Source organism: Anser anser (assembly GCF_964211835.1).
Source record: "Anser anser genome assembly, contig: HAP1_SCAFFOLD_73, whole genome shotgun sequence".
NCBI classification, from domain to species: domain Eukaryota; kingdom Metazoa; phylum Chordata; class Aves; order Anseriformes; family Anatidae; genus Anser; species Anser anser.
The window spans coordinates 469,610-541,698 of NW_028154151.1; the positions used below are offsets into that span (position 1 = coordinate 469,610).

At 47.2% G+C, this 72,089-nt stretch overlaps 1 protein-coding gene and 1 pseudogene across 2 annotated transcripts; both read right to left on the reverse strand.

The window, feature by feature from the left end:
* Positions 1-3,610: 3,610 nt before the first annotated feature.
* LOC310890487 (zinc finger CCCH domain-containing protein 11A-like) lies at positions 3,611-5,650 on the reverse strand (the record flags this gene model as incomplete). Its single annotated transcript, XM_083852832.1, has 5 exons — positions 3,611-4,372; positions 4,886-4,951; positions 5,162-5,257; positions 5,516-5,578; positions 5,647-5,650. 5 exons carry the CDS (start codon positions 5,648-5,650, stop codon positions 3,969-3,971), a joined length of 633 nt encoding a protein of 210 aa, XP_083708958.1. The 3' UTR covers positions 3,611-3,968.
* A 30,510-nt stretch (positions 5,651-36,160) lies between these two features.
* Positions 36,161-56,288, reverse strand: LOC310890488 (zinc finger CCCH domain-containing protein 11A-like; annotated as a pseudogene). Its single transcript, XR_014589256.1, has 14 exons — positions 51,563-56,288; positions 51,003-51,091; positions 50,694-50,825; positions 42,161-42,354; positions 41,816-41,935; positions 40,910-41,033; positions 40,262-40,465; positions 39,625-39,744; positions 39,036-39,116; positions 38,509-38,619; positions 37,708-37,770; positions 37,327-37,449; positions 37,078-37,143; positions 36,161-36,564 (listed from the first exon to the last, which is right to left on the reverse strand). The product of XR_014589256.1 is annotated as a zinc finger CCCH domain-containing protein 11A-like (transcript).
* Between the last annotated feature and the right edge of the window lie 15,801 nt (positions 56,289-72,089).

Sequence of the window (72,089 nt, forward strand, 5' to 3'; positions counted from 1 at the left end):
GTCGTCAAAGCACGCACGCGCACACACACACGCACACACACACACACAGGCGTTGTTGTCCAAACAGAAAGTATTTACAACAAATTCGACAAGCGGTTTTCCTCTGCCAGCAGCAAATGCCTGAGGGCCCCTACAGCTTCACAAATCATAGCACAAAGAGCCTAAAGTTCCTCTAAAATTTAGGGAAATGATTCAAAATAGATCTGCTAGGGGAAAACGATCACTGGCGGCAGGGTACACAATACACGCGAGTCTCAGCTCTCCTCCGCAGGGTCAGTGCCCACGCCCAAGTGCGACGCTGATGGCACCCGAACATTTGCTGTAGCAGGCAGCAGAGCCAGCAGCTCAGGGGAGCAATTTTAAAAACCAGGAGGTACTTAAACCGACCCTTAATTGACCCAGTTACTGCAGGAGAGTCCCGACTACTCGCCCTGGAGTCCTACTGTCACCAGCAAAAAGCACCAACCAAAGCTTGGGGGAACTTTGGTACAGCACAAGAGAAGGGAGTGGGGGTAGCGTAGCCGTATCGCAGAGCTGCTGCTTTTCACACCATTTTATCATCCCTGATAATTGAAAGTAAGGCCGGGTGGGCTGACCCCACCACCACCACTCCTGGCAGCATGTTTGGTCCACAACGCTAGAATAATTATTTTGCTCCCTCCCGCCCCTACAGCTTCATCATCTGAAAAGATTACAGTCAAAACAATGGCATACACAAATAAAAGTCAAGAGTTGACATAGTAACTCCGGGATTTGGGTATCAACTGTCCGAGAAATCAGAACACCCAGGCTTCACAATGTGCCCAACATCGAGCTGTGCCAAGGGGGGCGGAAGGAAGAAGCTTTCCGTTTAAGCCTTCAGAGCATCGCTCCGTCACTACGTCAATTCACAGCCACCACAGCGTGCCGATGGACATCTTTCTGTGCCAAAAGAAACAAGTGCTTTGTCCTCTTGATATCAAAGGTAGCCACCTATAGTTACGGAACCATGCACAAGACCTTAACTCTGACCAGCAGGAAAACTTAGGACAACTGAGTGCAGATCCTGCCAATTTCTACCAGTTCCAACTGTGCTTTAAGTCTCATTGCAAAGCCTCAGTTAGAAAAAGGATCACCTCGGGGTATCCAACAAGAAGAAGAGTTTTTTTTTTTTTTTTTTTAATATACAATAGGACTATGCAGTTCAATCATCAATCATCTTGGAAAGCTCAAGGAGGAGGTCATCCTCATCCTTCCCTGGGTCCAAGTCGAGCTCGGCTTCCAGTATGCCGTCTGAGAGTTCCCAAAGTAGCGTCTCTAAATCCTCGTCTACAGATACGGGCGCGTTGCCTGTGGAACTCAGCCGGCGTGTCCTTGCTTCTTCTAGCTGGGAAGAAGCTGAAGTCGAGCTTGAGAACTCCATTGGCTCCACGGATTCTGCCTGGCTTCCAAGATGTGCTTCAGGTCTTGGCAGAGCAAGGAAGAGAACAATCAGTATATGCCATTTCTTAACGGGAAATCCCTTTTCTGCAAACCGGCTCTTGAAACCGTAGCCAACCCCTCCTGCACTTCAATCTTACCTAGGGATTGTTATTCAATTAACCCAGGGCTACATTTAGAGCCCAATATATTAGCAGGTACATTTTTCAGTTTGGGGGTTTCTCTGTGAAGCCAGAGCACCTGGAGTCTAGCAAAGATGGTTCAATTTTTGTAGCAAGAGGCACTTTGCCACCTTGCTTAATTTTCCTGTTAAAATGTTAAGAAGTCTCCATCTGCAAATATCTGTTTGCTAAGTTAGTCATTTTTCCCACGGCACACTCAGCAGAGTTTGCTCCCCACTACAGGAAGCTGATCTGCAGCCATCACTTCCCTCTGCTCTCCCTGCACTCTTGTCACCTTGTATGTTTGTTCGGGTGGCTTTCTTGAGGACCAAAAGGCAGAGGACACTACTCATCATTTATCACCTCACGAGGAAGTAGGAGAACTTCACCTCATCCTCATTTAGGTATTCAGACAGAGCAAGAAGTCACTGGAAAGCTGTACCGACTTGCAGCATTTAAAGAAAGTAAGTCTAATTAAGCATTCCTGCTAGCTGCTAGAAAGTCATTTCACGTGACTTATTCCTCTGATGGATTTGGGCTTTAATTATCTCAGAACCCTCCTTTTTTCCCCACGTGTGACAGAACTTATGTTTCACTGGGGATATACACCGATTGAGAAAAAGAACAAGTTGTGGTCATCACCTGTTTTGGGGATTTTCTTCAAGTCTGGTGGCTGGGACGTGCTCCAGCGTGGCTGGAACAGCCTAGAAAGCAGCAAAACAGTATTTAGGACTCATGGGTAAAAGATTCCTTACTAGCTTTTTCCTCCATGCTGCTTCTCCTCTGGCATTGCGGAGCCTTAGCCAAAATACAAAACCAAGGTGCTCCTGAAGAAAGTTAATATTCACTTGGAGGTTACTAATGATCTTGTGTCTTTTAAGAACACAGCATTAATGGACAAAATCCTCCACACCAGAGAAATCACAGAATCACAGAGGACTAAGTAAATAGTGCCATTAATCTAATAAATATGGAAGGGTACTACAAGAATTCTGTAGGCAGCTACTGGATTTAAAAGGAAACAGAAAGCCTGTAGAACTTTTGAGTTTTCCATCTTTTCTCCTAGAGGAGGGTGTAAATTTTACAAGGGATCCATTTCTGCATTAGCCCCTGTCCTTACCATAGCTGCTTTTTTGGCTGGAGGTCCCATTGTGTCAGCGTCAGAGGCAGTCCGTGGCTTCACAGCTGCTACAGCAGAGGGAAAACTGCCAGGTGCCTTACGTTTCAGTGCCTTCTTCTTGGGGGAAGCGACTTTCCCATCCCAAGGCTTCGCAAACATGTTAAAGTTGGCTAGAGTAAAAGGAAGAGAGAACTGATACAGTCTTGCTCTGCCTCATGAAAAATCCACGTTCTCTTCCTCATTTCCACGGCCCGTCTACACAGTTAACTGTATTTGGCCAGAAGAATTACACTGCCATTGCCTGGATTCTCAGCAATATCTTCCACATAGTAAACTCCGTCTACCAACAATCCATACAAAGGAACAAAGGAACTGAATAGCTACAGTAAATCATAATCCAGGACGAGGGAAACTCAGACACAGAGCGATCCCAAGTGCAAGCAATACTCTAAGACGTTGTATGAAGTCTAGTAAGATTCACAAATGTTGACAGCTTTTGTATTTAAAGTCTTGCTCCCTCTAGGAAAGGAAAAGCAGCAGGTATAGTAAGACAAGAGAGTGTATGCAACTGTTGTACCAGCTTCCTCTCCCCTGCAGTGATGTCCCACAAAATCTATTAAGTTGTTCTACAAAATCCAAATTTGTAGAGTCATATTCTAGTCTCCCATTCCTGACCTAACATCTGGCTGGCAGGAGAAGAAACGAAAGAAAGCTGGGTACTTGTTTTCTTTGTGTGTTTATTTCCTCGTGTCCCATGAGACAGAGAGAAAGGCTACAATGTGCAGTGCATGCAGCCTTTAAGCCCTCCTTATCTCCCTCACACAATCTCATTTTACAAAGTTGATATAATCTTAACAACGAGGCCTTTGATCCTCTGTCATTTTTGACAGAAACTGGCCCCCCACATTAAGACGCTGATGCATGCTTTACAAACACATACACGTGTCAAGTTAAGCAACACATGCCAAAGAGGAAGGTGAACTTGAACTCAACGCAGGGAGGACTTCATACCATAAACAGATGGCAGAAAAAAACAGAATACCAAAATTAGACTAAAAAGCCCCTCAGTGTGTTAATTTTCTAGTGGGAAATACAGAATACCATCACGTAATTAACGAAAACAGACATGGTTGCACGTTCTGGCCCTTCTTTGCCTTTGAACTTTGTAGCCTTAAACTCTTTTATCCTCCGCATTGAAGGAAAAAGCAAAGCAGATCCTGAGCAAACGGAACTTGCTCAATATGGGAAGCACCTCACCGAGGCAGGTATTAAAGCATCTTATTACCTGATAGCTTTGTGTTCCATAACGATTTCTGCCCGGCTGGGGCAGGTCCAGGTTGTGCTGGGGGAGCTGGCACATTTCCTCCACTCTGCTGCATCCGCAGAGCTTTCTCGTGCTTTATTTCTTCCAGGGTTTTAACACACACTTCTCCTTCTGGCTTGGCTTTACCTGCCGGCTCCTTCGACTGCACTTTGCTGGGCCCGGAAAGAGTGAGCACGCTCTGCTTCTTGGGCTCACCCTGAATTTTTGCCCCTGCGCTGGGATCTTTGGTTTTACCATGCCATTCAGCCTGGGCTTTGGCTTGACATTCTCGTCTCTGAAGAGCTCTCTCACGACGGATTTCCTCCAGTGTTTTCACATGGATCTCTCCCTTTGGCTTAGCAGCCTTCCCTGTCATCATCAAGAAATGAGAAGCACCAACATTTAAAGAGAGTCCAACAATAGTTTAAGTCTCCAAAATTTGTCACAGTACTAAGGAAAACTAAGCCTGAGCGTTCCCAATAACGCATCTTAGGACAATAGCCTAACATTCTCCTCCTCCTCTGAGCCACTTGTTGTATTTTGAAGACCAGCCCTATCCAGAGAGAGCTGCTACACAGAAATGCTAGTTTACTTGATTACTTTTTCAGACTGCATTTCAAATTCCTGCTCCCGGCAGTGGCTCTATTCTAATTGTATATGATGGTTCACAGAAGCAGCTTAAAACCTTGACAAGGCACAAGCGGAAAATAAACACACACCTAGAGCCAGATTTCTGATAGTGGCTGTCAGAAGAGCTTCAGCACTCAAGCAAGAGGAATCAGTTCTTTGTTTTCATTTGAATTCCTTTTTAGGGCTGTATGAAAACGGTCTAAGTTCACGGAAAGGAAGAAGGAGAAAGTATATTTAATAGCCAGTTGTTACCTTTCGCAGTACTAGTCCGTTGAGAAGGTAATCCTAGCCTCTCCTTCACAGACTTGGGAACTTGAACTGCAAAACAGAAAAAGACCAAATTAGGGAGGCTGCATAAACGTCAACTTTGTGTTCACATTCGAAAACAAGGCAGGAAAGGTAACTTTGAATCCCGGTGATTAAGACCTCAGCCAACATGCAAAAAGAAACATCGCAGGAAAAGGACAAACAGAAAGCCTAAATACAAAACCCGTGAATCACATCCAGATGCCTGTTTAGTAGCTGTACCTCCCTTTGGTGCTTTGTCAGCATTTCCCGGAACCTCCACCTTCTTCCCCAGCCTTTCAGCAAGGCTGCGCTTCACCGGAAGGGCGCTTACATCAGCTTCAGACGGAGAAAACAAGGAATATTTTAAGAACATTTCTTTGCAGGAAGATTTGAGAACAGTCAACCACAAGCTTCTATTTTTCAAGCATATTTTCATAAAATTGCCTTTCAGCTGCTAAATGGTTTTTTTGCCATTTCTGCAGTCAACACAGATCTCCACTGCAACGCATTTTCCTCTCATACGTCAAAAATACTCTTCAATGCAGTCATATAGAGAAGGCGGCACCTAAATAACAGCTCATAAAAAGTTCTTACCCACGGAGGCTTTCCGTTTTCCTTGTTTCTCAGCAAGATCTAGTCGAACCACAGGTTCCTCCCCTAAAACAAAAGTAAAATTTTTCTATTTCATAGAAACCAGTAGCCAATAGAAATAGTATACTGTTAGCCCATGTCCAAAAAAAACCCAGCAAGGCACTGTTTTGACAGCTAAACCACACAAACTCATATTTCAACTATAATTAACTTAGAAAAAGTATCCATAGTCTCAGTGTTTGCCTCAAATTCCAGCTGAATGTAGTCGAGAATGAATCTGAGTCTGCTTGACAGCTATACTTTGTGCAGAACAGAGCTGCATAAGCAAGCAGAATATTATTAGGTACAAATGCTGAGAAATATTCCTTTCTAAGGTGAATGTCTATGAGTAGAAGTACTTCTTCACTTCTTTCCCTTTCAAAGGAATTTGCACAACTCTAAACAATATAATTTATACACAGACTCCTATCGCACTACTGTCCACACGTGCCACTGTCAGCCTCTTTAAAGCTTCAGAAATTGCTTCTTACATAGCACTGTCCTCTAGAGCTCTTTCTTCTCGTTACTCTCCTGTTTTTCAGTTATCCCCCTATTTGCATACTGACACATTTTTTTCTTTCTCCTGCTACTGCACTTAACCTGAGCACCAAAGCTTTCCAGTACAACCAGGGACTTTCAGCATAAAAGCATGTTTTGAACAGAAGGCGGCAGCACCAGGAGGCTAACAGGGGTGAATTGCCTTCCTTCTTGCTTAACCTTCCAGTTTAGGAGTAATGAAATCAAAACAAAAGCATGAATTATTACCTTCCTCTGTAGACAGTGTCACAGTTCTCACCACTGTCCGGACATTTTCCTTTTCCGGAGCAGGAAAAATCATAGAATCGACGGGAGGAAGAGAAGATCTTGAAGGACCTTCTGCTCAGAGCAAGCAAAACATAAGGAAGTTTACCAAACAGAAAAAACTATCACGAAGAACAAAAAACTTTAATTATTCATTACTGTCAAACATACAGTGACCAGAGCATGCAAATAAGAGAGGTGACTAGTTTGCCTCTGGTTGCCCTTGGAATTCCCATCTAGAATACCAGCTGGCTGAGAATCAGGTTGCTCGATGCCCCCAGCTAAACATGGAAGTCTATCCCTCAAGCAGCTCCCAGCCACCATCACCTGCCATTCTGAAGCCAATCAAATTTCACTTCTTTGGCAAAATAGTTGGATTCACCAAAGCATAGCCAGCTACCCGGTATTACTGGAAGAGTTTTTTTTTGAAAGAAAAATCATCACACAGGATGAAGGTGAACAGGGTAAGGAAGCAGGGAATATTAACTCACCACCGTGTCTCTTAGTTTTTTCCTTCATTTTCTGCAATTTGATTTCTTCAAGTGTTTTTATTCCAAAATTCAGACCGTCCTCTGAAAACAGAAAACAGTTAATGAGACTAAGGCTTAGAGGCACTCACTGAGGACCACAGATCCTCAGGCTTCTTAGTGCTCAGGAACTTTCAGAAGTATTTAGAATAAAGCCTGTCAACACTCCTCACAAGTGAAACAACCATAGAATCAATGGCATTTTGCCCCTCCTTTCACCCTTCAGGGTAAAAACTGTAGTTTTAATTTTAATCCATTTACGTGATATTAGATCCCTCTATCGTTAGATATGGCTTTCAACAGTGGTTGCCAGGCTGCACGTGCAGCCATTTAAACTCCATGCTGTGACCCTGTTTTGTTCTCCAAAAGGAAAGAAAAGGAGTTCAACTTTCTGACCCAATGGGCACATGATGGTATCAGGGAGAAATGAGATCATGGAAATAACCGAGTCCATTCAGCACCCCTACATTCTGTTGTGTTTTTACGCCACATTGCTTTTGAGTTAATTGTCAAGTTCTCCTTCCGATTTATCCTACTACAGGTGCTGGAATACCTTGTTTAGCAGTAGTAGCACTGGCTTTCCGAGTGGAAATCATCCGTAATCCATTTTGGCCTTCCTCAGCTGGTTGCTGGACGGGAGTTTTAGTTTCTTCTCCTTCCGCAGAAAGCTGGTCTGAAGGGGAAAAATCTATTCAGTTATGCATGGGCCAGATTGTTCGTGATTATGTAGCTCATGCAATGACACTTCAGTCCATGGTTCCTATAAAAAAGTTGTTTTTTTTTTTTTTTTTTAATACAGCTACACTGACCTGATGAACTCGTAAGTAGACTACCCTAGGACAAAACATCTAGGACTCTAGATTCTCTCTGCAGCTTTAACTACTACACAACATATTACTCTTCAGACAAAAAAAAAGGAATTTCCTTCCTAGTTTCACATAGAGCTTTACACAACAGACCAGCTAAAGCCAAGAGTGGTTCTAAGCTTTCCTCCAACATTTCAGGTTCTGTCCACTGACTGCCAGACAAAGCCACCAGTGACCTGAGCGGACTGCCTGCCCTATCGCTAGTCAGACCTCAGGTCATCTGTGATTTATACATTCATTTACAGCACAAATTCCTTCCAAGAACCAAAGACTTACACAATCATTTACAGCACAAATTCCTTCCAAGAACCAAACCATGCTCACCATCATCATCTTCATCATCATCTGCAGCATTGATTACAACTGGAGGGTGTGTAGGGCTTGGGACATTTTCCGAGTTTTCCACTTTCATCACCCGCCTTAGCTATGGAGAGGGATTGGACTGGACAGAAAGTTTGTTTTGCTGCAGTGACATCTGAGCCACTTTCAAATCATCGTCCGCGGACTCAGGCGGACTTGGCAGTGTAGCTAGAGGAAGAGGAGGATCATCAGTAATATGGCAGTTTAAAACTTTGACCACAATGCACGAAGATGGTAGCTAAGGCAGATAACCTGCACAGGCAATGAATGCAGCATCTCCTTTTGCCCATCCCGCCACTGTTTACACCGTGAACAATGACTTGCCTTCAAACAACAACACATCTCCCTACCACCCAGCAGAAGACGAAACAACAGAAAGCAAACTGCAAGGCAAATATCACACAAAGCAGAGAGAAGCTGAGCATGAAAGCAGAAAACAAATACCAGCAGTACAGCAGCAGTACACTCGGTTTAGCTGACCACCTAGGACTGCAGACCTTTTCCTGCACTCACAAATGGACGGTTACCTGATGTCTCCTACACTATTGGCACCCACTAAGTAATATGCAAAATTAATTCTTCAATACTTAAAGAAAAAGGACCTAAACTCACTCTTGCTTGGTGGTAAGAAGACGCCATCGATGTAACGTCCCTTTGCGTGATGAAAAGCACAGTTGGCTTTCTGACAGCCTACTGGCTGCTTCTCCCAGTAGCAGGGAATCTCAGCGCGCTTTTTCTGAAGACAGAAAGAAAGACAAGCTCGTGATAACATGCACCTAAGGTTTGCAAAGAGATGCACAGTTCCAGGTCACGACAGCGATAGGGCTGTCACAATACAGTGCTGAAACATCATTCCAAAGGTCAGTTTATCACGGAAGTATAGTATTTCCGGGCATATTCACAAAGTTTGCAGAAGCTGTAACCACTATGCACGTTTAGCCTTGTCATCATTCAGTTTGAGAAGACAGGCACTCTCAGACATCAGTTTAGGGTGGGTTAAACTAATACACCTAGGATTATACTAGGATTATTCAGAGGGAAAAAGAACATCTTAAATTGCCTACGTTAACTCTATCCAGAACTACTTCTCGGAGACTTCGTTCTTCTGCACCTTTAACTTTCCCCACTGCTTCCTAGCCCAGGCAGCTAGAACAGCATTATCTGAAGGACTCCGGGACACAAGAGACCTGATAGATCATTATCAAGCCTGCTCTCAGGAGGCTAGTACAGCCTGTTTATTACCCCCCTGCTCCAGCAGGTTTTAGCAGTCTAGTTAGCGGTTATTCTGCATCTGTTGAGAAAATACTGTCGGCGTCTAATAAAAGAAAATCTTGCTAAGACATACCTAAGGCATTGATTTTATTTCCCTCTCCTTCCTCCCACCCCCTCCCCTGCTAACAGAAACCAGTGTAATTCCAAAGCAAAGGACTCTATCCTGCAAAAGCACAATCAGCACACCTACAGCACTGAAAAATGCTTTTGTTGATTTATTTTGAGAACACATCTTTAGGCACTCACATCGATTTCCATGTGTCTGAATCGGCAGACATTCCTGAAACAACGACCCTCCTGCCACAGCGTGCAGACTGTCTCGTTCCCCAGAGCAGCTTCACAGTGGCGGAAGGAACAGTTGTCTCCCTGTAACCAAAAGGAAACCAACAAGGAAAATATAGTACAGCCTCAAAAACGTCCATGCTACTGCTTCAGGTTGCTACAATTGAATTCAGAATCTATCTGGTTATCACGTTAACCAAAGACCAGTGTGCCTCCTCCTCCTACTCTACCCCTTCCTGAAAAAAATAAAAAAAAAAAAAAAAAACAACAAAAAAACAAAGCAAAGCAAAGCAAAAGAAACCCAGCCATACCTTGGTACAGGTAGAATAGAAATAGAAGTAGCAATCGTCTCCTTGTTTAGACATGCCGACAAGTTCTGATAACAAGCTCGGGTTCTCTCCACAGGGACTTCCTCTGCTCTTGGAGAGAGCTGTCTTCACCCTTGCTTGGGCTGAAAGTCTTCCACTGGCTTGTGATCAGTGAAATCTTCTTTTTAAAAGTAACCCTAAAGAAAGTACCAACAAGTGAAAAATAATGAGTAACAAGCATTTTTCCAGCTTTCTTCTGTTCATCAAATTAGTCTCTTGAGGAGAGCAATGCCTTGAAATCAGCTGTTACGGGAACTAACACAATATTAAACTAAAGTTCTGTAAAGCTGCCAGGAGCTTTGTCAGCAAGTGTTCTCTTCCACGTCTTCAATAATATGCCTTGGAGCACATCCGGAAGCCTGAAAATGGAGTCACTTCTTCAAAAACCACCTGATCATACATGCAAGGCAATGATCAACTATGGCTACGAGTAACTTCTACAGAACGCAGTATGACGCATTAAATAGCACGTTCCAGTCACTGTGGGTCTTCGAGTTCACCTACCTGGACAACCTCAGCAAAGTTATCGATCTTCAAAGACTTCCAGTTAACTTCTCCTGGAGGCCGAACCAACACTGAATCCGTGAATTAATGATAAAGGGGTAGGAAGAATTTGCCTCCTCACTTTGCCAAGGGAGCCTCTCATCCACAATTCAAACATAGGATGTGCTTTTAAACAGCTTATAACTAATGGAGGAAGCAAGTCCATCTGAACACTCTCTCAGACTGGAGACAGCCAGGGTTAGTTAGCTCTTCAAAAAATAAAAACCAAAAAAAAAAAAACACAAAACAAAACGAAAACAAAAAAACCCAGTGCATTTAGAGATGAACTCGTGATTCAAAGTGGCTGCAAAAATGAGGCTCCATCTTCCACAGCCAGAAAATTTGACTTTTTTTTTTTTTTTAATTCAAAATTCAGTATGTTCCAATCTCTGGTCTTCAAGATTTCTTCACCTATTAAGAAAACACTAAAACCTTTCCCCGTCTTTATTACCTGTACAGCAAAAAACACACCAGTGCACAGAAATACACAAATGTGCATACGCATACACACATATGTGTTTAGACACACACACGAGGAGTGAGTGATAGAAAGTTAGCGAGAGCGACAGTGGAAATCAGAAGTTTTGCCTTTTTGACACAGAGAGCGCGTAAAAACTCTCTCATTTTGAGGGAACTAGAAAAAAAAGGAGGATCTACCAAATATTTTGATGAGTATGCCTTCGAGGCCAATGCTTTATACCATGAGTGATCTGGGGGCCAGCACACAAATATGCATACATATGTATCACACAGTATCACAGATTTCTAGGTTGGAAGAGACCTCAAGATCATCGAGTCCAACCTCCGACCTAACACTAAGTACTCCACTAAACCATATCGCTAAGCTCTACATCTAAACGTCTTTTAAAGACCTCCAGGGATGCTGACTCCACCACCTCCCTGGGCAGCCCGTTCCAATGCTTAATAACCCTTTCGGTAAAGAAGTACTTCCTAACATCCAACCTAAAACTCCCCTGTCGCAACTTTCGCCCATTCCCCCTCGTCCTGTCACCAGGCACGTAGGAGAACAGACCAACCCCCACCTCTTTACAGCCTCCTTTAAGGTAACTGTAGAGAGCGATAAGGTCGCCCCTGAGCCTCCTCTTCTCCAGGCTGAACAAGCCCAGCTCCCTCAGCCGCTCCTCGTAAGACTTGTTCTCCAGACCGCTCACCAGCTTGGTCGCCCTTCTCTGGACTCGCTCGAGCACGTCCATGTCCTTCCTGTAGCGAGGGGCCCAAAACTGAACACAGTACTCAAGGTGCGGCCTCACCAGAGCCGAGTACAGGGGCACAATCACTTCCCTAGACCTGCTGGCCACACTGCTTCTTATACAGGCCAGGATGCTGTTGGCCTTCTTGGCCACCTGGGCACACTGCTGGCTCATATTCAGCCGACTGTCAACCAACACTCCCAGGTCCCTCTCGGCCAGGCAGCTTTCCAGCCACTCATCTCCCAGCCTGTAGCTCTGCTTGGGGTTGTTGCGCCCCAGGTGCAGGACCCGGCACTTGGCCTTGTTGAACTTCATACAGTTGACCTCAGCCCATCGCTCCAGCCTATCCAGATCAAATATGTACATGCATACAGGATAAACATATCTATACACACAAGCGTGCACAGTATATGTCGTATGGTATCCATATGGAGAACAACTCGTAGCCCTGATCAGACACGTAGAGTTGCAATCAATTAACAGCAGGAAGGCAGCAGATCAAGGATACAGCAAGCTTTGAGAGGCAGGGCAATGCTCACTTTGCCAGTGGCATGGCTGCATGATACCAAGAATTTTGAATTAGTTTGATTTTTTGGAAGCAATTTGTTTTCTTTCTGCGCTGTAGCAAATACCACAGGTTTGCCATCACGTGCTGTTCCCTAATCCATATATCCATCATCATCCATTGCTGCAAGATCATGAAAGGTTAGAAAAGATGACTTAGGTCCAATTTAACAGCCAATGATTTTTCAATGACCAGAGCTGCAACAGATTTTATTTAGCCACAAGCAGGTTTTTTTTTCTGATGTGAAGTCAGATATTTTGATTTTTTTTTTAAGACACTAAATGTCATAAAACCTGCAACCAGACCAGATAAAGTTCAAATTAGAGTGATTCTGAAGCCTTTCATTAAAATGCTACACATTTCTGTGCAAATTATTTCTGACTCTTCTGGACAAAAGCGGATGAAATAGTTCTTACAAATTAATAATAAAAGGTTGGAACCTTTTACTCACACAAACACTAGTGAATTTTCCAGGAAGTATTATTTTGGCAGGGAATTTTCCCAAATCTAAAGTAAAGAGGGGAAAAGTTGGGTTCCCGTATTAGTTGTTGGTTTTGACTGCTTGACAAAGGGAATAAAAACAGTAGTTAAGTGCAAGGTTTCCTTCTCTTCTTTAGTATTGAGAGGAATCGTCACTTCTGACCTTTAGCACCTTCAGAAACACACTTAGTGCCATGCAGATTCCTCTGCATCTACTTTTAAAAATTACTGGTGCTCCTTAGCATGGAAGTTGGACTTGAAATCTTTTCCAGACTGAGCTCTTTTGAATGCCCAAGGAGCTCATCATTTTGCTTGTTGCCTTCCATTTTCCTGAACAGACCCAGAACGCTGTTCAGGATATGAATGGATCTGGTCTAAGGAATGGGAAGAAAGCAAAAACCAAGGATACCTCACAGCCCTAAATGCCATAAAAAGCAGTCACATTTTAAAAAAGATCTCCAAAGCTTTTTTTTTTTTTTTTAAACTGACATCTGCCAATATGGCGATCCAAGTGCTGAACAGAAACCAACTGAACTAGCCCCTGAAAGCCTGAATAAAAATGAGTAACTCTGGTGCACTCAGCAGGTCTGTAATAGAAGTTGGCAAGATTTTTAGATTTCTTTTTTCTCCAGGGTGCTAGTAAAGTTTTTGCGTTACGAGATTTTGAACTCTTTTTGTACAAAAGAATTACAGATGCACTACAGTCACGGTAGCTGGGGGTCTGGAAATACATGCCAACAAGTGTCATAAACTTTGCCTTTGCTGAAGGAAGATAACTAGTCCAAAGAAAACCTGCCTAGTTTGTTTTACAGGCTTGTCTTTCTCAGTATGGAACAAACTGACCTCCCTGGTCTAACTTTCCAGTTGGCTATTCTGCCTTTGTCCTGGAGAGAAGAGCAAGAAGGGAACAAAATATTTTTGCACTCCAAAAAATGCATTAGGGAAGGATTATCACACCTACCTAAGGGTAATTTCTTGTTTGTTTATAAAGCACAAAGTCTTTCTCTTGGACAGTCTCTGTTGCTGGCCTGTTTTGTGCCTTCCATTTATAATAAAGGTATTAAAGATGCTTACCCCGTTTTGGTGGTTTTTTATTTTAAGAACAGTGTAAGCGGACAGTCGGATGACAAGCAAGAAAGAACAGCATAAATCCTTGTTGTGACCCTGCTTTTTAATCACCCAGCATCAGCCTTGCTGCAAAACAGTCTCCGCTGATTTACCTGCTTGTTAAAGCACCCCACAGGCTGCAAGTGTTGTGTGCTAGGTGTCAAATTATATTTAACGGTGCATAGGTAAACCATTCATCTTCCCATGGTCAAAGCACAGAACAGCCTCCTGCTAACACAGCTCATCCTTGCTGTAACTGCTTTTAAACCTATTTGTTGGTAAGAAAAGAGCTCAGTACACCACCTTCACAGGGCAAAAATTCACATGGAAGAGCAGAAAAACCCAGAAGTGCTTCCTGAACTTCACGTTACCAACAGCACCATCGGATTTAGATCCTTGCCTGGCATCCAGGATGCACGGCCTGCAAGCACTGCTGCAATGTGGAAGTGCCAAGGCAGGTTTTTGGCCTGCCCTAAAACACTTTTTTTTTTTTTCTTTTACAAACAATACAAAGAGTGTGCCAGGTATGCTGTAATGCCCGTGTGCCAGGTCAATAGAGGATATCCAAACAACAGAGGCGCTTCTCCTAATTTCTGGCGTGAAAACACTTTCACAGCATTCTTTTCACGAAGAAACCCCTCTCTATCTTCTCCAATGCTCCAGGACCTGCTGCAGCTGCAGCGGCTGCGCTGGTACCAGCCGCATCTTTGACAAATCTTTTCAACGGTTCTGCTTTACCTCGGCACAGTTGAGGTCACTCCTCTTCCTCTTCCAGCTGAGGAAGCAGCTTGCGGGCTCTGCCACACGGTCGGTGCAGAAGCGAAAGCTGGGAACACAGCAGTCAAACCCTCACTGCTAACGAAGCCACCAGGGCAGAGGGCTGACACAGACCCACCAGAGGCGAACCGTACCCGCTCTCCCTCCCGGCTGCGAGGCTCGCCACAGCAGCCCCGACCCGAAGCGCTCACAATGCTTTGCTTGGTGATGTCACCGATGAGTCAGAGTCCCCAGATGAGCATCTGCCTTGCCACTCTTTAATGTTGGTGTTGTTTTTTGGTTGGTTGTTTGCTTGCTTTTGAAACTTATGTAGGTTATGGTAAACCTTCAGGTAAACCACAGATCAATGGGGAAGAAGTCCCACACGAGGGATGGCGCATTCTTTAACGTGCTGCATTCGACAAAGAAGCTCTCTCCATTTTGCGCAGTGGCAACAGGCACGACTGCAACACACGCACGTGTAGGCAGCACCTGCAGGTCCCAAACCGTTAACCAATTTTTAGATAGCACCAATTGTTTATGTAGTTGCTTTCCCTTCATCCATAACCCCTTTTTTCCTTTCTTTATATCGGGTGGCTCTCCTCCATTGTTCTGTCATTTTACTCCCCAGTGTCTGAGCAGGCACTGGGAATCGTTTCCAGAGGAAGGGTACTGCTGAAGCTACAACATTTACTCTCAGGGAAAAGAGAGTATGTGAAAGAATACATACTTCCTTTCTTTTTCCTTTTTTTTTTTTTTAAATCTCTGAAATCAATGCTGCGGCCTGGCAGCAAATAACTATGGGAGTAAAGATGATTCCTCATCCTCACTGTAACGTTGTAGTTAATGTCATAAAGAAGCAATTTCCCCAGGCAGTGGCCATTTGAGATGGGAAGGGGCAGTAAGAGGAAGTTTTCCTTAGACTAGCTCTTCCCCCAGAACACCTCGCCATCCAGCAACAAATTCAATTCACCTGCTCCGCCTGATCAGTCAAACGCGCGTCCGACTCCAGCACACGTCACAGCGGTGGTTCTGACGTGGTTTGAGAATCACCTATCCGCAGAATATCTCGGGTTTGTACACTCAAATAACGCAGTCTTTTCCAAATAAGGCCCAGAGCTCACACTCCGAGTGCAGCCTAACAGCACCAGAGGGCCGGTAGGCTAAACATTCCCATCCTGGCAACAGGACTGACCCGGGCAACAGTAAGCATCCCTTCTACACTTTCGCCGTGAACATCAACATAAGGAAACAGAGACCTCCTCGATCCAAGTTTGAAGAAACAAACACAAAGGTCACCCAAGCGGGTTGTTTTCAGCAAACTAACGGAGAAATTAAGGTGACAACCGCGTGCATCCAGAGTTAGTCAGATCCCGAAGGCAGTTCCTTTGGGAAACGCAGGAGCAGCGCGCCAGATGACGGCTACCTTACAGCGCACCCCTCAGAGGCACTGCTACGAAAGGAAGGCAGAAGGTTGGAACTCAAAATAACTCGCAAGGCGCCCGTTAAGGGGGAAGCTTTAATTTCCTGAGCAGAACCTCCCCCCTGAAGGCAGCCCAGGGACTCTTTGCTTCCCTAGGGAGACGGCAGGGACGGGGCAGGGCGGTGGGACGGGGGGACACAGGGCCAGATGGACGGCCAGACAGCCGGATGGATGGACAGACGGCCAGACGGACGGCCAAACGGCCCAAAAGGCCTGAGCAAGGGCTGAGGAGCGGGAGGGAAGGGCAGGGCGAGGGGAAGGGCGGCCCTGGGCCTGACAGGGCACCTTGGGCCTAACCCCGGGCAGCAGCTCCCCATCTCACAGGGCCCGCGGGGGGCTGCCTGTAACAGGAGATGCGGGCAGGTAAATTTTACAAGCACTGCATCACAAATACCCTGCAACACCTGAACTATTCACTGGGACAGCCTCCTTCCTCACCTCCTGAAAGCTCCAGCTGGCAAACCAAGGACAAAATGAAAGGCAGATGTGGAGGACCTCGTAAGATACTGTTTTGTTCCCTACGTGCCCACTGCTGGTGACACGTAATGCCTCCTGTTCCCAAACGACATCGGCACGTTACATCTTTACTACATGCTGAAAGGAACTCAGCAACTTGAACACAACTTAGAATTACCCATCCCGGCAGCAGGCTGTCCAGCTGAAGCTGCTTTAGCCAATCAAGTGTGTCATGCCGCCCCTCAAAGGTTTCTTCCTGGGAACGTCTGCTGTGACACTCCTGACGTATTACTTCTCGGAATGGCAGAACTGCGCTGGGTAGGCCCCACAGCAAGACTCGTATTTCTGTCCTTCCCTTTCAGGAAAGGATCTCCCACCTTGAATTTATTAATTTTCATGATGATGATACACAAAAAACTGAATGCTGATTAACAGATTTCTAGCACAGCCTGTGCATCAAAATTCATTTCTCTCCATTTAGGTAATCTTAGTTTCTGAGTTACAGTTACAGTCAAAATTTTTCTTCTTCGATTTTTTTCTTTTTCTTTTTTTTTTTTTTTTTTTGTGATCAGAAAAACGAGGGGACTGGCTGTCCCAAGTCAGCCGGGGAACTTCTCTTTGGTCGATGCATCAAGCAACTCAGCTCTCTTGGGGAAACTTAAATAGAAAAGACAGATCTCCAAACGGATAAAAAAAATAAATCAAATGATAAAAACCCAACCGACACATCTGATACCCCAGCTTATTGAACAGCACAAGGGTTTAATCTACAGGCTCTGTCCAAAGCAGCAAGAAGTGACAGATTTAATCCAAACCAGTTGCCCGCTCTCACTCTCTGATCTGGAGACGTTATTGGACAAGCATGCATAGCAGTAACACTTGTAAACACTGGGTTACTGCACCACAGCCCCAAATCCCTCACGGGCCCACTAAGATACTTTTACTGACTGATCCACAATAAACACTCCCAAAAAGATTCTCAACAAGCTAAACCCTGTTTAGAAAGAATCTGAGGAACCTGTCACTGCAGCAACAAAGGGCTGCAATTGTATGCAAAATCTCCAACACCCTCCTTAGCACCCTGCTAGCTCAAGGACTGTGTGGGGCTTCCGTGCCCTGAACGAGTCCACCCTGGCCACATAACGCAGATGTAATGGTCAAGAAAGCACATAGCGTTATCGAAACTTATCAGATCCACAGCAAAAAGAAAAGCCCACGCTTCTATATTTCTCCTCCTTCTCCATTCACAGAAGGAAGAGACTGAAAACAGGCAGATTTGTGGTTTACATTTACAGTTAATGTGAAAAATGGCTATTTGTGAAATACATCACGTATTGTTTCAAGCTACAAACAACTCGCTCCCACAAAGGAAAGACTTTTGACCTCAGCATGCAACCCCAGTTACAAATAACTTCCTATCTACCAGCGGGCCGCGTTCCCCTGGCACTCAGTCACTCCGCAGCACGGCAGCCACCTTTGTTCTAAGGATGGCAAATTCTACTTAGAAACGCTCTGTAGAAGAGTGATGTTGTCCCCTTTTAACACGATCCGGCCTGCAGCACAGAGAAGGGAAAGAGGGGATTAGAGAGAGCCCAGAACCTGAGAATAATCTCGTGTTTTCAGAAAGTGTTTCGTGTGGTTGAGCAGGGTTTTGCCCATCATGCAGAGTGCAGGCCGCCTGGTATTACACGTTTCAAAGACCAGAACTGGTCTCAGGCAGGGACAGATTCTCCTTCATTCAGCAAAATCAGCAGCTCAAAAATCATCAGGGACAGAGATGTAGCCAGGAATTGCTCACTGAACTTCAACAGCAAGGCTCGTCACACGGTTGGTACGTCTCAGTGCTGCTACCTAGAAGGCTCACCCGGGCAGGTTTCAGACCGCGCGTCACTCGGGTTGCACAGACACACGACACACCCAGCTGTTTCCTTGATTTTGTCTTGGAGTGAATCTCCTCTGCGTCGTCCAGCGCCAAATTCACGTACTCGTCAAAGCCCTACAAATCGGCAACAGTGGCAATTAGTTCAGCAACAACACGAACCATCGTCAGCTGTGCTGACCCAGGCTGGACAACGAAGACTAATTGTTAGAGAAGCACGATTTCTTTTTTCCCTTGGGCTAGTTTTTCTTGACAAGAAAAAACAGGATTGTGAATGAGGGAAAACAAACTAACGATGTAACGTGGGGTCGTGCTGACACTCACGATGATGCAGCCTTCTATCCGCACGTTCACTTGCTCACCCACACCTGGATCCTCGAGCTCTGCAGAACGAAGGAGGAGAGCAAATTGGAACACAAACAGCGCGAGCAGTTTTGTTCTCTCTCGTGTGTTCAGAAATACCCGCTAACCATAGCCGCTAGAGCTCCCAAACACTCCAAGGAGCAACTCTCAGGGGCAGTTTCAATTAACAGTCTGACATTTTAGAGTCTTATATGACTGGGTGAATACTACACGTTTGCTGAAGGACACGTTTCCAGTCACAAGGGAACACTCCTGCACGCCCGGCTGCACGATCCCACTCCCGTTAACACGAGGGGGAAACGCCGGGCTGCGCAGCAGCTCCTTGTACCCACCAGCACGCCGCACAGCTCTCCATTCCCCACAAACCTGCCCCGAGCAACGGGTGGGAGCCGAAAACTCAGCGAGGGAGATCCCCGGACCCTCCCCGCTCCCCCCACCCCCCCCAAATCCCCATCCCCATCCCCTCCCCGTCCTCTCCCCGCGCTACTCACGCTCTGCAGGTAGCGGAAGATGAGGTTCTGGGGCACTGCGTGAAGGGCTCAGCACGGGGACAAGAGCTCCAGGCCCGGGACAAGGCCTCAAGACAAGGCCTCAAACCCTGCAACGAGGCCCCAGGGCCCCGGGACAAGGCCTCAAGGCCCAGGCCGAGACCCCTGAGGCCCGGGCCGCCCCCCACCCGCTCCCCCGTCGCTCCCCAGCCGCAGGAAGGCTACGATGGGCTGCACCATCACCGTCTGCACCTTCTGGTCCTGCCCGCGGTACGCCATGGCTGCCGCCGCCTCGCTGCTCCCGCCGCCCCTGCTGGGCCGCCTCCGGAAGCCCCTGAGGCCGGGCGGGAGCACGCAAGGTACGCTGGGATGCTGGAGGAGCGTGGGGGGCTGCTCTAGCAGGCCGGGAGGACCGCGTCTCTATGGTCGCAGGCAGGAGTCCCTGCGCCAGCTTTATTGGTGAGCAGCGAGGCTGGGGGGGGGAGGGGGGCAAGACAGCCTTAAATAAAATACAAATATAAAAAGTGTTATAAATGGCTGTTATAAATCCAAATAGGATTACAATCAAAGTTTACAATTTATTAAACGAATAGAGGCAAGCAAGCAGCGCTGGGTGCGCCGGGAGTCTCTGCTCCCCCAGGACGCACACCTGTTACTTAAGGCGGCTGGTTTTGATGCTCCCAGGCTAATACATATTCATTACTACTTCGAGAAGAGGCAGGGTTATTAGAATTGGTTTCCGGAATCCGAAACCCCTCCCAGGGGCGCCTGCGTATCAGTCTCTGGTGGTCTCTCGGGGCTTGCTCGGGCTCAATGCTGGTTGTCTTCCTCCCAGGCTTTTGTCCTTCAATTGTCCTTCAGCTCCCCCTTCCTCCTCGTTTGGGAGCCTCTGCGCCGGATTTCAGAAACTCTAGCAACATCCCCTGCAGTAGTCAGCACTTTTCCCTAAAAACCCCTTTGTTCTCTTATCACCTAGACCCGGGCCTCGATGTTAACCCTTCAAATCCCTTAGTGACACGAATTGCTGGACCATTCCTTACAAAAGGAAGGATAAAATATGTAGAGGAGCAATGGCACACGCGAAAGCCCAGCGCCGCGGGCAGAGGCAGCGAAGGTTGACGGCAGAACAGTGCTCGGTTTGAACACGGAGAGGGAAAGCGAGGGGAAGGTGGCCGAAGCCGGCCGCAGTCTCTGAGCTCTCCTCCTCCTGATTGTTTTCTCTCAAAGCCATTTCTGTCTGTGTGCGGGCACCCGGAGCCGGCAGAAGTCCCCGTGAAGTCCTTCGGCAGGACGGAGGGCTGCGTGGGCTCCAGTGAGAGAGGGAGTTAGGAGAATCTTATCAAGTAGAGATAGAGCGCTGACAGCGTTAAACTAGGATGCTACTTAGCGTCTTTGCTAACTATGGTGCATTGTGCCAATTAACTAAAGCAAGAAGCCTTGGGCCCCTTACCAAGGTCAGTCAACTAATAAGAGAGTGAGCCTATCTTAAGAAACTGGGAGAAACTGGTCCTGCAGGTGGACAAGAGCCAAGGAGCAACTGAGTCTGTGCAAAGACAAGAGGTCAACTAGCGGTGACGAGGAAGAGTCATCAATCTTCATGCCCACGACCTCCCGTGCTGCCCAGCGCTGAATAAACATACCTACTTTACAATCTCACTGATTGTGGAGTCCCTTTTCCGCAAGTCACTAGCAGCGGTTTCTTCCGCAGAGGTTTTCCCAGAGCCGCTTCAAAGCTTCCCTCGCGGAGCTGGGGCGTCGCAGGGGGTCGTCAAAGCACGCACGCGCACACACACACACACACGCACACACACACACACACAGGCGTTGTTGTCCAAACAGAAAGTATTTACAACAAATTCGACAAGCGGTTTTCCTCTGCCAGCAGCAAATGCCTGAGGGCCCCTACAGCTTCACAAATCATAGCACAAAGAGCCTAAAGTTCCTCTAAAATTTAGGGAAATGATTCAAAATAGATCTGCTAGGGGAAAACGATCACTGGCGGCAGGGTACACAATACACGCGAGTCTCAGCTCTCCTCCGCAGGGTCAGTGCCCACGCCCAAGTGCGACGCTGATGGCACCCGAACATTTGCTGTAGCAGGCAGCAGAGCCAGCAGCTCAGGGGAGCAATTTTAAAAACCAGGAGGCACTTAAACCGACCCTTAATTGACCCAGTTACTGCAGGAGAGTCCCGACTACTCGCCCTGGAGTCCTACTGTCACCAGCAAAAAGCACCAACCAAAGCTTGGGGGAACTTTGGTACAGCACAAGAGAAGGGAGTGGGGGTAGCGTAGCCGTATCGCAGAGCTGCTGCTTTTCACACCATTTTATCATCCCTGATAATTGAAAGTAAGGCCGGGTGGGCTGACCCCACCACCACCACTCCTGGCAGCATGTTTGGTCCACAACGCTAGAATAATTATTCTGCTCCCTCCCGCCCCTACAGCTTCATCATCTGAAAAGATTACAGTCAAAACAATGGCATACACAAATAAAAGTCAAGAGTTGACATAGTAACTCCGGGATTTGGGTATCAACTGTCCGAGAAATCAGAACACCCAGGCTTCACAATGTGCCCAACATCGAGCTGTGCCAAGGGGGGGGCGGAAGGAAGAAGCTTTCCGTTTAAGCCTTCAGAGCATCGCTCCGTCACTACGTCAATTCACAGCCACCACAGCGTGCCGATGGACATCTTTCTGTGCCAAAAGAAACAAGTGCTTTGTCCTCTTGATATCAAAGGTAGCCACCTATAGTTACGGAACCATGCACAAGACCTTAACTCTGACCAGCAGGAAAACTTAGGACAACTGAGTGCAGATCCTGCCAATTTCTACCAGTTCCAACTGTGCTTTAAGTCTCATTGCAAAGCCTCAGTTAGAAAAAGGATCACCTCGGGGTATCCAACAAGAAGAAGAGGTTTTTTTTTTTTTTTTTTAATATACAATAGGACTATGCAGTTCAATCATCAATCATCTTGGAAAGCTCAAGGAGGAGGTCATCCTCATCCTTCCCTGGGTCCAAGTCGAGCTCGGCTTCCAGTATGCCGTCTGAGAGTTCCCAAAGTAGCGTCTCTAAATCCTCGTCTACAGATACGGGCGCGTTGCCTGTGGAACTCAGCCGGCGTGTCCTTGCTTCTTCTAGCTGGGAAGAAGCTGAAGTCGAGCTTGAGAACTCCATTGGCTCCACGGATTCTGCCTGGCTTCCAAGATGTGCTTCAGGTCTTGGCAGAGCAAGGAAGAGAACAATCAGTATATGCCATTTCTTAACGGGAAATCCCTTTTCTGCAAACCGGCTCTTAAAACCGTAGCCAACCTCTCCTGCACTTCAATCTTACCCAGGGATTGTTATTCAATTAACCCAGGGCTACATTTAGAGCCCAATATATTAGCAGGTACATTTTTCAGTTTGGGGGTTTCTCTGTGAAGCCAGAGCACCTGGAGCCTAGCAAAGATGGGAAACCAACATGGCCTCCCGGAAGCCCAGTGTCCGAGAACTACATCTCCCGGCATGCTCTGGGAAAACAATATGGACTCCCGGAAACCCGGTGGCCAAGAACTACATTTCCCAGCACTCCCCAGAAAATTGAGCCTCGCAGCGTGCCGTAGGACGCCATTTTTTGCTCTGTTACCGGTTTCGTGTTTATGGAGGGTTTTCCCGCCGTTTTGGGGGGTTTCCCCTCAATTTCGGGTTTTCAGCTCTCCATTTCAGAGTTCTTCCCCGCAATTTTGGGGTTCCTTCCCCTAATTTGGTGCTTCGCCCCCCGCCCACTTTTGGGGTTCCCCCTCCATTTTGGGGATTCCCCCCAATTCCAAGCCCCCCACAATTTTGGAGGCCCCCACCATCCTTTCTTGGCCTGCCACCCTAATATTAAGGTTCTTTCCCCCAATGTTGGGGTTCTCACCACATGTTTGAGGTTCCTTCCCTTAATTTGGGGCTTAGCTCCCCGGGATCTGGGGCTTTAACCCCAATTTTGGGGGTCCCCCCCAAGTTTGGGGATTCCTCCCCAGGTCTGGGGGGGGGTCCACATTCAATTCTGGAATTTCACACTTCCATTTAAGTCTTCTTCCCCCCAATTTGGGGGTTCACCCACCCAATTTTGGGGGTTCCTCCCCTAATTTCGGGGGACCCGACCGATTTTGGGGGTCCCCCCCAATTGTAGAGTCCCCCACCCTCCTTTTTTGGGTTCCCCCCTAATATTAAAGAGTTCTTCCGCCCAATTTTGGGGGACCCCACAATTTGGCCGTTCCTTCCCCTAACTTTGGGCTTCAACCCTTCGATTTTGGGGGGGGGTTCCCCCCCTCTTATTTTGGCCTTCCGCCCTAATATTAGGCCTAACCCCTAAGAACCTTGACCCCTAAGCCTATGGCAACCACGGATCTAACCCTAACCCCTACCCCAACAAACCCTAGAAACCCTAACCCTAAAAACCCTTGCAGCCCTAACCCGATAAAATTTACCACACTAAACCCCTGAAGACTGTTCTGGGGGGTCCACATTCAATTCTGGAATTTCACACTTCCATTTAAGTCTTCTTCCCCCCAATTTGGGGGTTCGCCCACCCAATTTTGGGGGTTCCTCCCCTAATTTGGGGGGGACACAACCGATTGTAGAGTCCCCCACCCTCCTTTTTTGGGTTCCCCCCTAATATTAAAAGTTCTTCTGCCCAATTTTGGGGGACCCCACAATTTTGACGTTCCTTCCCCTAACTTGGGGCTTCAACCCTTCAATTTTGGGGGGGGCTCCCACCCTCTTATTTTGGCCTTCCGCCCTAATATTAGGCCTAACCCCTAAGAACCTTGACCCCTAACGCTATGGCAACCACGGATCTAACCCTAACCCCTACCGCAACAAACCCTAGAAACCCTAACCCTAAAAACCCTTACAGCCCTAACCCGATAAAATTTACCACACTAAACCCCTGAAGACTGTTCTGGGGGGTCCACATTCAATTCTGGAATTTCACACTTCCATTTAAGTGTTCTGCCCCCCCAATATGGGGGTTCGCCCACCCAATTTTGGGGGTTCCTCCCCTAATTGTGGGGGGCACAACCAATTTTGGGGGGGACACAACCAATTTGGGGGGGGACACAACCAATTTGGGGGGTCCCCCCAATTTTAGAGTCCCCCACCCTCCTTTTTTGGGTTTCCCCCAATATTAAGAGCTCTTCCGCTCAATTTTGGGGGACCCCACAATTTTGACGTTCCTTCCCCTAACTTGGGGCTTCAACCCTTCGATTTTGGGGGGGGCTCCCACCCTCTTATTTTGGCCTTCCACCCTAATATTAGGCCTAACCCCTAAGAACCTTGACCCCTAAGCCTATGGCAACCACGGATCTAATCCTAACCCCTACCGCAACAAACCCTAGAAACCCTAACCCTAAAAACCCTTACAGCCCTAACCCGATAAAATTTACCACACTAAACCCCTGAAGACTGTTCTGGGGGGTCCACATTCAATTCTGGAATTTCACACTTCCATTTAAGTGTTCTGCCCCCCCAATATGGGGGTTCGCCCACCCAATTTTGGGGGTTCCTCCCCTAATTGGGGGGGACACAACCAATTTTGGGGGGGACACAACCAATTTGGGGGGGGACACAACCAATTTGGGGGGGACACAACCGATTTTAGAGTCCCCCACCCTCCTTTTTTGGGTTCCCCCCTAATATTAAAAGTTCTTCTGCCCAATTTTGGGGGACCCCACAATTTTGACGTTTCTTCCCCTAAATTGGGGCTTCAACCCTTCAATTTTGGGGGGGGGCTCCCCCCTTAGTTTGGCCTTCCACCCTAATATTGGGCCTTACCCCTAAGAACCCTACCCCTAACACTACGGCTCCCACGGATCTAACCCTAACCCCTACCCCAAAAAACCCTAGAAACCCTAACCCTAAAAACCCTTACAGTCCTAACCCGATAAAATTTACCACACTAGACCTACGCCTAAAAGCCCTAACCCTAAAAATTAAGACCCTCTAAACCCTAACCCAAAACGTAAAGATTCTCAAAGCCCTAACGCTGGAGACCCTAACCTTAAAAAAAAAAAAAATAAGACCTTAAAACCCTAACCCTAAATACCTGACCATAACTAAAACCCTAAGACCCTAACCCTAAAAACCCTATCAACACTAAAACCACAAAATACTTTAAAACCTTAACACACTAACCCCCAAACCCTAACCCTTATAACTCCAACCCTAACAACCTTAAAATCCTAACCCTAAACCCTGGAAACCCTAACCCTGAAACCCAACCCTAGTGCCTTAGCCCTGAAACCTTAAAACCCTAACACCTTATTAGAAACACTCTGTAACCAATACCATAGGCTCAGGCAAGTATCTCAGTGAGGTAGCATTTTTATTCACGATTGCAATGGCAGGCGTCCCACAAGCCACCTACCAGTTCCATAACACAGTTTATATAATTTTTTTTTTCCTCTCGGTGACCAGGACCCTCCCCAGTTTCCCCATTGACTGGGTAATCCATGTTCACAATCTATCCAGTGCTTCACAGAAAATACACAGCTGCTGGCCTGTTACTAGTCAATTTTATTTTTTTCTTGACTGTTTTCCTCTTTGAGGTGGTAATGTTTCTTACACCGTGATTTCCACCCAATTGCTCTAAGGATTCTGGTTGTCTGCATTTTACAAGGTTGTCTGTTAAGCTTTCTTATCACTGCAAGCATATATCAATACCACCTTCCCTCCCTCTAAACGATGTAACTCTGTGCAAAAACATTTTTATTCCCACAACCTTGATCCCCTTACCCTAAAATCCTTATTCTCTTTAACCCTAACAACTCTAACCACAACCCTAACCCTTCATATCAACCCCCCGACGCTAATGACACTGACTAATGATCCAAACCCCAAACCCCAGGCAACCAACAAAGAAACAGACACAAAGCTGGAAACTACAAAAAAGGCAAAACCCTGGATACAGACCCCAAATCACAAACACGCTACCAAAATGCTACAGAAAAGCCCCAGACGCAGGCCCCAAGCACTACAGCTAGGCCCCAGAAGCTCTAGACACATCCCAAAGCCAAAATGCAATCCCCAAACACTACAGAAAAGCCCCCAAACACCAGACACAGGCTGCAGAAGTCTACAAGCAGGCCCCAGCCACACCCGGATGCAGACCCCAACTGTCCACAAGCAGCTCCCAACCCACCCCCCCCATGAACTGGACCCCCCCCCACCACCACCCAGATGCATGCCCCAGGCCCCAGGCCTCAGCCCCAGCCCCCACACCCCAGACTCAGGCCCCAAAGGTGTACAACCAGCTCCCAACTGCCCCCCTCAAAGGGAGGCCCCAAAGCCTGCCAGAGGACCCTAGAGCGTACAAGCAGCTCCCAACCCCCCCGGCACAGGCCCCAACCCCCCCCAAGACACAGGCCCCAAAGGTGTACAAGCAACTCCCCATCCTCCCCAGAGGCACGCCCCAAAGGTGTACAAACAGCCCCAACCCCCCAAGACCCAGACCCCTACAGCGTAGAAGCAGCTCCCAACCCCATGCCCCCAAGGCACATGCCCCAACCCCTCCCCCAAGGCAGGCCCTAACAGTGTACAAGCAGCTCCCACCCCCCCCCAGACGCAGGCCCCAAAGGTGTACAAGCAGGCCCCTACAGTATACAAGCAGCTCACAACCACCCCCCGAAAGGCAGGCCCCAACCCCCTCCAGATGCAAGCCCGAAAGGTTAAAACCAGCTCCAACCCCCCAACCCCCCCCGCCCCGCGCAGATGCAGGCCCCAAAGGTGTACAAGCAGTTCCCAACCCCTCCAAGGCAGGCCCCAAAAGTGTACAGGCAGGCCCCTACAGTGTAGAAACGCTCCAACCCCCCCCCCCTTCCACCTCGAGGGAGGCCCTCCCCCCCCAGTATACACGAAGCTCCCAACCCCCTCTCAGAGGAATGCCTAAAAAAGTATACAAGCAGCTCCTAACACCCCCACCTCCCCCCCCCCCAAAAGAGGCAGTCCCCAAAGGTGTACAAGCAGGCCCTCAAATCCCTTAGGTGTACAAGCAGGCCCTTCAAATCCCTTAGCCCCTGCGCCAGCTTTATTGGCGAGCAGCGAGGCTGGGGGGGGAGGGGGGCAAGACAGCCTTAAATAAAATACAAATATAAAAAGTGTTATAAATGGCTGTTATAAATCCAAATAGGATTACAATCAAAGTTTACAATTTATTAAACGAATAGAGGCAAGCAAGCAGCGCTGGGTGCGCCGGGAGTCTCTGCTCCCCCAGGACGCACGCCTGTTACGTAAGGCGGCTGGTTTTGATGCTCCCAGGCTAATACATATTCATTACTACTTCGAGAAGAGGCAGGGTTATTAGAATTGGTTTCCGGAATCCGAAACCCCTCCCAGGGGCGCCTGCGTACCAGTCTCTGGTGGTCTCTCGGGGCTTGCTCGGGCTGAATGCTGGTTGTCTTCCTCTCAGGCTTTTGTCCTTCAATTGTCCTTCAGCTCCCCCTTCCTCCTCGTTTGGGAGCCTCTGCGCCGGATTTCAGAAACTCTAGCAACATCCCCTGCAGTAGTCAGCACTTTTCCCTAAAAACCCCTTTGTTCTCTTATCACCTAGACCCGGGCCTCGATGTTAACCCTTCAAATCCCTTAGTGACACGAATTGCTGGACCATTCCTTACAAAAGGAAGGATAAAATATGTAGAGGAGCAATGGCACACGCGAAAGCCCAGCGCCGCGGGCAGAGGCAGCGAAGGTTGACGGCAGAACAGTGCTCGGTTTGAACACGGAGAGGGAAAGCGAGGGGAAGGTGGCCGAAGCCGGCCGCAGTCTCTGAGCTCTCCTCCTCCTGATTGTTTTCTCTCAAAGCCATTTCTGTCTGTGTGCAGGCACCCGGAGCCGGCAGAAGTCCCCGTGAAGTCCTTCGGCAGGACGGAGGGCTGCGTGGGCTCCAGTGAGAGAGGGAGTTAGGAGAATCTTATCAAGTAGAGATAGAGCGCTGACAGCGTTAAACTAGGATGCTACTTAGCGTCTTTGCTAACTATGGTGCATTGTGCCAATTAACTAAAGCAAGAAGCCTTGGGCCCCTTACCAAGGTCAGTCTCCTAATAAGAGAGTGAGCCTATCTTAAGAAACTGGGAGAAACTGGTCCTGCAGGTGGACAAGAGCCAAGGAGCAACTGAGTCTGTGCAAAGACAAGAGGTCAACTAGCGGTGACGAGGAAGAGTCATCAATCTTCATGCCCACGACCTCCCGTGCTGCCCAGCGCTGAATAAACATACCTACTTTACAATCTCACTGATTGTGGAGTCCCTTTTCCGCAAGTCACTAGCAGCGGTTTCTTCCGCAGAGGTTTTCCCAGAGCCGCTTCAAAGCTTCCCTCGCGGAGCTGGGGCGTCGCAGGGGGTCGTCAAAGCACGCACGCGCACAACCACACACACGCACACACACACACACAGGCGTTGTTGTCCAAACAGAAAGTATTTACAACAAATTCGACATGCGGTTTTCCTCTGCCAGCAGCAAATGCCTGAGGGCCCCTACAGCTTCACAAATCATAGCACAAAGAGCCTAAAGTTCCTCTAAAATTTAGGGAAATGATTCAAAATAGATCTGCTAGGGGAAAACGATCACTGGCGGCAGGGTACACAATACACGCGAGTCTCAGCTCTCCTCCGCAGGGTCAGTGCCCACGCCCAAGTGCGACGCTGATGGCACCCGAACATTTGCTGTAGCAGGCAGCAGAGCCAGCAGCTCAGGGGAGCAATTTTAAAAACCAGGAGGCACTTAAACCGACCCTTAATTGACCCAGTTACTGCAGGAGAGTCCCGACTACTCGCCCTGGAGTCCTACTGTCACCAGCAAAAAGCACCAACCAAAGCTTGGGGGAACTTTGGTACAGCACAAGAGAAGGGAGTGGGGGTAGCGTAGCCGTATCGCAGAGCTGCTGCTTTTCACACCATTTTATCATCCCTGATAATTGAAAGTAAGGCCGGGTGGGCTGACCCCACCACCACCACTCCTGGCAGCATGTTTGGTCCACAACGCTAGAATAATTATTTTGCTCCCTCCCGCCCCTACAGCTTCATCATCTGAAAAGATTACAGTCAAAACAATGGCATACACAAATAAAAGTCAAGAGTTGACATAGTAACTCCGGGATTTGGGTATCAACTGTCCGAGAAATCAGAACACCCAGGCTTCACAATGTGCCCAACATCGAGCTGTGCCAAGAGGGGGCGGAAGGAAGAAGCTTTCCGTTTAAGCCTTCAGAGCATCGCTCCATCACTACGTCAATTCACAGCCACCACAGCGTGCCGATGGACATCTTTCTGTGCCAAAAGAAACAAGTGCTTTGTCCTCTTGATATCAAAGGTAGCCACCTATAGTTACGGAACCATGCACAAGACCTTAACTCTGACCAGCAGGAAAACTTAGGACAACTGAGTGCAGATCCTGCCAATTTCTACCAGTTCCAACTGTGCTTTAAGTCTCATTGCAAAGCCTCAGTTAGAAAAAGGATCACCTCAGGGTATCCAACAAGAAGAAGAGTTGTTTTCTTTTTTTTTTTTCTTTTTTTTTTTTTTTTTAATATACCATAGGACTATGCAGTTCAATCATCAATCATCTTGGAAAGCTCAAGGAGGAGGTCATCCTCATCCTTCCCTGGGTCCAAGTCGAGCTCGGCTTCCAGTATGCCGTCTGAGAGTTCCCAAAGTAGCATCTCTAAATCCTCGTCTACAGATACGGGCGCGTTGCCTGTGGAACTCAGCCGGCGTGTCCTTGCTTCTTCTAGCTGGGAAGAAGCTGAAGTCGAGCTTGAGAACTCCATTGGCTCCACGGATTCTGCCTGGCTTCCAAGATGTGCTTCAGGTCTTGGCAGAGCAAGGAAGAGAACAATCAGTATATGCCATTTCTTAACGGGAAATCCCTTTTCTGCAAGCCGGCTCTTAAAACCGTAGCCAACCCCTCCTGCACTTCAATCTTACCCAGGGATTGTTATTCAGTTAACCCAGGGCTACATTTAGAGCCCAATATATTAGCAGGTACATTTTTCAGTTTGGGGGTTTCTCTGTGAAGCCAGAGCACCCGGAGCCTAGCAAAGATGGGAAACCAACATGGCCTCCCGGAAGCCCAGTGTCCGAGAACTACATCTCCCGGCATGCTCTGGGAAAACAATATGGACTCCCGGAAACCCGGTGGCCAAGAACTACATTTCCCAGCACTCCCCAGAAAATTGAGCCTCGCAGCGTGCCGTAGGACGCCATTTTTTGCTCTGTTACATTACCGGTTTCGTGTTTATGGAGGGTTTTCCCGCCGTTTTGGGGGGTTTCCCCTCAATTTCGGGTTTTCAGCTCTCCATTTCAGAGTTCTTCCCCGCAATTTTGGGGTTCCTTCCCCTAATTTGGTGCTTCGCCCCCCCCCCACTTTTGGGGTTCCCCCTCCATTTTGGGGATTCCCCCCAATTCCAAGCCCCCCACAATTTTGGAGGCCCCCACCATCCTTTCTTGGCCTGCCACCCTAATATTAAGGTTCTTTCCCCCAGTGTTGGGGTTCTCACCACATGTTTGAGGTTCCTTCCCTTAATTTGGGGCTTAGCTCCCCGGGATCTGGGGCTTTAACCCCAATTTTGGGGGTCCCCCCCAAGTTTGGGGATTCCTCCCCAGGTCTGGGGGGGGTCCACATTCAATTCTGGAATTTCACACTTCCTTTTAAGTCTTCTTCCCCCCAATTTGGGGGTTCACCCACCCAATTTTGGGGGTTCCTCCCCTAATTTGGGGGGACCCGACCAATTTTGGGGGTCCCCCCCAATTGTAGAGTCCCCCACCCTCCTTTTTTGGGTTTCCCCCAATATTAAGAGCTCTTCCGCTCAATTTTGGGGGACCCCACAATTTGGCCGTTCCTTCCCCTAACTTGGGGCTTCAACCCTTCGATTTTGGGGGGGGGGCTCCCACCCTCTTATTTTGGCCTTCCGCCCTAATATTAGGCCTAACCCCTAAGAACGTTGACCCCCTAAGCCTATGGCAACCACGGATCTAACCCTAACCCCTACCCCAACAAACCCTAGAAACCCTAACCCTAAAAACCCTTGCAGCCCTAACCCGATAAAATTTACCACACTAAACCCCTGAAGACTGTTCTGGGGGGTCCACATTCAATTCTGGAATTTCACACTTCCATTTAAGTCTTCTTCCCCCCAATTTGGGGGTTCGCCCACCCAATTTTGGGGGTTCCTCCCCTAATTTGGGGGGGACACAACCGATTGTAGAGTCCCCCACCCTCCTTTTTTGGGTTCCCCCCTAATATTAAAAGTTCTTCCGCCCAATTTTGGGGGACCCCACAATTTTGACGTTCCTTCCCCTAACTTGGGGCTTCAACCCTTCAATTTTGGGGGGGGCTCCCACCCTCTTATTTTGGCCTTCCGCCCTAATATTAGGCCTAACCCCTAAGAACCTTGACCCCTAAGCCTATGGCAACCACGGATCTAACCCTAACCCCTACCCCAACAAACCCTAGAAACCCTAACCCTAAAAACCTTTACAGTCCTAACCCGATAAAATTTACCACACTAGACCTACGCCTAAAAGCCCTAACCCTAAAAATTAAGACCCTCTAAACCCTAACCCAAAACGTAAAGATTCTCAAAGCCCTAACGCTGGAGACCCTAACCTTAAAAAAAAAAAAATAAGACCTTAAAACCCTAACCCTAAATACCTGACCATAACTAAAACCCTAAGACCCTAACCCTAAAAACCCTATCAACACTAAAACCACAAAATACTTTAAAACCTTAACACACTAACCCCCAAACCCTAACCCTTATAACTCCAACCCTAACAACCTTAAAATCCTAACCCTAAACCCTGGAAACCCTAACCCTGAAACCCAACCCTAGTGCCTTAGCCCTGAAACCTTAAAACCCTAACACCTTATTAGAAACACTCTGTAACCGATACCATAGGCTCAGGCAAGTATCTCAGTGAGGTAGCATTTTTATTCACGATTGCAATGGCAGGCGTCCCACAAGCCACCTACTAGTTCCATAACACAGTTTATATAATTTTTTTTTTCCTCTCGGTGACCAGGACCCTCCCCAGTTTCCCCATTGACTGGGTAATCCATGTTCACAATCTATCCAGTGCTTCACAGAAAATACACAGCTGCTGGCCTGTTACTAGTCAATTTTATTTTTTTCTTGACTGTTTTCCTCTTTGAGGTGGTAATGTTTCTTACACCGTGATTTCCACCCAATTGCTCTAAGGATTCTGGTTGTCTGCATTTTACAAGGTTGTCTGTTAAGCTTTCTTATCACTGCAAGCATATATCAATACCACCTTCCCTCCCTCTAAACGATGTAACTCTGTGCAAAAACATTTTTATTCCCACAACCTTGATCCCCTTACCCTAAAATCCTTATTCTCTTTAACCCTAACAACTCTAACCACAACCCTAACCCTTCATATCAACCCCCCGACGCTAATGACACTGACTAATGATCCAAACCCCAAACCCCAGGCAACCAACAAAGAAACAGACACAAAGCTGGAAACTACAAAAAAGGCAAAACCCTGGATACAGACCCCAAATCACAAACACGCTACCAAAATGCTACAGAAAAGCCCCAGACGCAGGCCCCAAGCACTACAGCTAGGCCCCAGAAGCTCTAGACACATCCCAAAGCCAAAATGCAATCCCCAAACACTACAGAAAAGCCCCCAAACACCAGACACAGGCTGCAGAAGTCTACAAGCAGGCCCCAGCCACACCCGGATGCAGACCCCAACTGTCCACAAGCAGCTCCCAACCCACCCCCCCCATGAACTGGACCCCCCCCCACCACCACCCAGATGCATGCCCCAGGCCCCAGGCCTCAGCCCCAGCCCCCACACCCCAGACTCAGGCCCCAAAGGTGTACAACCAGCTCCCAACTGCCCCCCTCAAAGGGAGGCCCCAAAGCCTCATTGCAAAGCCTCAGTTAGAAAAAGGATCACCTCGGGGTATCCAACAAGAAGAAGAGTTTGTTTTTTTTTTTTTTTTAATATACAATAGGACTATGCAGTTCAATCATCAATCATCTTGGAAAGCTCAAGGAGGAGGTCATCCTCATCCTTCCCTGGGTCCAAGTCGAGCTCGGCTTCCAGTATGCCGTCTGAGAGTTCCCAAAGTAGCGTCTCTAAATCCTCGTCTACAGATACGGGCGCGTTGCCTGTGGAACTCAGCCGGCGTGTCCTTGCTTCTTCTAGCTGGGAAGAAGCTGAAGTCGAGCTTGAGAACTCCATTGGCTCCACGGATTCTGCCTGGCTTCCAAGATGTGCTTCAGGTCTTGGCAGAGCAAGGAAGAGAACAATCAGTATATGCCATTTCTTAACGGGAAATCCCTTTTCTGCAAACCGGCTCTTGAAACCGTAGCCAACCCCTCCTGCACTTCAATCTTACCTAGGGATTGTTATTCAATTAACCCAGGGCTACATTTAGAGCCCAATATATTAGCAGGTACATTTTTCAGTTTGGGGGTTTCTCTGTGAAGCCAGAGCACCTGGAGTCTAGCAAAGATGGTTCAATTTTTGTAGCAAGAGGCACTTTGCCACCTTGCTTAATTTTCCTGTTAAAATGTTAAGAAGTCTCCATCTGCAAATATCTGTTTGCTAAGTTAGTCATTTTTCCCACGGCACACTCAGCAGAGTTTGCTCCCCACTACAGGAAGCTGATCTGCAGCCATCACTTCCCTCTGCTCTCCCTGCACTCTTGTCACCTTGTATGTTTGTTCGGGTGGCTTTCTTGAGGACCAAAAGGCAGAGGACACTACTCATCATTTATCACCTCACGAGGAAGTAGGAGAACTTCACCTCATCCTCATTTAGGTATTCAGACAGAGCAAGAAGTCACTGGAAAGCTGTACCGACTTGCAGCATTTAAAGAAAGTAAGTCTAATTAAGCATTCCTGCTAGCTGCTAGAAAGTCATTTCACGTGACTTATTCCTCTGATGGATTTGGGCTTTAATTATCTCAGAACCCTCCTTTTTTCCCCACGTGTGACAGAACTTATGTTTCACTGGGGATATACACCGATTGAGAAAAAGAACAAGTTGTGGTCATCACCTGTTTTGGGGATTTTCTTCAAGTCTGGTGGCTGGGACGTGCTCCAGCGTGGCTGGAACAGCCTAGAAAGCAGCAAAACAGTATTTAGGACTCATGGGTAAAAGATTCCTTACTAGCTTTTTCCTCCATGCTGCTTCTCCTCTGGCATTGCGGAGCCTTAGCCAAAATACAAAACCAAGGTGCTCCTGAAGAAAGTTAATATTCACTTGGAGGTTACTAATGATCTTGTGTCTTTTAAGAACACAGCATTAATGGACAAAATCCTCCACACCAGAGAAATCACAGAATCACAGAGGACTAAGTAAATAGTGCCATTAATCTAATAAATATGGAAGGGTACTACAAGAATTCTGTAGGCAGCTACTGGATTTAAAAGGAAACAGAAAGCCTGTAGAACTTTTGAGTTTTCCATCTTTTCTCCTAGAGGAGGGTGTAAATTTTACAAGGGATCCATTTCTGCATTAGCCCCTGTCCTTACCATAGCTGCTTTTTTGGCTGGAGGTCCCATTGTGTCAGCGTCAGAGGCAGTCCGTGGCTTCACAGCTGCTACAGCAGAGGGAAAACTGCCAGGTGCCTTACGTTTCAGTGCCTTCTTCTTGGGGGAAGCGACTTTCCCATCCCAAGGCTTCGCAAACATGTTAAAGTTGGCTAGAGTAAAAGGAAGAGAGAACTGATACAGTCTTGCTCTGCCTCATGAAAAATCCACGTTCTCTTCCTCATTTCCACGGCCCGTCTACACAGTTAACTGTATTTGGCCAGCAGAATTACACTGCCATTGCCTGGATTCTCAGCAATATCTTCCACATAGTAAACTCCGTCTACCAACAATCCATACAAAGGAACAAAGGAACTGAATAGCTACAGTAAATCATAATCCAGGACGAGGGAAACTCAGACACAGAGCGATCCCAAGTGCAAGCAATACTCTAAGACGTTGTATGAAGTCTAGTAAGATTCACAAATGTTGACAGCTTTTGTATTTAAAGTCTTGCTCCCTCTAGGAAAGGAAAAGCAGCAGGTATAGTAAGACAAGAGAGTGTATGCAACTGTTGTACCAGCTTCCTCTCCCCTGCAGTGATGTCCCACAAAATCTATTAAGTTGTTCTACAAAATCCAAATTTGTAGAGTCATATTCTAGTCTCCCATTCCTGACCTAACATCTGGCTGGCAGGAGAAGAAACGAAAGAAAGCTGGGTACTTGTTTTCTTTGTGTGTTTATTTCCTCGTGTCCCATGAGACAGAGAGAAAGGCTACAACGTGCAGTGCATGCAGCCTTTAAGCCCTCCTTATCTCCCTCACACAATCTCATTTTACAAAGTTGATATAATCTTAACAACGAGGCCTTTGATCCTCTGTCATTTTTGACAGAAACTGGCCCCCCACATTAAGACGCTGATGCATGCTTTACAAACACATACACGTGTCAAGTTAAGCAACACATGCCAAAGAGGAAGGTGAACTTGAACTCAACGCAGGGAGGACTTCATACCATAAACAGATGGCAGAAAAAAACAGAATACCAAAATTAGACTAAAAAGCCCCTCAGTGTGTTAATTTTCTAGTGGGAAATACAGAATACCATCACGTAATTAACGAAAACAGACATGGTTGCACGTTCTGGCCCTTCTTTGCCTTTGAACTTTGTAGCCTTAAACTCTTTTATCCTCCGCATTGAAGGAAAAAGCAAAGCAGATCCTGAGCAAACGGAACTTGCTCAATATGGGAAGCACCTCACCGGGGCAGGTATTAAAGCATCTTATTACCTGATAGCTTTGTGTTCCATAACGATTTCTGCCCGGCTGGGGCAGGTCCAGGTTGTGCTGGGGGAGCTGGCACATTTCCTCCACTCTGCTGCATCCGCAGAGCTTTCTCGCGCTTTATTTCTTCCAGGGTTTTAACACGCACTTCTCCTTCTGGCTTGGCTTTACCTGCCGGCTCCTTCGACTGCACTTTGCTGGGCCCGGAAAGAGTGAGCACGCTCTGCTTCTTGGGCTCACCCTGAATTTTTGCCCCTGCGCTGGGATCTTTGGTTTTACCATGCCATTCAGCCTGGGCTTTGGCTTGACATTCTCGTCTCTGAAGAGCTCTCTCACGACGGATTTCCTCCAGTGTTTTCACATGGATCTCTCCCTTTGGCTTAGCAGCCTTCCCTGTCATCATCAAGAAATGAGAAGCACCAACATTTAAAGAGAGTCCAACAATAGTTTAAGTCTCCAAAATTTGTCACAGTACTAAGGAAAACTAAGCCTGAGCGTTCCCAATAACGCATCTTAGGACAATAGCCTAACATTCTCCTCCTCCTCTGAGCCACTTGTTGTATTTTGAAGACCAGCCCTATCCAGAGAGAGCTGCTACACAGAAATGCTAGTTTACTTGATTACTTTTTCAGACTGCATTTCAAATTCCTGCTCCCGGCAGTGGCTCTATTCTAATTGTATATGATGGTTCACAGAAGCAGCTTAAAACCTTGACAAGGCACAAGCGGAAAATAAACACACACCTAGAGCCAGATTTCTGATAGTGGCTGTCAGAAGAGCTTCAGCACTCAAGCAAGAGGAATCAGTTCTTTGTTTTCATTTGAATTCCTTTTTAGGGCTGTATGAAAACGGTCTAAGTTCACGGAAAGGAAGAAGGAGAAAGTATATTTAATAGCCAGTTGTTACCTTTCGCAGTACTAGTCCGTTGAGAAGGTAATCCTAGCCTCTCCTTCACAGACTTGGGAACTTGAACTGCAAAACAGAAAAAGACCAAATTAGGGAGGCTGCATAAACGTCAACTTTGTGTTCACATTCGAAAACAAGGCAGGAAAGGTAACTTTGAATCCCGGCGATTAAGACCTCAGCCAACATGCAAAAAGAAACATCGCAGGAAAAGGACAAACAGAAAGCCTAAATACAAAACCCGTGAATCACATCCAGATGCCTGTTTAGTAGCTGTACCTCTCTTTGGTGCTTTGTCAGCATTTCCCGGAACCTCCACCTTCTTCCCCAGCCTTTCAGCAAGGCTGCGCTTCACCGGAAGGGCGCTTACATCAGCTTCAGACGGAGAAAACAAGGAATATTTTAAGAACATTTCTTTGCAGGAAGATTTGAGAACAGTCAACCACAAGCTTCTATTTTTCAAGCATATTTTCATAAAATTGCCTTTCAGCTGCTAAATGGTTTTTTTGCCATTTCTGCAGTCAACACAGATCTCCACTGCAACGCATTTTCCTCTCATACGTCAAAAATACTCTTCAATGCAGTCATATAGAGAAGGCGGCACCTAAATAACAGCTCATAAAAAGTTCTTACCCACGGAGGCTTTCCGTTTTCCTTGTTTCTCAGCAAGATCTAGTCGAACCACAGGTTCCTCCCCTAAAACAAAAGTAAAATTTTTCTATTTCATAGAAACCAGTAGCCAATAGAAATAGTATACTGTTAGCCCATGTCCAAAAAGAACCCAGCAAGGCACTGTTTTGACAGCTAAACCACACAAACTCATATTTCAACTATAATTAACTTAGAAAAAGTATCCATAGTCTCAGTGTTTGCCTCAAATTCCAGCTGAATGTAGTCGAGAATGAATCTGAGTCTGCTTGACAGCTATACTTTGTGCAGAACAGAGCTGCATAAGCAAGCAGAATATTATTAGGTACAAATGCTGAGAAATATTCCTTTCTAAGGTGAATGTCTATGAGTAGAAGTTCTTCTTCACTTCTTTCCCTTTCAAAGGAATTTGCACAACTCTAAACAATATAATTTATACACAGACTCCTATCGCACTACTGTCCACACGTGCCACTGTCAGCCTCTTTAAAGCTTCAGAAATTGCTTCTTACATAGCACTGTCCTCTAGAGCTCTTTCTTCTCGTTACTCTCCTGTTTTTCAGTTATCCCCCTATTTGCATACTGACACATTTTTTTCTTTCTCCTGCTACTGCACTTAACCTGAGCACCAAAGCTTTCCAGTACAACCAGGGACTTTCAGCATAAAAGCATGTTTTGAACAGAAGGCGGCAGCACCAGGAGGCTAACAGGGGTGAATTGCCTTCCTTCTTGCTTAACCTTCCAGTTTAGGAGTAATGAAATCAAAACAAAAGCATTAATTATTACCTTCCTCTGTAGACAGTGTCACAGTTCTCACCACTGTCCGGACATTTTCCTTTTCCGGAGCAGGAAAAATCATAGAATCGACGGGAGGAAGAGAAGATCTTGAAGGACCTTCTGCTCAGAGCAAGCAAAACATAAGGAAGTTTACCAAACAGAAAAAACTATCACGAAGAACAAAAAACTTTAATTATTCATTACTGTCAAACATACAGTGACCAGAGCATGCAAATAAGAGAGGTGACTAGTTTGCCTCTGGTTGCCCTTGGAATTCCCATCTAGAATACCAGCTGGCTGAGAATCAGGTTGCTCGATGCCCCCAGCTAAACATGGAAGTCTATCCCTCAAGCAGCTCCCAGCCACCATCACCTGCCATTCTGAAGCCAATCAAATTTCACTTCTTTGGCAAAATAGTTGGATTCACCAAAGCATAGCCAGCTACCCGGTATTACTGGAAGAGTTTTTTTTTGAAAGAAAAATCATCACACAGGATGAAGGTGAACAGGGTAAGGAAGCAGGGAATATTAACTCACCACCGTGTCTCTTAGTTTTTTCCTTCATTTTCTGCAATTTGATTTCTTCAAGTGTTTTTATTCCAAAATTCAGACCGTCCTCTGAAAACAGAAAACAGTTAATGAGACTAAGGCTTAGAGGCACTCACTGAGGACCACAGATCCTCAGGCTTCTTAGTGCTCAGGAACTTTCAGAAGTATTTAGAATAAAGCCTGTCAACACTCCTCACAAGTGAAACAACCATAGAATCAATGGCATTTTGCCCCTCCTTTCACCCTTCAGGGTAAAAACTGTAGTTTTAATTTTAATCCATTTACGTGATATTAGATCCCTCTATCGTTAGATATGGCTTTCAACAGTGGTTGCCAGGCTGCACGTGCAGCCATTTAAACTCCATGCTGTGACCCTGTTTTGTTCTCCAAAAGGAAAGAAAAGGAGTTCAACTTTCTGACCCAATGGGCACATGATGGTATCAGGGAGAAATGAGATCATGGAAATAACCGAGTCCATTCAGCACCCCTACATTCTGTTGTGTTTTTACGCCACATTGCTTTTGAGTTAATTGTCAAGTTCTCCTTCCGATTTATCCTACTACAGGTGCTGGAATACCTTGTTTAGCAGTAGTAGCACTGGCTTTCCGAGTGGAAATCATCCGTAATCCATTTTGGCCTTCCTCAGCTGGTTGCTGGACGGGAGTTTTAGTTTCTTCTCCTTCCGCAGAAAGCTGGTCTGAAGGGGAAAAATCTATTCAGTTATGCATAGGCCAGATTGTTCGTGATTATGTAGCTCATGCAATGACACTTCAGTCCATGGTTCCTATAAAAAAGTTGTTTTTTTTTTTTTTTTTTAATACAGCTACACTGACCTGATGAACTCGTAAGTAGACTACCCTAGGACAAAACATCTAGGACTCTAGATTCTCTCTGCAGCTTTAACTACTACACAACATATTACTCTTCAGACAAAAAAAAAGGAATTTCCTTCCTAGTTTCACATAGAGCTTTACACAACAGACCAGCTAAAGCCAAGAGTGGTTCTAAGCTTTCCTCCAACATTTCAGGTTCTGTCCACTGACTGCCAGACAAAGCCACCAGTGACCTGAGCGGACTGCCTGCCCTATCGCTAGTCAGACCTCAGGTCATCTGTGATTTATACATTCATTTACAGCACAAATTCCTTCCAAGAACCAAAGACTTACACAATCATTTACAGCACAAATTCCTTCCAAGAACCAAACCATGCTCACCATCATCATCTTCATCATCATCTGCAGCATTGATTACAACTGGAGGGTGTGTAGGGCTTGGGACATTTTCCGAGTTTTCCACTTTCATCACCCGCCTTAGCTATGGAGAGGGATTGGACTGGACAGAAAGTTTGTTTTGCTGCAGTGACATCTGAGCCACTTTCAAATCATCGTCCGCGGACTCAGGCGGACTTGGCAGTGTAGCTAGAGGAAGAGGAGGATCATCAGTAATATGGCAGTTTAAAACTTTGACCACAATGCACGAAGATGGTAGCTAAGGCAGATAACCTGCACAGGCAATGAATGCAGCATCTCCTTTTGCCCATCCCGCCACTGTTTACACCGTGAACAATGACTTGCCTTCAAACAACAACACATCTCCCTACCACCCAGCAGAAGACGAAACAACAGAAAGCAAACTGCAAGGCAAATATCACACAAAGCAGAGAGAAGCTGAGCATGAAAGCAGAAAACAAATACCAGCAGTACAGCAGCAGTACACTCGGTTTAGCTGACCACCTAGGACTGCAGACCTTTTCCTGCACTCACAAATGGACGGTTACCTGATGTCTCCTACACTATTGGCACCCACTAAGTAATATGCAAAATTAATTCTTCAATACTTAAAGAAAAAGGACCTAAACTCACTCTTGCTTGGTGGTAAGAAGACGCCATCGATGTAACGTCCCTTTGCGTGATGAAAAGCACAGTTGGCTTTCTGACAGCCTACTGGCTGCTTCTGCCAGTAGCAGGGAATCTCACCGCGCTTTTTCTGAAGACAGAAAGAAAGACAAGCTCGTGATAACATGCACCTAAGGTTTGCAAAGAGATGCACAGTTCCAGGTCACAACAGCGATAGGGTTGTCACAATACAGTGCTGAAACATCATTCCAAAGGTCAGTTTATCACGGAAGTATAGTATTTCCGGGCATATTCACAAAGTTTGCAGAAGCTGTAACCACTATGCACGTTTAGCCTTGTCATCATTCAGTTTGAGAAGACAGGCACTCTCAGACATCAGTTTAGGGTGGGTTAAACTAATACACCTAGGATTATACTAGGATTATTCAGAGGGAAAAAGAACATCTTAAATTGCCTACGTTAACTCTATCCAGAACTACTTCTCGGAGACTTCGTTCTTCTGCACCTTTAACTTTCCCCACTGCTTCCTAGCCCAGGCAGCTAGAACAGCATTATCTGAAGGACTCCGGGACACAAGAGACCTGATAGATCATTATCAAGCCTGCTCTCAGGAGGCTAGTACAGCCTGTTTATTACCCCCCTGCTCCAGCAGGTTTTAGCAGTCTAGTTAGCGGTTATTCTGCATCTGTTGAGAAAATACTGTCGGCGTCTAATAAAAGAAAATCTTGCTAAGACATACCTAAGGCATTGATTTTATTTCCCTCTCCTTCCTCCCACCCCCTCCCCTGCTAACAGAAACCAGTGTAATTCCAAAGCAAAGGACTCTATCCTGCAAAAGCACAATCAGCACACCTACAGCACTGAAAAATGCTTTTGTTGATTTATTTTGAGAACACATCTTTAGGCACTCACATCGATTTCCATGTGTCTGAATCGGCAGACATTCCTGAAACAACGACCCTCCTGCCACAGCGTGCAGACTGTCTCGTTCCCCAGAGCAGCTTCACAGTGGCGGAAGGAACAGTTGTCTCCCTGTAACCAAAAGGAAACCAACAAGGAAAATATAGTACAGCCTCAAAAACGTCCATGCTACTGCTTCAGGTTGCTACAATTGAATTCAGAATCTATCTGGTTATCACGTTAACCAAAGACCAGTGTGCCTCCTCCTCCTACTCTACCCCTTCCTGAAAAAAATGAAAAAAAAAAAAAAACAACAAAAAAACAAAGCAAAGCAAAGCAAAAGAAACCCAGCCATACCTTGGTACAGGTAGAATAGAAATAGAAGTAGCAATCGTCTCCTTGTTTAGACATGCCGACAAGTTCTGATAACAAGCTCGGGTTCTCTCCACAGGGACTTCCTCTGCTCTTGGAGAGAGCTGTCTTCACCCTTGCTTGGGCTGAAAGTCTTCCACTGGCTTGTGATCAGTGAAATCTTCTTTTTAAAAGTAACCCTAAAGAAAGTACCAACAAGTGAAAAATAATGAGTAACAAGCATTTTTCCAGCTTTCTTCTGTTCATCAAATTAGTCTCTTGAGGAGAGCAATGCCTTGAAATCAGCTGTTACGGGAACTAACACAATATTAAACTAAAGTTCTGTAAAGCTGCCAGGAGCTTTGTCAGCAAGTGTTCTCTTCCACGTCCTCAATAATATGCCTTGGAGCACATCCGGAAGCCTGAAAATGGAGTCACTTCTTCAAAAACCACCTGATCATACATGCAAGGCAATGATCAACTATGGCTACGAGTAACTTCTACAGAACGCAGTATGACGCATTAAATAGCACGTTCCAGTCACTGTGGGTCTTCGAGTTCACCTACCTGGACAACCTCAGCAAAGTTATCGATCTTCAAAGACTTCCAGTTAACTTCTCCTGGAGGCCGAACCAACACTGAATCCGTGAATTAATGATAAAGGGGTAGGAAGAATTTGCCTCCTCACTTTGCCAAGGGAGCCTCTCATCCACAATTCAAACATAGGATGTGCTTTTAAACAGCTTATAACTAATGGAGGAAGCAAGTCCATCTGAACACTCTCTCAGACTGGAGACAGCCAGGGTTAGTTAGCTCTTCAAAAAATAAAAACCAAAAAAAAAAAAACACAAAACAAAACGAAAACAAAAAAACCCAGTGCATTTAGAGATGAACTCGTGATTCAAAGTGGCTGCAAAAATGAGGCTCCATCTTCCACAGCCAGAAAATTTGACTTTTTTTTTTTTTTTAATTCAAAATTCAGTATGTTCCAATCTCTGGTCTTCAAGATTTCTTCACCTATTAAGAAAACACTAAAACCTTTCCCCGTCTTTATTACCTGTACAGCAAAAAACACACCAGTGCACAGAAATACACAAATTTGCATACGCATACACACATATGTGTTTAGACACACACACGAGGAGTGAGTGATAGAAAGTTAGCGAGAGCGACAGTGGAAATCAGAAGTTTTGCCTTTTTGACACAGAGAGCGCGTAAAAACTCTCTCATTTTGAGGGAACTAGAAAAAAAAGGAGGATCTACCAAATATTTTGATGAGTATGCCTTCGAGGCCAATGCTTTATACCATGAGTGATCTGGGGGCCAGCACACAAATATGCATACATATGTATCACACAGTATCACAGATTTCTAGGTTGGAAGAGACCTCAAGATCATCGAGTCCAACCTCCGACCTAACACTAAGTACTCCACTAAACCATATCGCTAAGCTCTACATCTAAACGTCTTTTAAAGACCTCCAGGGATGCTGACTCCACCACCTCCCTGGGCAGCCCGTTCCAATGCTTAATAACCCTTTCGGTAAAGAAGTACTTCCTAACATCCAACCTAAAACTCCCCTGTCGCAACTTTCGCCCATTCCCCCTCGTCCTGTCACCAGGCACGTAGGAGAACAGACCAACCCCCACCTCTTTACAGCCTCCTTTAAGGTAACTGTAGAGAGCGATAAGGTCGCCCCTGAGCCTCCTCTTCTCCAGGCTGAACAAGCCCAGCTCCCTCAGCCGCTCCTCGTAAGACTTGTTCTCCAGACCCCTCACCAACTTGGTCGCCCTTCTCTGGACTCGCTCGAGCACGTCCATGTCCTTCCTGTAGCGAGGGGCCCAAAACTGAACACAGTACTCAAGGTGCGGCCTCACCAGAGCCGAGTACAGGGGCACAATCACTTCCCTAGACCTGCTGGCCACACTGCTTCTTATACAGGCCAGGATGCTGTTGGCCTTCTTGGCCACCTGGGCACACTGCTGGCTCATATTCAGCCGACTGTCAACCAACACTCCCAGGTCCCTCTCGGCCAGGCAGGTTTCCAGCCACTCATCTCCCAGCCTGTAGCTCTGCTTGGGGTTGTTGCGCCCCAGGTGCAGGACCCGGCACTTGGCCTTGTTGAACTTCATACAGTTGACCTCAGCCCATCGCTCCAGCCTATCCAGATCAAATATGTACATGCATACAGGATAAACATATCTATACACACAAGCGTGCACAGTATATGTCGTATGGTATCCATATGGAGAACAACTCGTAGCCCTGATCAGACACGTAGAGTTGCAATCAATTAACAGCAGGAAGGCAGCAGATCAAGGATACAGCAAGCTTTGAGAGGCAGGGCAATGCTCACTTTGCCAGTGGCATGGCTGCATGATACCAAGAATTTTGAATTAGTTTGATTTTTTGGAAGCAATTTGTTTTCTTTCTGCGCTGTAGCAAATACCACAGGTTTGCCATCACGTGCTGTTCCCTAATCCATATATCCATCATCATCCATTGCTGCAAGATCATGAAAGGTTAGAAAAGATGACTTAGGTCCAATTTAACAGCCAATGATTTTTCAATGACCAGAGCTGCAACAGATTTTATTTAGCCACAAGCAGGTTTTTTTTTCTGATGTGAAGTCAGATATTTTGATTTTTTTTTTAAGACACTAAATGTCATAAAACCTGCAACCAGACCAGATAAAGTTCAAATTAGAGTGATTCTGAAGCCTTTCATTAAAATGCTACACATTTCTGTGCAAATTATTTCTGACTCTTCTGGACAAAAGCGGATGAAATAGTTCTTACAAATTAATAATAAAAGGTTGGAACCTTTTACTCACACAAACACTAGTGAATTTTCCAGGAAGTATTATTTTGGCAGGGAATTTTCCCAAATCTAAAGTAAAGAGGGGAAAAGTTGGGTTCCCGTATTAGTTGTTGGTTTTGACTGCTTGACAAAGGGAATAAAAACAGTAGTTAAGTGCAAGGTTTCCTTCTCTTCTTTAGTATTGAGAGGAATCGTCACTTCTGACCTTTAGCACCTTCAGAAACACACTTAGTGCCATGCAGATTCCTCTGCATCTACTTCTAAAAATTACTGGTGCTCCTTAGCATGGAAGTTGGACTTGAAATCTTTTCCAGACTGAGCTCTTTTGAATGCCCAAGGAGCTCATCATTTTGCTTGTTGCCTTCCATTTTCCTGAACAGACCCAGAACGCTGTTCAGGATATGAATGGATCTGGTCTAAGGAATGGGAAGAAAGCAAAAACCAAGGATACCTCACAGCCCTAAATGCCATAAAAAGCAGTCACATTTTAAAAAAGATCTCCAAAGCTTTTTTTTTTTTTTTAAACTGACATCTGCCAATATGGCGATCCAAGTGCTGAACAGAAACCAACTGAACTAGCCCCTGAAAGCCTGAATAAAAATGAGTAACTCTGGTGCACTCAGCAGGTCTGTAATAGAAGTTGGCAAGATTTTTAGATTTCTTTTTTCTCCAGAGTGCTAGTAAAGTTTTTGCGTTACGAGATTTTGAACTCTTTTTGTACAAAAGAATTACAGATGCACTACAGTCACGGTAGCTGGGGGTCTGGAAATACATGCCAACAAGTGTCATAAACTTTGCCTTTGCTGAAGGAAGATAACTAGTCCAAAGAAAACCTGCCTAGTTTGTTTTACAGGCTTGTCTTTCTCAGTATGGAACAAACTGACCTCCCTGGTCTAACTTTCCAGTTGGCTATTCTGCCTTTGTCCTGGAGAGAAGAGCAAGAAGGGAACAAAATATTTTTGCACTCCAAAAAATGCATTAGGGAAGGATTATCACACCTACCTAAGGGTAATTTCTTGTTTGTTTATAAAGCACAAAGTCTTTCTCTTGGACAGTCTCTGTTGCTGGCCTGTTTTGTGCCTTCCATTTATAATAAAGGTATTAAAGATGCTTACCCCGTTTTGGTGGTTTTTTATTTTAAGAACAGTGTAAGCGGACAGTCGGATGACAAGCAAGAAAGAACAGCATAAATCCTTGTTGTGACCCTGCTTTTTAATCACCCAGCATCAGCCTTGCTGCAAAACAGTCTCCGCTGATTTACCTGCTTGTTAAAGCACCCCACAGGCTGCAAGTGTTGTGTGCTAGGTGTCAAATTATATTTAACGGTGCATAGGTAAACCATTCATCTTCCCATGGTCAAAGCACAGAACAGCCTCCTGCTAACACAGCTCATCCTTGCTGTAACTGCTTTTAAACCTATTTGTTGGTAAGAAAAGAGCTCAGTACACCACCTTCACAGGGCAAAAATTCACATGGAAGAGCAGAAAAACCCAGAAGTGCTTCCTGAACTTCACGTTACCAACAGCACCATCGGATTTAGATCCTTGCCTGGCATCCAGGATGCACGGCCTGCAAGCACTGCTGCAATGTGGAAGTGCCAAGGCAGGTTTTTGGCCTGCCCTAAAACACTTTTTTTTTTTTTCTTTTACAAACAATACAAAGAGTGTGCCAGGTATGCTGTAATGCCCGTGTGCCAGGTCAATAGAGGATATCCAAACAACAGAGGCGCTTCTCCTAATTTCTGGCGTGAAAACACTTTCACAGCATTCTTTTCACGAAGAAACCCCTCTCTATCTTCTCCAATGCTCCAGGACCTGCTGCAGCTGCAGCGGCTGCGCTGGTACCAGCCGCATCTTTGACAAATCTTTTCAACGGTTCTGCTTTACCTCGGCACAGTTGAGGTCACTCCTCTTCCTCTTCCAGCTGAGGAAGCAGCTTGCGGGCTCTGCCACACGGTCGGTGCAGAAGCGAAAGCTGGGAACACAGCAGTCAAACCCTCACTGCTAACGAAGCCACCAGGGCAGAGGGCTGACACAGACCCACCAGAGGCGAACCGTACCCGCTCTCCCTCCCGGCTGCGAGGCTCGCCACAGCAGCCCCGACCCGAAGCGCTCACAATGCTTTGCTTGGTGATGTCACCGATGAGTCAGAGTCCCCAGATGAGCATCTGCCTTGCCACTCTTTAATGTTGGTGTTGTTTTTTGGTTGGTTGTTTGCTTGCTTTTGAAACTTATGTAGGTTATGGTAAACCTTCAGGTAAACCACAGATCAATGGGGAAGAAGTCCCACACGAGGGATGGCGCATTCTTTAACGTGCTGCATTCGACAAAGAAGCTCTCTCCATTTTGCGCAGTGGCAACAGGCACGACTGCAACACACGCACGTGTAGGCAGCACCTGCAGGTCCCAAACCGTTAACCAATTTTTAGATAGCACCAATTGTTTATGTAGTTGCTTTCCCTTCATCCATAACCCCTTTTTTCCTTTCTTTATATCGGGTGGCTCTCCTCCATTGTTCTGTCATTTTACTCCCCAGTGTCTGAGCAGGCACTGGGAATCGTTTCCAGAGGAAGGGTACTGCTGAAGCTACAACATTTACTCTCAGGGAAAAGAGAGTATGTGAAAGAATACATACTTCCTTTCTTTTTCCTTTTTTTTTTTTTTAAATCTCTGAAATCAATGCTGCGGCCTGGCAGCAAATAACTATGGGAGTAAAGATGATTCCTCATCCTCACTGTAACGTTGTAGTTAATGTCATAAAGAAGCAATTTCCCCAGGCAGTGGCCATTTGAGATGGGAAGGGGCAGTAAGAGGAAGTTTTCCTTAGACTAGCTCTTCCCCCAGAACACCTCGCCATCCAGCAACAAATTCAATTCACCTGCTCCGCCTGATCAGTCAAACGCGCGTCCGACTCCAGCACACGTCACAGCGGTGGTTCTGACGTGGTTTGAGAATCACCTATCCGCAGAATATCTCGGGTTTGTACACTCAAATAACGCAGTCTTTTCCAAATAAGGCCCAGAGCTCACACTCCGAGTGCAGCCTAACAGCACCAGAGGGCCGGTAGGCTAAACATTCCCATCCTGGCAACAGGACTGACCCGGGCAACAGTAAGCATCCCTTCTGCACTTTCGCCGTGAACATCAACATAAGGAAACAGAGACCTCCTCGATCCAAGTTTGAAGAAACAAACACAAAGGTCACCCAAGCGGGTTGTTTTCAGCAAACTAACGGAGAAATTAAGGTGACAACCGCGTGCATCCAGAGTTAGTCAGATCCCGAAGGCAGTTCCTTTGGGAAACGCAGGAGCAGCGCGCCAGATGACGGCTACCTTACAGCGCACCCCTCAGAGGCACTGCTACGAAAGGAAGGCAGAAGGTTGGAACTCAAAATAACTCGCAAGGCGCCCGTTAAGGGGGAAGCTTTAATTTCCTGAGCAGAACCTCCCCCCTGAAGGCAGCCCAGGGACTCTTTGCTTCCCTAGGGAGACGGCAGGGACGGGGCAGGGCGGTGGGACGGGGGGACACAGGGCCAGATGGACGGCCAGACGGCCGGATGGATGGACAGACGGCCAGACGGACGGCCAGACGGCCCAAAAGGCCTGAGCAAGGGCTGAGGAGCGGGAGGGAAGGGCAGGGCGAGGGGAAGGGCGGCCCTGGGCCTGACAGGGCACCTTGGGCCTAACCCCGGGCAGCAGCTCCCCATCTCACAGGGCCCGCGGGGGGCTGCCTGTAACAGGAGATGCGGGCAGGTAAATTTTACAAGCACTGCATCACAAATACCCTGCAACACCTGAACTATTCACTGGGACAGCCTCCTTCCTCACCTCCTGAAAGCTCCAGCTGGCAAACCAAGGACAAAATGAAAGGCAGATGTGGAGGACCTCGTAAGATACTGTTTTGTTCCCTACATGCCCACTGCTGGTGACACGTAATGCCTCCTGTTCCCAAACGACATCGGCACGTTACATCTTTACTACATGCTGAAAGGAACTCAGCAACTTGAACACAACTTAGAATTACCCATCCCGGCAGCAGGCTGTCCAGCTGAAGCTGCTTTAGCCAATCAAGTGTGTCATGCTGCCCCTCAAAGGTTTCTTCCTGGGAACGTCTGCTGTGACACTCCTGACGTATTACTTCTCGGAATGGCAGAACTGCGCTGGGTAGGCCCCACAGCAAGACTCGTATTTCTGTCCTTCCCTTTCAGGAAAGGATCTCCCACCTTGAATTTATTAATTTTCATGATGATGATACACAAATTGAAGTTTTGAAAAACTGAATGCTGATTAACAGATTTCTAGCACAGCCTGTGCATCAAAATTCATTTCTCTCCATTTAGGTAATCTTAGTTTCTGAGTTACAGTTACAGTCAAAATTTTTCTTCTTCGATTTTTTTCTTTTTCTTTTTTTTTTTTTTTTTTTGTGATCAGAAAAACGAGGGGACTGGCTGTCCCAAGTCAGCCGGGGAACTTCTCTTTGGTCGATGCATCAAGCAACTCAGCTCTCTTGGGGAAACTTAAATAGAAAAGACAGATCTCCAAACGGATAAAAAAAATAAATCAAATGATAAAAACCCAACCGACACATCTGATACCCCAGCTTATTGAACAGCACAAGGGTTTAATCTACAGGCTCTGTCCAAAGCAGCAAGAAGTGACAGATTTAATCCAAACCAGTTGCCCGCTCTCACTCTCTGATCTGGAGACGTTATTGGACAAGCATGCATAGCAGTAACACTTGTAAACACTGGGTTACTGCACCACAGCCCCAAATCCCTCACGGGCCCACTAAGATACTTTTACTGACTGATCCACAATAAACACTCCCAAAAAGATTCTCAACAAGCTAAACCCTGTTTAGAAAGAATCTGAGGAACCTGTCACTGCAGCAACAAAGGGCTGCAATTGTATGCAAAATCTCCAACACCCTCCTTAGCACCCTGCTAGCTCAAGGACTGTGTGGGGCTTCCGTGCCCTGAACGAGTCCACCCTGGCCACATAACGCAGATGTAATGGTCAAGAAAGCACATAGCGTTATCGAAACTTATCAGATCCACAGCAAAAAGAAAAGCCCACGCTTCTATATTTCTCCTCCTTCTCCATTCACAGAAGGAAGAGACTGAAAACAAGCAGATTTGTGTTTACATTTACAGTTAATGTGAAAAATGGTTATTTGTGAAATACATCACGTATTGTTTCAAGCTACAAACAACTCGCTCCCACAAAGGAAAGACTTTTGACCTCAGCATGCAACCCCAGTTACAAATAACTTCCTATCTACCAGCGGGCCGCGTTCCCCTGGCACTCAGTCACTCCGCAGCACGGCAGCCACCTTTGTTCTAAGGATGGCAAATTCTACTTAGAAACGCTCTGTAGAAGAGTGATGTTGTCCCCTTTTAACACGATCCGGCCTGCAGCACAGAGAAGGGAAAGAGGGGATTAGAGAGAGCCCAGAACCTGAGAATAATCTCGTGTTTTCAGAAAGTGTTTCGTGTGGTTGAGCAGGGTTTTGCCCATCACGCAGAGTGCAGGCCGCCTGGTATTACACGTTTCAAAGACCAGAACTGGTCTCAGGCAGGGACAGATTCTCCTTCATTCAGCAAAATCAGCAGCTCAAAAATCATCAGGGACAGAGATGTAGCCAGGAATTGCTCACTGAACTTCAACAGCAAGGCTCGTCACACGGTTGGTACGTCTCAGTGCTGCTACCTAGAAGGCTCACCCGGGCAGGTTTCAGACCGCGCGTCACTCGGGTTGCACAGACACACGACACACCCAGCTGTTTCCTTGATTTTGTCTTGGAGTGAATCTCCTCTGCGTCGTCCAGCGCCAAATTCACGTACTCGTCAAAGCCCTACAAATCGGCAACAGTGGCAATTAGTTCAGCAACAACACGAACCATCGTCAGCTTTGCTGACCCAGGCTGGACAACGAAGACTAATTGTTAGAGAAGCACGATTTCTTTTTTCCCTTGGGCTAGTTTTTCTTGACAAGAAAAAATAGGATTGTGAATGAGGGAAAACAAACTAACGATGTAACGTGGGGTCGTGCTGACACTCACGATGATGCAGCCTTCTATCCGCACGTTCACTTGCTCAGCCACACCTGGATCCTTGAGCTCTGCAGAACGAAGGAGGAGAGTAAATTGGAACACAAACACCGCGAGCAGTTTTGTTCTCTCTCGTGTGTTCAGAAATACCCGCTAACCATAGCCGCTAGAGCTCCCAAACACTCCAAGGAGCAACTCTCAGGGGCAGTTTCAATTAACAGTCTGACATTTTAGAGTCTTATATGACTGGGTGAATACTACACGTTTGCTGAAGGACACGTTTCCAGTCACAAGGGAACACTCCTGCACGCCCGGCTGCACGATCCCACTCCCGTTAACACGAGGGGGAAACGCCGGGCTGCGCAGCAGCTCCTTGTACCCACCAGCACGCCGCACAGCTCTCCATTCCCCACAAACCTGCCCCGAGCAACGGGTGGGAGCCGAAAACTCAGCGAGGGAGATCCCCGGACCCTCCCTGCTCCCCCCACCCCCCCCAAATCCCCATCCCCATCCCCTCCCCGTCCTCTCCCCGCGCTACTCACGCTCTGCAGGTAGCGGAAGATGAGGTTCTGGGGCACTGCGTGAAGGGCTCAGCACGGGGACAAGAGCTCCAGGCCCGGGACAAGGCCTCAAGACAAGGCCTCAAACCCTGCAACGAGGCCCCAGGGCCCCGGGACAAGGCCTCAAGGCCAGGGCCGAGACCCCTGAGGCCCGGGCCGCCCCCCACCCGCTCCCCCGTCGCTCCCCAGCCGCAGGAAGGCTACGATGGGCTGCACCATCACCGTCTGCACCTTCTGGTCCTGCCCGCGGTACGCCATGGCTGCCGCCGCCTCGCTGCTCCCGCCGCCCCTGCTGGGCCGCCTCCGGAAGCCCCTGAGGCCGGGCGGGAGCGCGCAAGGTACGCTGGGATGCTGGAGGAGCGTGGGGGGCCGCTCTAGCAGGCCGGGAGGACCGCGTCTCTATGGTTGCAGGCAGGGGTCCCTGCGCTAGCATTATTGGTGAGCAGCGAGGCTGGGGGGGGGAGGGGGGCAAGACAGCCTTAAATAAAATACAAATATAAAAAGTGTTATAAATGGCTGAGTCCCAAATAGGATTACAATCAAAGTTTACAATTTATTAAACGAATAGAGGCAAGCAAGCAGCGCTGGGTGCGCCGGGAGTCTCTGCTCCCCCAGGACGCACACCTGTTACTTAAGGCGGCTGGTTTTGATGCTCCCAGGCTAATACATATTCATTACTACTTCGAGAAGAGGCAGGGTTATTAGAATTGGTTTCCGGAATCTGAAACCCCTCCCAGGGGCGCCTGCGTACCAGTCTCTGGTGGTCTCTCGGGGCTTGCTCGGGCTGAATGCTGGTTGTCTTCCTCCCAGGCTTTTGTCCTTCAATTGTCCTTCAGCTCCCCCTTCCTCCTCGTTTGGGAGCCTCTGCGCCGGATTTCAGAAACTCTAGCAACATCCCCTGCAGTAGTCAGCACTTTTCCCTAAAAACCCCTTTGTTCTCTTATCACCTAGACCCGGGCCTCGATGTTAACCCTTCAAATCCCTTAGTGACACGAATTGCTGGACCATTCCTTACAAAAGGAAGGATAAAATATGTAGAGGAGCAATGGCACACGCGAAAGCCCAGCGCCGCGGGCAGAGGCAGCGAAGGTTGACGGCAGAACAGTGCTCGGTTTGAACACGGAGAGGGAAAGCGAGGGGAAGGTGGCCGAAGCCGGCCGCAGTCTCTGAGCTCTCCTCCTCCTGATTGTTTTCTCTCAAAGCCATTTCTGTCTGTGTGCGGGCACCCGGAGCCGGCAGAAGTCCCCGTGAAGTCCTTCGGCAGGACGGAGTGCTGCGTGGGCTCCAGTGAGAGAGGGAGTTAGGAGAATCTTATCAAGTAGAGATAGAGCGCTGACAGCGTTAAACTAGGATGCTACTTAGCGTCTTTGCTAACTATGGTGCATTGTGCCAATTAACTAAAGCAAGAAGCCTTGGGCCCCTTACCAAGGTCAGTCTCCTAATAAGAGAGTGAGCCTGTCTTAAGAAACTGGGAGAAACTGGTCCTGCAGGTGGACAAGAGCCAAGGAGCAACTGAGTCTGTGCAAAGACAAGAGGTCAACTAGCGGTGACGAGGAAGAGTCATCAATCTTCATGCCCACGACCTCCCGTGCTGCCCAGCGCTGAATAAACATACCTACTTTACAATCTCACTGATTGTGGAGTCCCTTTTCCGCAAGTCACTAGCAGCGGTTTCTTCCGCAGAGGTTTTCCCAGAGCCGCTTCAAAGCTTCCCTCGCGGAGCTGGGGCGTCGCAGGGGGTCGTCAAAGCAGGCACGCGCACACACACACACACGCACACACACACACACAGGCGTTGTTGTCCAAACAGAAAGTATTTACAACAAATTCGACAAGCGGTTTTCCTCTGCCAGCAGCAAATGCCTGAGGGCCCCTACAGCTTCACAAATCATAGCACAAAGAGCCTAAAGTTCCTCTAAAATTTAGGGAAATGATTCAAAATAGATCTGCTAGGGGAAAACGATCACTGGCGGCAGGGTACACAATACACGCGAGTCTCAGCTCTCCTCCGCAGGGTCAGTGCCCACGCCCAAGTGCGACGCTGATGGCACCCGAACATTTGCTGTAGCAGGCAGCAGAGCCAGCAGCTCAGGGGAGCAATTTTAAAAACCAGGAGGCACTTAAACCGACCCTTAATTGACCCAGTTACTGCAGGAGAGTCCCGACTACTCGCCCTGGAGTCCTACTGTCACCAGCAAAAAGCACCAACCAAAGCTTGGGGGAACTTTGGTACAGCACAAGAGAAGGGAGTGGGGGTAGCGTAGCCGTATCGCAGAGCTGCTGCTTTTCACACCATTTTATCATCCCTGATAATTGAAAGTAAGGCCGGGTGGGCTGACCCCACCACCACCACTCCTGGCAGCATGTTTGGTCCACAACGCTAGAATAATTATTTTGCTCCCTCCCGCCTCTACAGCTTCATCATCTGAAAAGATTGCAGTCAAAACAATGGCATACACAAATAAAAGTCAAGAGTTGACATAGTAACTCCGGGATTTGGGTATCAACTGTCCGAGAAATCAGAACACCCAGGCTTCACAATGTGCCCAACATCGAGCTGTGCCAAGGGGGGGCGGAAGGAAGAAGCTTTCCGTTTAAGCCTTCAGAGCATCGCTCCATCACTACGTCAATTCACAGCCACCACAGCGTGCTGATGGACATCTTTCTGTGCCAAAAGAAACAAGTGCTTTGTCCTCTTGATATCAAAGGTAGCCACCTATAGTTACGGAACCATGCACAAGACCTTAACTCTGACCAGCAGGAAAACTTAGGACAACTGAGTGCAGATCCTGCCAATTTCTACCAGTTCCAACTGTGCTTTAAGTCTCATTGCAAAGCCTCAGTTAGAAAAAGGATCACCTCAGGGTATCCAACAAGAAGAAGAGTTGTTTTCTTTTTTTTTTTCTTTTTTTTTTTTTTTTAATATACCATAGGACTATGCAGTTCAATCATCAATCATCTTGGAAAGCTCAAGGAGGAGGTCATCCTCATCCTTCCCTGGGTCCAAGTCGAGCTCGGCTTCCAGTATGCCGTCTGAGAGTTCCCAAAGTAGCGTCTCTAAATCCTCGTCTACAGATACGGGCGCGTTGCCTGTGGAACTCAGCCGGCGTGTCCTTGCTTCTTCTAGCTGGGAAGAAGCTGAAGTCGAGCTTGAGAACTCCATTGGCTCCACGGATTCTGCCTGGCTTCCAAGATGTGCTTCAGGTCTTGGCAGAGCAAGGAAGAGAACAATCAGTATATGCCATTTCTTAATGGGAAATCCCTTTTCTGCAAACCGGCTCTTAAAACCGTAGCCAACCCCTCCTGCACTTCAATCTTACCCAGGGATTGTTATTCAGTTAACCCAGGGCTACATTTAGAGCCCAGTATATTAGCAGGTACATTTTTCAGTTTGGGGGTTTCTCTGTGAAGCCAGAGCACCCGGAGTCTAGCAAAGATGGGAAACCAACATGGCCTCCCGGAAGCCCAGTGTCCGAGAACTACATCTCCCGGCATGCTCTGGGAAAACAATATGGACTCCCGGAAACCCGGTGGCCAAGAACTACATTTCCCAGCACTCCCCAGAAAATTGAGCCTCGCAGCTCTGTTACATTACCGGTTTCGTGTTTATGGAGGGTTTTCCCGCCGTTTTGGGGGGTTTCCCCTCAATTTCGGGTTTTCAGCTCTCCATTTCAGAGTTCTTCCCCGCAATTTTGGGGTTCCTTCCCCTAATTTGGTGCTTCGCCCCCCCCCCACTTTTGGGGTTCCCCCTCCATTTGGGGGATTCCCCCCAATTCCAAGCCCCCCACAATTTTGGAGGCCCCCACCATCCTTTCTTGGCCTGCCACCCTAATATTAAGGTTCTTTCCCCCAGTGTTGGGGTTCTCACCACATGTTTGAGGTTCCTTCCCTTAATTTGGGGCTTAGCTCCCCGGGATCTGGGGCTTTAACCCCAATTTTGGGGGTCCCCCCCAAGTTTGGGGATTCCTCCCCAGGTCTGGGGGGGGGTCCACATTCAATTCTGGAATTTCACACTTCCTTTTAAGTCTTCTTCCCCCCAATTTGGGGGTTCACCCACCCAATTTTGGGGGTTCCTCCCCTAATTTGGGGGGACCCGACCAATTTTGGGGGTCCCCCCCAATTGTAGAGTCCCCCACCCTCCTTTTTTGGGTTCCCCCCTAATATTAAAGAGTTCTTCTGCCCAATTTTGGGGGACCCCACAATTTGGCCGTTCCTTCCCCTAACTTTGGGCTTCAACCCTTCGATTTTGGGGGGGGCTCCCCCCCTCTTATTTTGGCCTTCCGCCCTAATATTAGGCCTAACCCCTAAGAACCTTGACCCCTAAGCCTATGGCAACCACGGATCTAACCCTAACCCCTACCCCAACAAACCCTAGAAACCCTAACCCTAAAAACCCTTGCAGCCCTAACCCGATAAAATTTACCACACTAAACCCCTGAAGACTGTTCTGGGGGGTCCACATTCAATTCTGGAATTTCACACTTCCATTTAAGTGTTCTTCCCCCCCAATATGGGGGTCCGCCCACCCAATTTTCGGGGTTCCTCCCCTAATTGGGGGGGACACAACCAATTTTGGGGGGGACACAACCAATTTTGGGGGGGACACAACCAATTTTAGAGTCCCCCACCCTCCTTTTTTGGGTTTCCCCCAATATTAAGAGCTCTTCCGCTCAATTTTGGGGGACCCCACAATTTTGACGTTCCTTCCCCTAACTTGGGGCTTCAACCCTTCGATTTTGGGGGGGGCTCCCACCCTCTTATTTTGGCCTTCCGCCCTAATATTAGGCCTAACCCCTAGGAACCTTGACCCCTAAGCCTATGGCAACCACGGATCTAATCCTAACCCCTACCGCAACAAACCCTAGAAACCCTAACCCTAAAAACCCTTACAGCCCTAACCCGATAAAATTTACCACACTAAACCCCTGAAGACTGTTCTGGGGGGTCCACATTCAATTCTGGAATTTCACACTTCCATTTAAGTGTTCTGCCCCCCCAATATGGGGGTTCGCCCACCCAATTTTGGGGGTTCCTCCCCTAATTGGGGGGGACACAACCAATTTTGGGGGGGACACAACCAATTTGGGGGGGGACACAACCAATTTGGGGGGGACACAACCGATTTTAGAGTCCCCCACCCTCCTTTTTTGGGTTCCCCCCTAATATTAAAAGTTCTTCCGCCCAATTTTGGGGGACCCCACAATTTTGACTTTTCTTCCCCTAAATTGGGGCTTCGACCCTTCAATTTTGGGGGGGGCTCCCCCCTTAGTTTGGCCTTCCACCCTAATATTGGGCCTTACCCCTAAGAACCCTACCCCTAACACTACGGCTCCCACGGATCTAACCCTAACCCCTACCCCAAAAAACCCTAGAAACCCTAACCCTAAAAACCCTTACAGTCCTAACCCGATAAAATTTACCACACTAGACCTACGCCTAAAAGCCCTAACCCTAAAAATTAAGACCCTCTAAACCCTAACCCAAAACGTAAAGATTCTCAAAGCCCTAACGCTGGAGACCCTAACCTTAAAAAAAAAAAAAATAAGACCTTAAAACCCTAACCCTAAATACCTGACCATAACTAAAACCCTAAGACCCTAACCCTAAAAACCCTATCAACACTAAAACCACAAAATACTTTAAAACCTTAACACACTAACCCCCAAACCCTAACCCTTATAACTCCAACCCTAACAACCTTAAAATCCTAACCCTAAACCCTGGAAACCCTAACCCTGAAACCCAACCCTAGTGCCTTAGCCCTGAAACCTTAAAACCCTAACACCTTATTAGAAACACTCTGTAACCAATACCATAGGCTCAGGCAAGTATCTCAGTGAGGTAGCATTTTTATTCACGATTGCAATGGCAGGCGTCCCACAAGCCACCTACCAGTTCCATAACACAGTTTATATAATTTTTTTTTCCTCTCGGTGACCAGGACCCTCCCCAGTTTCCCCATTGACTGGGTAATCCATGTTCACAATCTATCCAGTGCTTCACAGAAAATACACAGCTGCTGGCCTGTTACTAGTCAATTTTATTTTTTTCTTGACTGTTTTCCTCTTTGAGGTGGTAATGTTTCTTACACCGTGATTTCCACCCAATTGCTCTAAGGATTCTGGTTGTCTGCATTTTACAAGGTTGTCTGTTAAGCTTTCTTATCACTGCAAGCATATATCAATACCACCTTCCCTCCCTCTAAACGATGTAACTCTGTGCAAAAACATTTTTATTCCCACAACCTTGATCCCCTTACCCTAAAATCCTTATTCTCTTTAACCCTAACAACTCTAACCACAACCCTAACCCTTCATATCAACCCCCCGACGCTGATGACACTGACTAATGATCCAAACCCCAAACCCCAGGCAACCAACAAAGAAACAGACACAAAGCTGGAAACTACAAAAAAGGCAAAACCCTGGATACAGACCCCAAATCACAAACACGCTACCAAAATGCTACAGAAAAGCCCCAGACGCAGGCCCCAAGCACTACAGCTAGGCCCCAGAAGCTCTAGACACATCCCAAAGCCAAAATGCAATCCCCAAACACTACAGAAAAGCCCCCAAACACCAGACACAGGCTGCAGAAGTCTACAAGCAGGCCCCAGCCACACCCGGATGCAGACCCCAACTGTCCACAAGCAGCTCCCAACCCACCCCCCCCATGAACTGGACCCCCCCCCACCACCACCCAGATGCATGCCCCAGGCCCCAGGCCTCAGCCCCAGCCCCCACACCCCAGACTCAGGCCCCAAAGGTGTACAACCAGCTCCCAACTGCCCCCCTCAAAGGGAGGCCCCAAAGCTTGCCAGAGGACCCTAGAGCGTACAAGCAGCTCCCAACCCCCCCGGCACAGGCCCCAACCCCCCCCCAGACACAGGCCCCAAAGGTGTACAAGCAACTCCCCATCCTCCCCAGAGGCACGCCCCAAAGGTGTACAAACAGCCCCAACCCCCCAAGACCCAGACCCCTACAGCGTAGAAGCAGCTCCCAACCCCATGCCCCCAAGGCACATGCCCCAACCCCTCCCCCAAGGCAGGCCCTAACAGTGTACAAGCAGCTCCCACCCCCCCCCAGACGCAGGCCCCAAAGGTGTACAAGCAGGCCCCTACAGTATACAAGCAGCTCACAACCACCCCCCGAAAGGCAGGCCCCAACCCCCTCCAGATGCAAGTCCGAAAGGTTAAAACCAGCTCCAACCCCCCAACCCCCCCCGCCCCGCGCAGACGCAGGCCCCAAAGGTGTACAAGCAGTTCCCAACCCCTCCAAGGCAGGCCCCAAAAGTGTACAGGCAGGCCCCTACAGTGTAGAAACGCTCCAACCCCCCCGCCCTTCCACCTCGAGGGAGGCCCTCCCCCCCCAGTATACACGAAGCTCCCAACCCCCTCTCAGAGGAATGCCTAAAAAAGTATACAAGCAGCTCCTAACACCCCCCCCCCCCCCCAAAAGAGGCAGTCCCCAAAGGTGTACAAGCAGGCCCTCAAATCCCTTAGGTGTACAAGCAGGCCCTTCAAATCCCTTAGCCCCTGCGCCAGCTTTATTGGCGAGCAGCGAGGCTGGGGGGGGAGGGGGGCAAGACAGCCTTAAATAAAATACAAATATAAAAAGTGTTATAAATGGCTGTTATAAATCCAAATAGGATTACAATCAAAGTTTACAATTTATTAAACGAATAGAGGCAAGCAAGCAGCGCTGGGTGCGCCGGGAGTCTCTGCTCCCCCAGGACGCACACCTGTTACGTAAGGCGGCTGGTTTTGATGCTCCCAGGCTAATACATATTCATTACTACTTCGAGAAGAGGCAGGGTTATTAGAATTGGTTTCCGGAATCCGAAACCCCTCCCAGGGGCGCCTGCGTACCAGTCTCTGGTGGTCTCTCGGGGCTTGCTCGGGCTCAATGCTGGTTGTCTTCCTCTCAGGCTTTTGTCCTTCAATTGTCCTTCAGCTCCCCCTTCCTCCTCGTTTGGGAGCCTCTGCGCCGGATTTCAGAAACTCTAGCAGCATCCCCTGCAGTAGTCAGCACTTTTCCCTAAAAACCCCTTTGTTCTCTTATCACCTAGACCCGGGCCTCGATGTTAACCCTTCAAATCCCTTAGTGACACGAATTGCTGGACCATTCCTTACAAAAGGAAGGATAAAATATGTAGAGGAGCAATGGCACACGCGAAAGCCCAGCGCCGCGGGCAGAGGCAGCGAAGGTTGACGGCAGAACAGTGCTCGGTTTGAACACGGAGAGGGAAAGCGAGGGGAAGGTGGCCGAAGCCGGCCGCAGTCTCTGAGCTCTCCTCCTCCTGATTGTTTTCTCTCAAAGCCATTTCTGTCTGTGTGCGGGCACCCGGAGCCGGCAGAAGTCCCCGTGAAGTCCTTCGGCAGGACGGAGGGCTGCGTGGGCTCCAGTGAGAGAGGGAGTTAGGAGAATCTTATCAAGTAGAGATAGAGCGCTGACGGCCTTAAACTAGGATGCTACTTAGCGTCTTTGCTAACTATGGTGCATTGTGCCAATTAACTAAAGCAAGAAGCCTTGGGCCCCTTACCAAGGTCAGTCTCCTAATAAGAGAGTGAGCCTGTCTTAAGAAACTGGGAGAAACTGGTCCTGCAGGTGGACAAGAGCCAAGGAGCAACTGAGTCTGTGCAAAGACAAGAGGTCAACTAGCGGTGACGAGGAAGAGTCATCAATCTTCATGCCCACGACCTCCCGTGCTGCCCAGCGCTGAATAAACATACCTACTTTACAATCTCACTGATTGTGGAGTCCCTTTTCCGCAAGTCACTAGCAGCGGTTTCTTCCGCAGAGGTTTTCCCAGAGCCGCTTCAAAGCTTCCCTCGCGGAGCTGGGGCGTCGCAGGGGGTCGTCAAAGCACGCACGCGCACACACACACACACGCACACACACACACACAGGCGTTGTTGTCCAAACAGAAAGTATTTACAACAAATTCGACAAGCGGTTTTCCTCTGCCAGCAGCAAATGCCTGAGGGCCCCTACAGCTTCACAAATCATAGCACAAAGAGCCTAAAGTTCCTCTAAAATTTAGGGAAATGATTCAAAATAGATCTGCTAGGGGAAAACGATCACTGGCGGCAGGGTACACAATACACGCGAGTCTCAGCTCTCCTCCGCAGGGTCAGTGCCCACGCCCAAGTGCGACGCTGATGGCACCCGAACATTTGCTGTAGCAGGCAGCAGAGCCAGCAGCTCAGGGGAGCAATTTTAAAAACCAGGAGGTACTTAAACCAACCCTTAATTGACCCAGTTACTGCAGGAGAGTCCCGACTACTCGCCCTGGAGTCCTACTGTCACCAGCAAAAAGCACCAACCAAAGCTTGGGGGAACTTTGGTACAGCACAAGAGAAGGGAGTGGGGGTAGCGTAGCCGTATCGCAGAGCTGCTGCTTTTCACACCATTTTATCATCCCTGATAATTGAAAGTAAGGCCGGGTGGGCTGACCCCACCACCACCACTCCTGGCAGCATGTTTGGTCCACAACGCTAGAATAATTATTTTGCTCCCTCCCGCCCCTACAGCTTCATCATCTGAAAAGATTACAGTCAAAACAATGGCATACACAAATAAAAGTCAAGAGTTGACATAGTAACTCCGGGATTTGGGTATCAACTGTCCGAGAAATCAGAACACCCAGGCTTCACAATGTGCCCAACATCGAGCTGTGCCAAGGGGGGCGGAAGGAAGAAGCTTTCCGTTTAAGCCTTCAGAGCATCGCTCCGTCACTACGTCAATTCACAGCCACCACAGCGTGCCGATGGACATCTTTCTGTGCCAAAAGAAACAAGTGCTTTGTCCTCTTGATATCAAAGGTAGCCACCTATAGTTACGGAACCATGCACAAGACCTTAACTCTGACCAGCAGGAAAACTTAGGACAACTGAGTGCAGATCCTGCCAATTTCTACCAGTTCCAACTGTGCTTTAAGTCTCATTGCAAAGCCTCAGTTAGAAAAAGGATCACCTCAGGGTATCCAACAAGAAGAAGAGTTGTTTTCTTTTTTTTTTTCTTTTTTTTTTTTTTTTTAATATACCATAGGACTATGCAGTTCAATCATCAATCATCTTGGAAAGCTCAAGGAGGAGGTCATCCTCATCCTTCCCTGGGTCCAAGTCGAGCTCGGCTTCCAGTATGCCGTCTGAGAGTTCCCAAAGTAGCATCTCTAAATCCTCGTCTACAGATACGGGCGCGTTGCCTGTGGAACTCAGCCGGCGTGTCCTTGCTTCTTCTAGCTGGGAAGAAGCTGAAGTCGAGCTTGAGAACTCCATTGGCTCCACGGATTCTGCCTGGCTTCCAAGATGTGCTTCAGGTCTTGGCAGAGCAAGGAAGAGAACAATCAGTATATGCCATTTCTTAACGGGAAATCCCTTTTCTGCAAGCCGGCTCTTAAAACCGTAGCCAACCCCTCCTGCACTTCAATCTTACCCAGGGATTGTTATTCAGTTAACCCAGGGCTACATTTAGAGCCCAGTATATTAGCAGGTACATTTTTCAGTTTGGGGGTTTCTCTGTGAAGCCAGAGCACCCGGAGTCTAGCAAAGATGGGAAACCAACATGGCCTCCCGGAAGCCCAGTGTCCGAGAACTACATCTCCCGGCATGCTCTGGGAAAACAATATGGACTCCCGGAAACCCGGTGGCCAAGAACTACATTTCCCAGCACTCCCCAGAAAATTGAGCCTCGCAGCGTGCCGTAGGACGCCATTTTTTGCTCTGTTACATTACCGGTTTCGTGTTTATGGAGGGTTTTCCCGCCGTTTTGGGGGGTTTCCCCTCAATTTCGGGTTTTCAGCTCTCCATTTCAGAGTTCTTCCCCGCAATTTTGGGGTTCCTTCCCCTAATTTGGTGCTTCGCCCCCCCCCCAGTTTTGGGGTTCCCCCTCCATTTTGGGGATTCCCCCCAATTCCAAGCCCCCCACAATTTTGGAGGCCCCCACCATCCTTTCTTGGCCTGCCACCCTAATATTAAGGTTCTTTCCCCCAGTGTTGGGGTTCTCACCACATGTTTGAGGTTCCTTCCCTTAATTTGGGGCTTAGCTCCCCGGGATCTGGGGCTTTAACCCCAATTTTGGGGGTCCCCCCCAAGTTTGGGGATTCCTCCCCAGGCCTGGGGGGGGTCCACATTCAATTCTGGAATTTCACACTTCCTTTTAAGTCTTCTTCCCCCCAATTTGGGGGTTCACCCACCCAATTTTGGGGGTTCCTCCCCTAATTTGGGGGGACCCGACCAATTTTGGGGGTCCCCCCCAATTGTAGAGTCCCCCACTGTAAGAAATGGTCCAGCAATTCGTGCCACTAAGGGGTTTTGAAGGGTTAACATTGAGGCCTGGGTTTAGGCGAGAAGAGAACAAAGGGATTTCTTCGGAGAAAAACTGCTGACTTTGCACGAATGTGCAGTAACTTCTGACAGCCGGCCAAGAGACCACTAGATAAGGAGGAAGAATATGAGCCTCCCTGTCCGAGCGGCCCCCGAGAAACTAACAGAGACTGATAAGCAGGCGCACCTGGGAGGACTTCGGATTCGGGAAACCAATCATAATAACCCTGCCTCTTCTAGAAGTAGTAATGAATATGTATTAGCCTAGGAGCATAAAAACCAGCCGCCTTACGTAACAGGTGTGCGTCCCGGTGGAGCAGAGACTCCCGGCGCACCCAGCGCTGTTTGCTTGCCTCTATTCGTTTAATAAATTGTAAACTCTGATTGTAATCCTATTTGGGACTCAGTCATTTATAACAATTGGGGGCTCGTCCGGGATGGTCTTGGTTCCTGAATTCTGACTTGATCTAGGAGGGGCGCCCCCACCATTTGGTGGCTCCTGTTCGAGTCAGGTCAGGGCTAATGCCATCTTGAACCTGAATAAGGGCAAGCAAAGATTTAGATTTTTTTATGAGCTCCCTTTGCCGGCTGCAGCACTATATTTTGCCCGTAATTCTGCGCGCGAAGATCCGAACGAAGACGACGGAGTCGTAAGTATTTAAGGCGTATACCGTTCGGTTGGGTGGGTTTCGGTTGCCTGTGTGTGTGAGAGTGTGACTGAGACGGAACGTAGTTCCGAAGCGATTGTGGAGGTCTTCTAACCGCGGTTCCAATCTCCCGCGAGGGACTTGGCCGGTGAAGGACCGAAGCGATTCCTATAGGATTCGTGGGTGGGTGATAGGTCCTAAACCCCCTGCAAGACACTCTCACTAAGGCAACCAAGGGCTGTAGGAATTGCCACAGTAAAATTCCTAGATGGGTCAGACAAAATTGAAGACCCGGGACCAGAGAAAAGGGAGCAAATTACCAGACATACCACCAGAAAGTCCATTAGGGATAATGATTAGAAATTGGAACGATAGGGGCCCCAGAAAAGGGAAAAAGTAAATTAAAAATGGTTCAGTATTGTATGACAGAATGGCCAAAGGAGCCTTTAAGACCACATGTCTTTTGGCCCGTTTTCGGATCCTTTGAAGACTGGGTTTGCCAGGCCTTAAATATACATGTTAATTCAAAGGAACCTTTTAGCCAGGAGGAAAGTGATTATGCAGGATTATGGATCAGGATCTCACGTCCTTTTCCAGCCTCAATATTTACACTAAAAGCAGACGAGAAGTTTGACGAAGAAGAGAACAAAAAAATAAAAAATAAAAAAAAAAAAAGGAAAAAGAAAAAGATGATGAATGGGAGTCATTGGATAACCTACCACCTCTATATCCTAACAATCCACCCCCGGTGGTGCATCTTGTAATCCTGTTTTGTTCTTAAATGTTTTGACTGTGTCAAGGAGGAAGGTGGGAGCATTATCTAAGTAACAGTTTAGAAGTTTGGGTATATTCGCGGTGGTGTTCGGTCAGTTTCCCAAGTATCGGGGGAGCGGGGCTGACTGATTATCAAAGTGGTAGAACGGAGAGTCACTTCTTTGGTGGTTCGGGCCTGAGCCCTGGGAATTTGGTAAGAAGGGGGAGAGCGAATTTATTTAGGCCTCAATACCTTTTTAAACCCCCATCTTGACGGATACACAGGAGTGATTCCTTGTTTTGTGTAGGCTTACTAACAAAGTGCATGAGAAAAATTAGCATTTGGCTTGAAATTCGGTCTTATTGAAATGTAAATTTTGTGGAAAAGGTGTTATTGTTTGTCTAGAAGACAGAAGGCTGAGTGCTTCAGGTGTTTTTCCGAAGTCCTGCGGATTTATGATTGGAATGGGGCTCATTAATAATCTGAAATAGTAAAGTTTGTATGTGGAAAGAAGAGTTTAATCCCAGAGAATTGGGACATTTGGGAAGAAGATTAGGAAAAGATAGTAAAAACCTGCAATAAAAAGGTTTGCGTGGAAATTGAAACAAGGGACAGTAACTGATATAAATAAATAAAAGGGAATGGGAAATCAAGGAAAAGGGGAAAATCCAAAAAAAAAAAAAAAAAAAAAAGACGTCCTAAAAAAGAAAAAGCCTCCTTGGGTGCATATTGGCACATTGGAAGGATATTGTTAGAAATGGGGGCACAGAAAGCAAGAGGACTTTCACTAAGTATTGCAATCAATGGTGGCCACTATATAAACTAAATGGCCACTTTATGGATCAATCGACTATAACAGTGTCTTGCAATTAATGTTTTTGAGGAGAGAAGGAAAATAGGATGAAATGTTGTATAGTGATATGTTGTTTCAGCATGTTGGAGGGAAAAGGTTTGGAATTAAGTTGGCCCCTGACTGAGCCTTTGGTGTTGGCATTAGAAAAGTACGGGCTGGAGAAAGATAAAGGAAGTGTTAAAAGGGTTGTTGAAGGTGTTAAAGGTTGTGTGGCATGTAGTATTTAACAGAGCTGTTTGAAGTTGAATGAGCAGGGGAAGAGGATGTAGGAATGCTAATAGTTCCGTCTCAACCCGAGGCTGAGATCTCTAAATCGCGGGTGTGAGCCCTCTGGGGCAGGGGGACCGTGATGGGTCCGAGAGAGTTGTCGTGGAAACAGAAAAGCAGCTAACTTTTGAAACAACCTGAGTTCCTGTGTGAGCTCAGATTGCCAATGGGACCGCTCAGGGAACTTTCAACGATTGCATTCCCCTGACCGACCCCCTCACTGAGACCCTAATCACCCCGGAAATTATGTAAATACTAAAATCTGGTTAAATTGGCTATTGGGAATTGAGAATCTGTTCCAACAAGGTCCAAAAGAAACCCCTATGGAATTTATGGAATTTTTGAATTTCTGGACCAACTTTGAAATGCAATGAAAAAAAAAAATGGACCTGGCTTAAAAAAAAAAAAAAAAAAAGAGAGAGGCAACTGGCTAACCTCTTTCCAGGGCAATCAGCCCCTGATATCAGAAAGAAATTGTCTTAGGCTGCAGGACAAACAACAGTCAGGAATGATGGGGACCTGGGGCATCTACCCTAGCAGGTCCACTAGTTGAAATAAAGCTAGGAAACGAAGACAGGCTTGAATTTTTTGTTGGTTATGGGAGCTTCTTTCTCTGTGTTAATTAGGCTGTAAATGTAATAGGAGCAACATATTCAGTGTTAAATAGTTTAAAAGGACGATTAGGAACTAAGACAACTACAATAATTGGAGCCACAGGGAAAGAGGAAGAATGGTCATTCTTACGACCCCTTGATTTGCGTTTTGGGGGTGAGGAACTAACCCATAAATTTTAGTATGTACCAGAATGCCCGATGCCACTCTTGGGACGGGATCTATTAGCCAAATTAGATGCAACAATAACCTTTGAGGATGGAGAATTAATAATGAAGGTACCTGAGTCCAAAGTAGGCCAAATCCTAATGATCAAAGATAAACCCTTTGTTAATATTCCAAGAGAAGTAGAAAATGCAGTTATAGCAACAGTACGGGAAACAGATGTACCAGGGAAGTCGAAACTGGCACAACTGGTAAAGGTGGAATTAAAGGAAGGAGCCAAACCTGTTTGAATCAAACAATATCCACTTAAGATAGAAGCTAGGCACGGGAATAGTGAAAATTATTGACAAATTTCTCAAATATCAGATTCTGGAAGAATGTAAATCGGAATACAATACTCCAATTTTTCCAGTAAAGAAGCCGAATGGCGAGTATAGATCTGTACAAGATCTTAGAGCAATAAATGAAATAACAAAGGATATTCACCCGGTAGTAGCTAATCCTTACACATTGTTAACATCTGTGAAAGAGAAATATAAATGGTTTACCGTGATAGATTTAAAGGATGCCTTCTTTTGCATACCTCTTGATAAAGATAGTAGAAAATTATTTGCCTTCAAATGGGAAAACGTATTGAAGTTTTTGGACCACATATGGTAACAACCGTTTTGGAACAAAGGGGGGGGGCACTGGTTATCACCCAGCCGGATGATGAAATATCAGGCAATCCTAACTGAACAAGATGACATAACCTTGAAAACGACTAACCTGTTATATCCAGCAGTATTTCTAGGAACCGTTCCAGAAGAAGGACCGTTGGAACACAATTGTGTGGAAATAATCGAACATACGCCAGCCACAAAGATTTGAAGGATGTACCCCTTGAAAGGTATTCAGTGGGAATACCACACTCCGTGGCACCCACAAAGCTCAGGGAAAGTAGAAAGGATGAATCAAACAATAAAACAACAATTGGCTAAGTTAATGATCGAGACACAGCTGCCCTGGACGAAATGCTTACCATTGGCACTTTTAAACATAAGAACCAAACCACACAGTGAGACTGGATTATCATCATATGAAATGTTATATGGTATGCCTTATTCTCAAGGGATGCCCCTAGGGAACAATGTAGTTGAGGATCATAGTATCCAGAAATACATAATTACCATTGGAAGGAGATTACAGGAGATAAGAGAAATTGGGATGATGACTCAGACACCACCTTTAGGATTTGCTATTCATAAAATACAACCAGGAGACAAGGTCTTAATAAAAACCTGGAGAGAAGAATCATTGAACCCCCGATGGGAGGGACTGTACCTTGTTTTACTTACTACTGAAACAGCTGTGAGAACAGCAAGAAGGGGTTGGACCCACGCATCCAGAATAAAAGGACCAATAACTACCGAAGCCTGGAGGGTTGAGTCCACTCCTGGGGAACTGAAACTGAGACTAAAGAGGAACTGATATCCCAGCAATGAGGTTCTGCATGAATTAAGGGCACTGGATAAAGAGGACAAGGCTGAAGGGAGGAAAGGGAGAAGGCAAGACCGGGGTAGGACCCTCCACTGCGGCGTGTATGGTCTACCGAGGGAGGCAACCCCTATGGGTATTGACCGCCGAGTGAGAGTGCCTCGACCGGACTTCTCCCACACCAAGATCAGTTTGTCCTGAGAAAAATAACATGAGAACCTTTTAAACCCATAATAAAATTGTGATTAGTTTTTCCAGGAGCTGGATCACCCTGAAGGGCTGAATGGTAACACAAGCTCTGAAAGCGGGCCCAACCCCATGATTGAAGGCGCTTCCCACACTCTCAAGATTGGACGGCGAAAAAGGCTTATAATATGACAGGTCGCCAAAGAGAACTGAATTGTGACTGTAAGTGGAAACCCAACGTGGGAGCTTGGAAGCGTGCATATACGAGTACAAACGGGGCAGACATTGTAACAGGACCACTCGGTAACAAGGACACTCTGTATTATCACGCCCCAAAGGGTAAAGATGGATGGGATGGTCATTTTCCAAACGGGACGTGGGCCCTAAAGGGACATTATTGGGTGTGTAGCAAACATGCTTACAAGAGGCTACCTGGAAACTGGTCGGGAATATGCTATGGGGGGTACATAAGACCCTTGTTCTTTTTATTGTCACAAACACAAGGAAATCATTTAGGAATAAGATTATATGATGACCTGAACAGAGTAAAACGATCTATTGATACTTCCTTATCCGGGGATAGTGCCCAAAAATGGGGAAAGGATGAATGGCCTCCTGAAAGAATCATACAGCATTATGGGCCAGCCACCTGGAACCCAAATGAGTTGATATCAGGAGCCCGAGAACCTATTTATAATTTGAACCGAATAATTAGGTTGCAAGCTATCCTCGAAGTTGTAACAAATCAAACAGCGACAGCCTTGGATCTTTTGGCTGACCAATCCACTCAAATGAGAAATGCTATATTCCAACATAGAATGGTCTTAGACTATTTACTAGCAGAAGAAGGGGGAGTATGTGGAAAACTGAACGATTCTAATTGTTGTCTACAGATTGATGATAATGGAAAAGTGGTCAAGCAGATAACAAAGGAAATTAGAAAGCTAGCCCACGTCCCAGTACAAACTTGGAAGGGTATGGATTGGGATTTCTTTTCATGGTTGCCTGGTGAACCATGGGTTAAAAGGATGCTGTTTTTATTTTTATGTGGTATAGTGACATTATTGTTTATACCTTGTATGATACCTTGCTTTACGTTGTTGATACGGCGAGTAATAAATAGCACCCAATTTGTGATGACTTCAGTGGAGAGAAAAGGTGACGTGTCGATAATGATGCTTAAGAAGTGGACACCCCGAGAACTGACTGATGAAATCCAATTGTTACTGACAAAGGTTGAAGGAGAGACACGAATTGATGATTAAAAAAAAAAAAAAAGGGAGGAATTGTAAGAAATGGTCCAGCAATTCGTGCCACTAAGGGGTTTTGAAGGGTTAACATTGAGGCCTGGGTTTAGGCGAGAAGAGAACAAAGGGATTTCTTCGGAGAAAAACTGCTGACTTTGCACGAATGTGCAGTAACTTCTGACAGCCGGCCAAGAGACCACTAGATAAGGAGGAAGAATATGAGCCTCCCTGTCCGAGCGGCCCCCGAGAAACTAACAGAGACTGATAAGCAGGCGCACATGGGAGGACTTCGGATTCGGGAAACCAATCATAATAACCCTGCCTCTTCTAGAAGTAGTAATGAATATGTATTAGCCTAGGAGCATAAAAACCAGCCGCCTTACGTAACAGGTGTGCGTCCCGGTGGAGCAGAGACTCCCGGCGCACCCAGCGCTGTTTGCTTGCCTCTATTCGTTTAATAAATTGTAAACTCTGATTGTAATCCTATTTGGGACTCAGTCATTTATAACACCCACCCTCCTTTTTTGGGTTTCCCCCAATATTAAGAGCTCTTCCGCTCAATTTTGGGGGACCCCACAATTTTGACGTTCCTTCCCCTAACTTGGGGCTTCAACCCTTCGATTTTGGGGGGGGGCTCCCACCCTCTTATTTTGGCCTTCCGCCCTAATATTAGGCCTAACCCCTAAGAACCTTGACCCCTAAGCCTATGGCAACCACGGATCTAACCCTAACCCCCACCGCAACAAACCCTAGAAACCCTAACCCTAAAAACCCTTACAGCCCTAACCCGATAAAATTTACCACACTAAACCCCTGAAGACTGTTCTGGGGGGTCCACATCCAATTCTGGAATTTCACACTTCCATTTAAGTCTTCTTCCCCCCAATTTGGGGGTTCGCCCACCCAATTTTGGGGGTTCCTCCCCTAATTTGGGGGGGACACAACCGATTGTAGAGTCCCCCACCCTCCTTTTTTGGGTTCCCCCTAATATTAAAAGTTCTTCCGCCCAATTTTGGGGGACCCCACAATTTTGACGTTCCTTCCCCTAACTTGGGGCTTCAACCCTTCAATTTTGGGGGGGGCTCCCACCCTCTTATTTTGGCCTTCCGCCCTAATATTAGGCCTAACCCCGAAGAACCTTGACCCCTAAGCCTATGGCAACCACGGATCTAACCCTAACCCCTACCCCAACAAACCCTAGAAACCCTAACCCTAAAAACCCTTACAGTCCTAACCCGATAAAATTTACCACACTAGACCTACGCCTAAAAGCCCTAACCCTAAAAATTAAGACCCTCTAAACCCTAACCCAAAACGTAAAGATTCTCAAAGCCCTAACGCTGGAGACCCTAACCTTAAAAAAAAAAAAATAAGACCTTAAAACCCTAACCCTAAATACCTGACCATAACTAAAACCCTTAGACCCTAACACTAAAAACCCTATCAACACTTAAACCACAAAATATTTTAAAACCTTAACACACTAACCCCCAAACCCTAACCCTTATAACTCCAACCCTAACAACCTTAAAATCCTAACCCTAAACCCTGGAAACCCTAACCCTGAAACCCAACCCTAGTGCCTTAGCCCTGAAACCTTAAAACCCTAACACCTTATTAGAAACACTCTGTAACCAATACCATAGGCTCAGGCAAGTATCTCAGTGAGGTAGCATTTTTATTCACGATTGCAATGGCAGGCGTCCCACAAGCCACCTACCAGTTCCATAACACAGTTTATATATTTTTTTTTTTCCTCTCGGTGACCAGGACCCTCCCCAGTTTCCCCATTGACTGGGTAATCCATGTTCACAATCTATCCAGTGCTTCACAGAAAATACACAGCTGCTGGCCTGTTACTAGTCAATTTTATTTTTTTCTTGACTGTTTTCCTCTTTGAGGTGGTAATGTTTCTTACACCGTGATTTCCACCCAATTGCTCTAAGGATTCTGGTTGTCTGCATTTTACAAGGTTGTCTGTTAAGCTTTCTTATCACTGCAAGCATATATCAATACCACCTTCCCTCCCTCTAAACGATGTAACTCTGTGCAAAAACATTTTTATTCCCACAACCTTGATCCCCTTACCCTAAAATCCTTATTCTCTTTAACCCTAACAACTCTAACCACAACCCTAACCCTTCATATCAACCCCCCGACGCTAATGACACTGACTAATGATCCAAACCCCAAACCCCAGGCAACCAACAAAGAAACAGACACAAAGCTGGAAACTACAAAAAAGGCAAAACCCTGGATACAGACCCCAAATCACAAACACGCTACCAAAATGCTACAGAAAAGCCCCAGACGCAGGCCCCAAGCACTACAGCTAGGCCCCAGAAGCTCTAGACACATCCCAAAGCCAAAATGCAATCCCCAAACACTACAGAAAAGCCCCCAAACACCAGACACAGGCTGCAGAAGTCTACAAGCAGGCCCCAGCCACACCCGGATGCAGACCCCAACTGTCCACAAGCAGCTCCCAACCCCCCCCCCCCATGAACTGGACCCCCCCCCACCACCACCCAGATGCATGCCCCAGGCCTCAGCCCCAGCCCCAGCCCCCACACCCCAGACTCAGGCCCCAAAGGTGTACAACCAGCTCCCAACTGCCCCCCTCAAAGGGAGGCCCCAAAGCCTGCCAGAGGACCCTAGAGCGTACAAGCAGCTCCCAACCCCCCCGGCACAGGCCCCAACCCCCCCCCAGACACAGGCCCCAAAGGTGTACAAGCAACTCCCCATCCTCCCCAGAGGCACGCCCCAAAGGTGTACAAACAGCCCCAACCCCCCAAGACCCAGACCCCTACAGCGTAGAAGCAGCTCCCAACCCCATGCCCCCAAGGCACATGCCCCAACCCCTCCCCCAAGGCAGGCCCTAACAGTGTACAAGCAGCTCCCACCCCCCCCCAGACGCAGGCCCCAAAGGTGTACAAGCAGGCCCCTACAGTATACAAGCAGCTCACAACCACCCCC